This window comes from Camellia sinensis, chromosome 3 (genome assembly GCF_055761805.1).
Source record: "Camellia sinensis isolate YWXY chromosome 3, ASM5576180v1, whole genome shotgun sequence".
NCBI classification, from domain to species: Eukaryota; Viridiplantae; Streptophyta; class Magnoliopsida; order Ericales; family Theaceae; genus Camellia; species Camellia sinensis.
This window is the reverse complement of record NC_138963.1, coordinates 53595161-53667249: the sequence shown is the minus strand read 5'-3', so window position 1 is coordinate 53667249 and position 72089 is coordinate 53595161. Positions and strand designations below refer to the sequence as shown.

Sequence of the window (72089 nt, the reverse complement as noted above, 5' to 3'; positions counted from 1 at the left end):
TACTAAACACACTCTACACATCCACCTAAGCTGCCATTACAACCTCATACCGGTTTTCCCTCAGTATTTCATTAGCACAAAGTTCATAAACAAATGAGAGTGAGGAAAAAGAAAAGAAAATCTTGCATCACGACAATCATTATCCTAACCTAAGAAAACTGACCAAAAACTACAACGAGATTTTATAAAAATGTCCAGAACACGGGTATATTTGGTTGAGTCTAGAAAATTTATTTTTTGAAAAATTCTCAAAAATTAGTTTGGTAAAATTTTTTTTAACAAAAACTATCATTTTGACATGATGTTCTCTTCGTTGGCAGAAATAAATTTTCACAATCTCTTCCATCACTTTCGGCTGATTATTGAAGATATGAATAAATCATGAAAATGGATGACGAAGATAGATTAATGAGAATGGTTTTATCAAGAAGATGGATTATGAAAGATGTAGGTACTCAAGAACACAATGAGAATTAATAAGAATGATAGACTATGAGGATTGGGTGTTCAATTTGATTTGATAGAGTTGAGTGTTATTTTCGTGAAAGTTGGTGTTCTATTTCAATTCGTGTCTATTATAATAATTTTAATTGAGATTATAATTATTATTAAAAAAAAATATCAATAAATGGGGATCTTTAGAAAAAAAAAAAGGAGGCTATGAGCGCCGCCCAAAAAAAATTTAAAAACCAAACCAAACGGTGTGGGAGTCATGTTTGGTAGCAAAGGTGTTAGTCACAGAATTTCAATGGAAGCATTTAGGCAAAAATTTTCTCCGCTAACTATACCACCATTATAAATTTAGACTTATGAATTCAGAATTTATTGAGAAAAAGAAATCAATGATTCAAATTCATTTTATTCATAAACGCCACACTTCATTAATTTAATCTCCACTACATAAACATATTTAGAGTAAATTATGAATTAATAAAAGTAGGTACATAGTTTTTTGCTCTAACTCATAGCATGGCTGAACAAGGCAGTACCTGTGTTAATTATGAATTAATAAATATTCTGGTGATATGCAACAAAGTAATTCTCTAGTACATAATGTTCCTCAATTACGACTTTTGAGATATTTAGATTAAGGTGTTAGTTATGATTTGTGTATATATCTTTGAGAACTTTGGACCTATTGGGATATTTGTTAGGACGTTGTCATCCAATGTTAATCATGACTCATTATAATGTTAATTGTAACAATATTTTCATTATGATGCAAAAGCTTAGTTATACTTTATGTTATGATTAATTATAAACTCATTATTTATTTATTTAGTTTTAACTTTCATAAGATTGAGTTATGACATTTGTGACAATCATCCTCCCAAATGTCATAACTTATTATATATGATACACGCCTTTTTCGCATTACCCATTATAACAATTCTCTTTATTTACTATGTGATTTGTTATCATCACTATACTGAAAACAAATATTGATAATAGGACCTATTAAATCTCTACAATAATAATACAAAATAATAAATATAGCATAAGATCTTCCAAATAAACTACTACTTTTTTCGATTTTTGTCTTTGTGATCTTTTTTTTAATAAATTATGTTACTTTTTTTAACTTTCCCAATAAATAAATCTAAAAAATAAATTTTCTTATGAAAAATTTAAAAAAGAAAGCAAAAATAAGCTAAGAAAGCCTTTTGGCTCATTTTTTTACTTTCTGTTTTTTTTAAAAAATTCAATTCATCCCGTCAAGTAGAATTTAAAACTTCAGATTTTTTTTTTTAATTTAAAAAAATTTCACAAAAGACAAAAATAAGCTTTAAAAAAAAAAAACTTAAAAAGCAAACTCTGAGGACCCAATGATGGTATGATTGTTGTAAAATATATACAATAATAATATAAATTCAAACTTAACTACCTAAAAATTATGCATAATTATTCTATAATAATTCAGATTTATTCTACGTATAAATTTCATGTTATATAAATATAATTTTTATCACACAACCAACCATCCATCCGGAAAAATCTTGTAGATAAGTGGATTCCCAGACTTGTTGAAACATATAAAACATCCAACCAAGTTGAGCAATTAACAAAGCGTCTTTTCCGATGCACCTAAAAAAAACAATTAACAAGGCAAAAACTTAAAAGATAAAAAAATAAATAAACAAAGAGAAGGAAGACAAAAGCAACAGGGTTAACTGGAGATCTAAAGATGAGATCTTTACCAAGGCAAATTCCATTAAAGGACTTCCTAAGTTAACAAAAGACAAAGCAGAGAGCATTTGCCAGAATAAAGTGGATAGCATTTTCGGTAGAATAAATACGCTGTGGCTAAAATAGATATATATATATATATATATATAGGGTCACAAATAGTTCTAAAGGAAAGATTTCCATGGGACACATAAGGAAGGACCCTACGAGATACAAGACTCTGCATTGCATAAATAGACAGAGAAACACACTTGGTTTTCTTCTTCATTGATATTTTAGCCTCTCTAAACCAGAATTACCCCATTTTAAAGCAACCAAATGCCAACAAGATTACCAAAAAAAAAAAAAAATTCAGATCTCCCATACCACGCAGTATTTCATAAATAGCATATTTTAACAAAAATCACAATTTGCTTCTATGCACATTAAAGAGATTACCTATCTTACATTTCCACAAGAAGCTCATCATCGGTATTAAAACTACAGATTCAGTTCATCCTTTCCATATATGCGTTGAAGCTCACGACTTGCTGCTTGAAATGAATCTGAGGAAGAGCGAAATAGGTAGAGAATTAATCGAGAGAGAGAGAGCACCTATACTTCATGAATGCCTAAATAGAAAAGAAAAAAAGAAACTTAGGCTGTGTTTCGTTCATGGATTTGGGTAGGGATTTGAAAAGAAAAAGGAAAAATGTACATTATTTTCCCCTTCTCTTTTCAAATCCCTACCAAAGCATTATCACAATCAAACAGTTTCTCACCTTTCCAAATACGGAAGGACTTCTGATTAATTGGTGACCCGGTTACAGTCTGAACAGCATCAAACAACTGACTCTCTGGGGTGTTCTTCAACTCTTGGACTATCTGGTAAATAGTCTTCCCACTTTCAAAGTATATGTGATTGTTTGGGTGTTTTGTTTTGCAACCAGCATGACGCTCAAACTCATAACCATTTAGCACCTTACAAAATCCATGAGTCATCAGTTAGGTCCAATTCCAGAGACTATCGGGAAATATATATATATATTTGATAATACCTTGTTGAAATTGCATGCTTGACATCCACAAAGATAGCCTGAACCTTTTATAATTCCACGGAGCTCCTTATTACATATGCAAGAAGAAATCGAGTCACTAGACAGCAAATTTACAAGAAATGAACACAAAAGAACAGAAATTTACCTCCCGTGACAAACAAACATACTTCACAGGCACTCCATCAAGCATACCAGTTGATATCAAGCTTCTAACATTTGAAGGGAAACTGTTTGGAGCCACATTCCTACCCACTTTAACCTCTGACTTATTCTTAGACACAGACTGGGGTTTAGATTTAGCTACCTGAGAGACACTTGCAACCGCACTTGCACCAATGTCTGAGTTATTGTCAAGTGTTTCTGATGCTTGAACAGAAGATTGATCATTTAACAACTCATAGCTGTTCAAGGGCTCACAGCTGTTCAAGGGCTGAGCCAGTGTGTCAATATCAGGTTCCTCATGAAAGCCACCAAAAGCTATAGTATTAGTGTCTCCCTTATTATAGAAGTGACTGATTGATATGCTATTGTCATCTGCCTTTTCAAAGGCAGAGCTCATGGATTTGATGTTGGAATTGCCTTTGTTGTAGGTCTGACCCATTAACATCACACTTTCATCCTCCTTACTGTAGCCCTGCCCCATTGATATGAAACTGGTTTCATTTCTCGGGTTATAGGCCTGACCTATGGACATGGCACTATTATGTTCCTTTGGTGCATGCAAACTGTTGTCAAAGTCCTTAACCTGATTGACTTTAACTTTTCTAATTCCACCATAGCTAAGACATGTTTCTGGGTCATCCATATTATGAAACATAGACAAACCCACAGATGACTCATTTCCATACTGCTCATTGATACCCTTTTTCCTCATATTTGAGTCATCTGTACCAACAAGGAAAATGTTTTGCTCTGGAATGTTTGTCTCACCTCCAAATAACCGGTCCATGAATTGACTTGGGACTGATGGAAAACTGGCAGCACTCTCCCAACGAGAAGCATTTGCATGTAAAATTCCTGTAGTTGATTTGCTATTTGCAGCTTGTACTGCTTGCTTCTTGTTGGGGAATAGCTCTGGTTCAGTACCATCAGCAAACCAATGATGAGAACGCTTTGGTTCAATCCTTGATGGGTCATCATATGTTGTATCCCCAACATTTAAATGTCCCCCACCCTTTCCCATCCAAAATCCCTTGTTCCGGAAAGACTGCCAGAGACAATCACTTAGAATAACAGAGATTTGGTTTATTCTAGAACATAGCTAAATTTCAACAGATAAACTAAAGCCCTTAAAATTGATAAATTTATCATCACAGAGAGAGAGAGAGATATCACACCCTGAAAAGTAAGCATATCCATAAATGGATGTCCGAATGAGTAAGACATTGTGGGTTGGTATAGTATGCATGTCAAACAATAGAGAACACAAAGAAGTATGTAGATAAAAATGGGAGAAGTCATGTTCTTGGGTTTATGTTAAAAAGGAGTGTCACGGGTTTTGAGAATAAAGGCTTTGTGCTCCTTATATGATCAATGCAAATGGCAATGATGTGCTCATGATAACCTCTTCCAAGAAAAATAAGTCCTGTGATTTAGTTAAAAAATAACAATAATAAGTCTGTTAAAAGCATATTGAAAACAGAAAAACAAGAAAAACATGCCCAGACTAACTTCGTCATAGATGTTCAAGAATATCACAAATACACAGTTACAATTCTACCAAAAAATGAATATATATGAGAGTAGTAGGCCTCATAATTGTAATCTAGGTGATCTCCTCTATTATGCTGCAATCAGTTCATCATAGTAGCATAGCATTCATGCACGTGATTTTATTTTTTGAGTAGCAATGAAGGGACATCAATGAACTTCTTGCAACATAACTATGACTAGATTGTATTCATCAGAAGTCAGATAGGAACCTTTGATGTTTTGATCATCTTCATTTTAGAACAAGTAGGGATACATTATACAGCCATCTTGTATAAGTCGATGCCATTAAACTTCAGCAAGCATTCTTATGTAAGCAAAAGTTTTGGGCGTCAAGTGTTATAAAGACTGTTCAACTCTGTGAGGCAGACACATTTTAGAAATAATTTCTATGAATAGGTCAGCACCTAAGTCATTCCTCCCAGCACCTCACTTTGGTAAGAAATGGAAACTTAAACCAACCTGTCTAGAACCACCCTTAATGGGATGTGGATGGGGTGGTAAAAACTGAGCCATGGGCAGAGCAATAGACATTCTCACTGCCCTAGTTATTGAAATAAAATAGAGACCTCGAGGTCTCTGCAAAGGCAGAAACCAAATCCCCAATTCTTTACCCACTCTAGCCATAAGAGCAAAAGCATTTCACAAATCATAATCAGCACACAACCAACCCTGATCATTACTGATTACTCTACCAAGACAATGGTCAAGTATTTAGGACCCTTTCCTTTCTTCCCCATTAAGCTATAATTTCGCACTAGAAAAGAAAACATGCCACATCTTAGAATTTAGGAAGGGCTAGCCATGTATTCAATGATATTGAAGGATTAATCATGTGCTTGATATCTTGGAAAAGGTTTCTTAATTACATGAAATTGTACGATATTTCAAATGCATGCTCGGGAGTACCTAAAAAGTACCAATATCCAATGGGCTTTAAAGCATCCATACTGTTTAACATATATATCGCATGACACTATTAAGAAAATAGGCGCCAGTGTACTTTCACACCCCCAAAAGTAACACCCTCCTCCACTCAACACATTATCACCTTCACCCTGCAACCCCAGTACCAATCAATTTTACTATAAATCGACCTGATTAAAAAATATAGAGTGCACAGATGAAGAAACTACAAATGCATCATAGCTAAGACCCATGAATAAAATACCATTGGAAGTAACAACCTGTAACCAAACAACATAATGCCATTTATACATACATACACTCAAAGATGGATAAAAGAATATATATATACATATATGGGTATTCACAACAGAAAACAGGACAATAAATTTATGTTAAACCACAACTGTGAAGCATCATAAAACACCATTATCACGACACACACAGACTGTCATCATCATCATCATCACAACAATCAAATAATAAAACTAATAAAAGATCGTTATTTTAAGTTTCATAAAAGATTTAGAACAAACCATTTTGCAGTTTCGAGTTCAATGAGTGTGATTGCAGCGAAATACAACACCTTTCAGAACAAGAGTGTTCGAAAGTACCAATGACGAAAACCCCGAGCGAGCTTAACCCACGCAAGCGAACGACAAAACCCACATTGCCTGCAAAACCAAACCCTAGAACTTAAAATCCACCGAAATTTCACAAAAAAACAAACATCGTTTCACACAAATTTCACTTACAATCAACAAAAACCAATCGATCACAACAAAAGGTTGTTCAAGTTGATAATGAGAGTTTCATAGATGAATCAAATAGTCGAACCCTAACCCTAAAATTGGGGGTTCAGAGATGATCCATACCTTCGATAATGGAGGAAAAATTGCACCGGCCTTTCGTTTGCGGTGTTGAAATCAATACCGGCGGCGAACACCCGGCGATCGAGGAGAGAGAAGGGGGGTTAGATTTTGTGGTGGAGAGAGAGTGGTTGATATTGTGTCTGAGTAGTACTCGATTTTTGCTCGCGAAAAGGTCATAATATAAAAAAATAAATAAATTATACTTTGCCCCTTTATATTTGGCTATTTTCTCACTGTGACAATCCAAGTTTGTTTGTTTTTTTTTCTTTTGCATTTTGGCCCTTTATTTTTAATTTTTTTCCACTTTTCTTCTAAAGTTAACTCCGGTTCAAAACTAAATAAAAAATATCACAATAACTATTACATAATATCAAAAAAATATTATTATATTAGAATTTAAGTTTATGTTAGAGATGTAAGTCATATATAATAGAATATTTTTATGCTCCACAATTAATAATGTGTTATTTTCTATCTAATTTTTAATAGGAATTAACTTTAAGCAGCAAAGTGAAAAAAATTTAAAATATAAAGGACCAAAGTGGGAAAAAAACAAACTTGAAAGACCAAAATGAAAAATTGACTAAATATAAAAGGCAAAATATAAAGGGCAAAGTGTAATTTAACCTATATATATATATATATAACAAAGAATTATAGCACAGTGGGAATAAGAAAAAAAAATTACAAAAATATATTAGGTGCAAGTAATTCTGTGATGAAGTGTGACTTACACTCTTCTATATTTGTGTAAAAAAAAATTTATATCTTAGTGAAATGTAATTCCCTCATTATTATTATTATATAATATAAGAAAAAAAAGTTGTTGGCTCAATCAATTTAAAACCCTCAATTCAATTTTTTGCAGATTTTTAAATTAATAAAATATAAAAATACACGTGTCATAAAATTTTGGTCCTTGCACTTTAATTTAACTATTGACCTTTCAATTATTACGATAGGGTTGTTTAGAAAGTGGGTTGACTTTTTAATTTTTTAATTTTTTTTACTATTTTAGCCTAGGCTAAAAAGCTTAGACACCGTTTGGCAATGCAAATTGGGGCTATTTTAACCACTACAGGACAAAAGAGGCTAAAGTAGCCAAATGGAGACAAAAGCCACGGTAATTGATTGGCAACAACCCACTTCAAAGTAAATTTACCAAACTTTCTCCACATGAAAATCCACAAATAAAAACAAATTAATGTATACAAATAAAAATAAAAATGACAAAAATGTAAATTAAAAAAAAAAGAACCACAAAAATATGCCTCATCCACAAAAAAATAAATAAATAAATAAAAACAGAAATTGGCATTTGCCATGTAATTTTAAAAAAAATAAGACACATGAAAACCAATTTTTGAAAAATAAAAACAAATTAATGTATACAAATAAAACAAAATGACAAAAACGTAAATGGAAAAAAAAAGAACCACAAAAATATGCCTCATCCAAAAATTAGCATTTTCCACGTCATTTAAAAAAAACATAAAAAAACATTTTCCAAAAACAAAAAACAAATTAAAACAAAAAAAAAAACCAAAATTATCATTTTTCAGATCATTTGAAAAAAAAAAAAAAACATAATAAAGCCTTTTCCAACATAAAAAACAAATAAAAAACAACAACAACAACAACAAAACACATTAAAATGAAACTAAAATAAGCATTGTCAACATCATTTAAAATTAAAAAACAAGAAAAAACATTTTCAAAAAAAAAATTAAACAAAATAAAAAGTCAATAAAATGAAACCGAAATTAGCAGTTTCCACGTCATTTCAAAAAAAAAATGAAAAAGTCTTTTCCAAAATAAAAAAAACAAATTAATAGTTAAAAAAAACAAAACATAAAAAAGCTTTTTCCAAACCCCAAAAAAAAAAAAGCAAATTGAAAACAATAAAAAAAATGACAAAAACGTAAATGAAAAAAAAAACCCACAAAAATACGCCTCATCCAACCAAAATAAATAAATAAATAAATTTAAAAACAGAAATTAGCAGTTGCCACGTAATTTTAAAATAAATAAAACACATGAAAAACTATTTTTGAAAAATAAAAACAAATTAATGTATACAAATAAAAATAAAAATAAGAAAAACATAAATTAACAAAAAAAAGAACATCAAAAATATGCCTCATCCAACCAAAATAAATAAATAAATAAATTTAAAAACAGAAATTAGCAGTTGTCACGTAATTTAAAAATAAATAAAACACATGAAAAATCATTTTTGAAAAATAAAAACAAATTAATGTATACAAAATAAAAATAAAAATGAGAAAAATGTAAATTAAAAAAAAAAGAACATAAAAAATATGCCTCATCCAAAAAAAAAAAAAAAGAAATTATCATTTGCCACGTAATTTAAAAATAAATAAAACACATGAAAAACCATTTTTGAAAAATAAAAACAAATTAATGTATACAAATAAAAATAAAAATGACAAAAATGTAAATTTAAAAAAAAAAAGAACCAGAAAAATACGTCTCATCCAAAAAAAAAAATTAAAAACAGAAATTACCATTTGCCACGTAATTTACAAATAAATAAAACACATGAAAACCCATTTTTGAAAAATAAAAATAAATTATTGTATACCAATAAAAATAAATAAGACAAAAACGTAAATTAAAGAAAAAGAACAAATTAATGTATATAAAAAGAAAAATGACAAAAACATAAATTAAAAAAAAAACCATAAAAATATGGCTAATCCACCCCCAAAAAGAAAAAAAAATCCGCACTAATGACGCTGACGTGGAGCATGTATGGCAAGGAGTAAAAATATAAAAAATCACTTCAAGGGCAGTTTGGTTGTTCATAATGAAGACATCTCACCAAAAAATTTAAAAAGCCAAAAAGCCTTTCCCAAATCAGGCTTGTTAGCCCCAGGCTAAAATAGCCAAAAAAGTCAAATAGCCAAAAAGCCAACCCACTTCTCAAACGGATTTGGGAAAGACTTTTTGGGTTGGTTTGGCAAGGGCTCATTGGGCTTTTTTGGCTCAATGAGCCATAAAAGACAGAATAGGCTCATGAGCCACAACAGACAAAACATTCCATCCAACCCCATAATCATTACACTCTTCTCTCACAACAAAATCAAAAAAGCCAAAAAATCAAAAGTCCTTCCCAAACTAAGCTTTTGAGCCCAGGTTCATATAGTCAAAAAAGCCAAAAAGCCAACTCACTTCCCAAACGGAGGCTTTTTTGGCTTTTTTTGTAAGAGAAGAGTGTAATGATTATGAATTGAATGTGATATTTTGTTTTTTGTGGCTAAAATAACCTATTTTATTTTTTGTGGCTAAAATAACCTATTTTATATTTTGTGACTAAAATAACCAAAAAAAACCCCAAATAACTCTTCCCAAACGGAACCCATAATATGTTTCAAATTTTAAAATTATCACCATTAATTAGAAAGACTAATTAATTAGTTCAGATTAGTTTTCCTTTTAAGTATAAACAATAGGCACGTATATTACAGTAATCTTGCACAAAATCATTAATGCCTCGTTTGAGAATAGGGTATTTTAGTAATTTTTTAATTTTTTATGAAAAGATATACAGAAAAATAAATAGGTGATGTGACAACTTTTAGTAACTTTTTGACTTTTTGGCTAAAATAACCACTCCCCAAACGAGGCCTAATTATATACTTAAATTATAGTAACGGTGGTACTATATGTATTGATTAGTGTACTAATTTATGTACCAACACTAGTTATGACATTATTATTGACTCCACTTATTATACAAATTACAAATACCAATTTTTTTAAAAAAATTATGCCACATGATCAATTGATACACTAGTTAGTACACTAATTGATACATATAACATTATTCTTATAGTAATCTTGTACAAAATCATTAATTAGGAAGAGAGCATCTAAATTATAATAATCTGACACAAAGTGGTGTTTTGAAAAATTAGTAAAAACTTAATTTTTTGATTTTTTTTTTTTGACTTTTTAGTGATTTTTTTGCTAAAAAAAACTAACTTTCTTGTATTTTTTTGTGTAAAAAAATTAAAAAGTCAAAAAATTAACTTCCAACCAAGTTTGCAAATTGCTCGTCAAATACTAATTAATTGATTCAGTTTAATATCCATTTAAGTACAAATAATATGCACGTTCAGAGAGTATACTAAATTACAATAATGTTACACAAAATTACTAATTATAAAAGAATAATGTTATATGTATTAATTAATATATTAATAGATGATGTGATATAATTTTAGAGGTTTTGAATATTTGTAATTTGTATTTAGGTGAGGTCAATAATAATGACATAAAACTAATTGATACACTAGTTTGTACATTAATTAATGTATGTAGCATCACTAATTATAAAAACTAACGAGGGTACTACATGCACTAATTAGTGTACTAACTAGTGTATCAATACTAGTTATAACATTATTATCGACCCCACTCATTATACAAATTACAAATACCAAAAACCTCTTAAATTATGCCATATCATCAATTGATACACTAATTAATGCATATAGCATTATTCAAAAACTAATTCATTAATTCAATTTAACCATCATTTAAACAGTAACTATATATACATATATTATTATATAATATACGTAACACCCCAATTTTCATACCCAAATGACAATTATATTATAATAATCATGACTCTTTTTAAGGAAAACCAATCATACAATCTCACAGTTGCATTTCATAATGTAAATAGTTTCTCATGAGATAATACATTAATCCGACAACAAGTAATGAACAAATAAATACTCCAAAGGATTCACAAGTTTCCAAAGCTTAAGCCCAGTTACATATAACGGTTATTCAAATCCATACATACAAAACCCTTGGCTTACAAATAGAATCACAGTAAATGAGAACTTTGTGCTCTCAACCCACACACTTTTCCACGCCCTCAGGCGGATTCACTACGTCTTTTCCTATACAAAAATCCTGTAGGATGAACATAAAGCCCAGTAGGAAATCCTTTACAAAGTATATACATTTTCTATAAATCTCAAGAGATGAATGTATATGTCATGCTATGCCTTTTTATAGATAAATCACATTTTCATCTTTTGAAAATCATCATGCTCAATGATGCCATGCAATTTCCATTGTTCAAAGCTTAACAATTTAACTTAAAGGGCAGTAAATACAACTCTAGTAATCCCTATGTCTATGTCTGTGTCTGCAAGTAGACTATGTAAGTACTATCAATTTGTCATTTTTACCAGTATCAACTGGAAGGCTCAACACCTATAATCTGTTATTTTTACCAATATTAACTGGAAGGCTCGACATCTATAATCTACACCACCTTTCAAGACTTATCACCGTATTTACCCCAAAACCATTTCATGAAAACTTGTTCCTCAACATTCTTTTATAAATGCAAAGTTTTCAAATCAAATTTCAAAGCTCCTCATTATCAAATGAATTGATATGCCAATACAATGGTTAATAATATAATACAATATTTCTTTGACTTTCAATACTCCCACACAATATTCTCATTGTGATCAAAATTTTCATTTCTCATTTCAATGCAATTTCACAAGATGAATAAATATTTTTATTTCAATTCATCCAAGCGATAACATAATTCCCACATTTCAAACAATCTTAACAATTTAGTCATCTCAAGACTATATTAATACTTTTAAACAACAATTTCCAAAATTTCAACAATTTCCATATTCTATGAAAACATCATTTATATGTAAATAAATTAACAATTTTCTAACATCATTTATTTTGGCACACAAAATAAATATAACAACATCTTCCAAAGATTTTCAACATCTTTCTAAAAACCCCTAATTTCTAAGTTTTCTCACCAAAACCAACCATTTTCAAATATTTGAGAAAATCTCACCAAAAATATCTTTCTTTCATCAACAAAGTTCAAAAACCCAAACTTCAATTTTTAAAGGAAAAGAAAGTAAACCCACTTCCAAAATCACTTATCTTCTTAAATCAACAATCAATTTTCAAAACTAATCAAAGGTTGATTTTGAAAATCATCTAGATCTTGTAAATATATATATATATATATATAACTCAAAGAAAATCCCTACCTCAAGCTTAGAAGAGAAGACAAGCAAAACAAGGTTGAAACTCCAAAGATGTGGAAACCACTTTCTACTTGGATCAAGACGAAATTCTTGACAAGCTCTACACTTAATCTCAAAGGTGCAAGGCAAGAAGATGCTTCCAAGAGAGTAGATCTAGAGATCTTTGAGTAAAAAGTGATTTTGGAGAGGATGGAAGAGTCTCACGGCTTGGAGAAGGAAAAAGAGAAGAAAAAGTAAAGAATAAGTTAAATGAGGGACCTATTTATAGTGTTAGGTCAAAGTAAAATGAAATCCCAAAATCAACCCAAAAGATCAAGTCAAAATCTCAAAAAAAAATAGGCTCAAAACCGGACTGAAATCTGGAAAAAGTCTGCAGGTGTCGACCCCTGCAACACATGTGTCGACCTTTATGAAGAAAAGCTGGAACACTTTGTTTGACAACAACACAGGTGTCGACCCCTCCCTAAAAATCTAGTGTCAACACTAAAAAGCAGTAAGCAAATTTTGGACAAGGGTCGACCATTCCCAGTTTGGTGTTGACCCTTGTAGCCAACAACAAAAAGAAGGTGTCGATACCTCCAAGACAAGTGTCGACCCCAGAACAAGATTTTTAAGTTTCTAAACAACTTTTCAATGTAAACATGCATGAATGAACAATCCCAATAAGTTTAAATTGATTTGTACTCCTCCAAAATTAAGATACAACAACATTAAAAATTCTCAAAATAAAATAAAGGATTCAAATGCACTTCTCAAAAGCTTTGAAGGGCACAAGTTCTACCATATAAACAAAAACGTTGTTGATTTATTGAGCCTCAAAGTTCTAACTCTATTTTTATACATTTTTGAATTAAAAAATTATAAAAATACACATGGCACATTATCATTGGATCTTCTATGTTAATATTTTAATTAAATCCTTGATTAATATGGAAAGTCTTTTAAATTTATAAATTTATGGACTATTTATGGTATCTATTATCATTAGTATCTATATCTATATTCTATATCTATAATTTTAAATTTCAAAATTACTTATATAGATAGTCAAAAATAAATAAATTTTAGTCATATATTTTGTCAAAATCTAAGTCATATCTAATTTGAAATTAATTTTTTAAAATAATATTTCAAATGTAATTTTATCCCTATAAAATTTGAACATGTTTGTATTTTTTGAAAAATAAAATATAAATGTGGCATGAAACACATGTGGCATAAAACTATGAATAAGTCTAGGGACCTAAATTTAGGGTCTGGTTTGTACAAAAATTCAGAAATTTGAATTAAATTTAGACAGATTTAGGCAAAGATATCAAACGACCCCGAGCGATCTGAAACTTGAATTATACATATATAGATATATAAATATATTAAATATACATATAAATTATTAACTATTACATGATATTAAAGTAATTTAAATTATTAAATCATATTGAACATATATTATATACACAAGTAACACAAAAGCTTAGTTTCTTTTTTTATTCTCACTCATAAATTGTAAAGACTACTATAGCAGTATATCTCTTACATTATATAAATTATTTGTTTTGATATTATTAATGATTTTTCTAAAAAAATGTAAATATAGTTGAATTTAATAAATTAATAATTTAGCTGCAAAAAAAATAAATTTAAATTCATGTATAATTCGAGCAACTCGGGCAATTTGAGTTTAACTCAAGTTGGACTTAGACATACAATCTCGGGTTACAATTTAGGACTGGCGCGGGTCTCAACACAACTTGGGTTAGGCTCAGACAACCTCTCAACCCTACCGAACCTGCCTGAGTTGCATCCCTAATTAAAAATGTGTATTATGAGATCTATGTGTAGAATGAATTTAAATCACATATTGATATTTATGTGTAAATTCTTAGTACATTATTTCGAGTGGTAGTATTACTGTAAAACGATGGGCCTATCTAGCCATATCTAACTTTAAACAAAAATTTAACCATACTTAACTTTACAACTAATTTAAAATTTAGAAGAAAAATTGAATTTTTTTTAATAATAATTTATAAAAGATTACAAAATTCAAGTACACATGTCCTAATAATATTAAGAAAATATGAAATTAAAACTTAAAATTTTAAATATAAAGTTTAAATTAATAACAATTCACTTCTAATAGCATAGCACATACTCGGTCTACTATTGGATAATATTTTAAAACGTAAATATACCTTAATATTAATAGAATAAACACTAGTTAGATTTTAAGAATAAATATATAAATTTCATAATTAAAATTGTAAAATGTTAATAAATATAAAAAAAAATTATATGCATATTTCTTATTTTGATTATATATAATAATAATTTAATACAAATAAATAAATAAGTAGACAAATAACTCATGAATAGACCATCAAAATAATAATTTTCCAATAACTGGATTTAGGATAATAATGGTATAAAAGTCAACCTGAAATCGATTTTTAGATCATGTTTAGGCCAAGTTTGGCATAATCTAAATAATATAAAAAGTTAAAAAGTCACTATCCTATTTAATTCATATCATCTTATTTAAATCACATCACCTCTCTAACACATCACATCAAACCCAATTCAAACCCAACCCATATAAACTAATAAATCAAAAAGTATATTTTTTTAGAATATCCCAAACCAACCCTTAGTGTCTAATCTAGTTGTAACACTCCCAAACTAACACATGCTCATTATAACTTACAAAACTATTATATAATTTTAACTAATCCAGATATGACACTTCCAAACTAACACATGCTCATTACAACTTACAAAACTATTATAAAATTTTAACTAATCATTTACCGGATGTTTACTCATTAATAGACAAATATTCTTAGTTAGGTTCGGGTGTAGGGTTATAACATGACTCATGGTGTATCTAACTTGACTAGTCTTGGATTTTTTTTTTTTTTTTCATACAGAAATATATCTACATATTAATTTAATAAATTTGGATATTAATAAATAAAATTGTACGCAAGTTAAATTTTTTAATAAACATGCATAAATATGTATATATTTGTTATTTTCATTATGAAAAAATATTAAAGATATGTATTTACCAATTTAAGATATATTTACATAAATAAATTGGTCAAATAGCTCTTCAATTTGTATTGGTTGATTTAATCTTAACACGGCTCATGACAATTAGATTATCCTATAGAATTTTAGAAATTTCAAAAATACTTTTACGCTTTAAGGTCAACTTAAATTTATTTTACCATATCAATTAATTATTTTTTTAAACCACAACATAGCACACAGTAACTTGATTAATATTTCTAATATAATTTTTGAAATAAATACAAAATTTAAATCTTTCACTTTATTTATTTTTTTAAGCCACATCCCGTTAACCCTTAAAATCCGAACCTACCAACAACCATGAAAGCTTACTACTATCACCGTAACAATTTCTTTTTACAACTAAAATCCATCACAACAATAAAAATTAGAGAAAATTAATCTAAGGTCCCTCTCTTATTTTGGATAATGAAAGAGATCCACAATATTATTATTTGATGTCTAAGGTCTATCACAGAGAAATTTGATATATCTCACACTCTCTCTATCTCTCTCTTCCACTGCTCTTCTCTCTCTCTCTCTCTCTCTCTCTCTCTCTCTCTCTCTCTCTCTCTCTCTCTCTCCTGTCGATCTCAACTACCAATTTAAAACCCTATATCTTTCTCTCTCTTATTCTCTAGATCTGTCTCTCTTCTCATCCTCTCTCTTCTCTTTGAAGTCCAGAGAAGAAAAGTGTCTACCAACTCTTCATTTCTTCTCCAGATCTCTGCACTCACTCTGTTTCACACATACACACAAACATATCACTCCATTCAATGGCTGTCACCTCCACCTCCACCTCCACCGTCGTGAGACTGGGTGACAACAATCGTAACCCTAATCGACAACTAGGAAGACAGAGTCTATGGCCTCCCTCACCGCCGCCTCACCGGCCACTCTCACTTTATTGAAGATGTCGTCCTCTCTTCCAACGGCCAGTTCGCTTTCTCCGGCAGCTAAGACTCTGAGCTCCGCCTCTAGGACCTCTCCACTGGCATCACTGCTCGTTGCTTCGTCAGCCACTTCAAAGACGTCCTCTCCGTCGCTTTCTCCTTCGATAATTGCCAAATCGTCTAGGCATTAAGCTTGCCCATTGCCTCAATTTCTGAGAAAGAGAATGATCATCAAATTCTATCTGAAAAGGAATACACTGCTGCTATTTCTTTCGTATATGATATCAGTGCAGCTTTGGAGCCTTTGTGGCTGGAGTTGAGTGTTTGTATAAGCAAAGTAGAAAGCTATTCAGATTCACCTGATTTATCAAACAAATCCGTGATTTCACTGTATAAACTATCTGGTGTAATGCCTCTACTTCCTGCAGGTACTCAGAACATCTTGCCATACATAGAATCTTTCTTTGTGATTTGTGAGAAGTTGTAACCTGGGCAGTCATCAAGCTGTTGATCTCAAGGTTGTGTTGTTAGAATCCATATTTTAGTCCATGAATTACAGAGTGTAGATTGAAATTAATAGGTATTGATCTCTGGATTGAAATGTTCAATTTTCTCTGGATTGAAATTTTCTCTGGGTGTTCAATTTTCTCTGGATTGAAATTTTTTCTGGATCTTTACTTTTTTCTGGATTGAAATTTGGAATCCATGTTTCAGTCCATATTTTAGTCCATGAATTACAGAGTGTAGATTGAATTAATAGGTATTGGATCTTTGGATTGAAATGTTCAATTTTCTCTGGATTGAAATTTGGAATCCATATTTTAGACCATGAATTACAGAGTGTAGATTGAATTAATAGGTACTGGATCTCTGGATTGGAATGTTCAATTTTTTCTAGATTGAAATTTTCTTTGGTTTAGCGATTTTTTCAACAAAATTGAAATTTCTTTAGAGAGAAACAGAGAATTTCTTTGGGTTGGAGAGAATTTCTCTGATCTAGAATTTCTCTGGATCAAATTTCTCTGGATCAAATTGAGGGATCCTAAACATTATGAAAATATTAGATGTCCTTTATGTTATAAAATCTTAATACCACGGACCCTAAAAAAAACCCTCTAAAAACTACGTATAAATATTTAAATCTTTTCAATAAAATATAAAAAAATATAAAAAATAGAAAACAGATGAAGAAGAGAGCTAGAGATACCAAAAAAGAAAAAAAACTAGTATTTCTATATATCGTCTAACAAACTTTGATATGACAATTATAATTATAAAAATTTTATAGGCAGAATATAATTATACTCAATAGAAAGTAGTTTTTGTAATTTATGTAATTTGAATTATATCAATTGAAGTAGTTTTTGTAATTTATGTAATTTGAATTATATCAATTGAATTATGATAAATGTATTTTATTATATAACAAAATACCAATAGAAGGCTTAAAAAATTACTAAAACTTACTTAATCTTATCTATTTATTTTTTAAAAAATTATTTCTAATTATTTTAAAATTAAATTTGAATCATTGTCCAAAATCGTGCATAACATGAGTGTTACGCTAGTTATTATATTATATAAGCAAAAACGTTGTGAGGTATTTGTTGTTGAAAACCTCAATCTATTTTTCTTAAATTTTTGAATTTTAATAATGTAAAAATATATGCGTCATCACATTATTCTCATCAATTTTATTTATTATTTATTATTTAATTTTAATGATCTATAAGACAATACCTTTCAAATTTTGTCCATTAATTAGAGAATTTTTGAAATTTTCATCAATAAAGAAACTTTTTTTTTTATTTTTTATATTGATGATGAAAATCTTAATATATATTTTTTTTTATCAAATCTATGAATTTTTATCATTCATTTGTTAATTATTTTTGGAAAAATAAGTGAAATTTCTCTATCCAACTTTGTGTAGTAGGAGAAGTCCAAGATATATTTTTTTTAATTAGCTAAGGTCTCTAAATGAAATTTATCTGTGAACATATCAGAGAAATTTCTCTGTGAAAATTGAAATTTCTTTGTGTCCGGGCTGAAATTTTTATGAGTCAAGTTTTATCTGTAAAAATATTGAAGGACCTTAACTATTATAAAAATATTGTATGTCATTTATTTTATAAAATCTTAATATCAGGGACTTCAAAAAAAATTCGCCATTATTTTTCTATTACGAAATAAAAAATATATATATCTAAAAAAGTATTTTTTTTTGTCAATTTTCTTATTAACCATCATTGATATTGTTATTCAATACTTATATATCCTTTTTAAAAGTACCATTTAAAAAATATGTCTAAAAAGTTTTCAAAAATTAAAATGTGTGGACCAAATGCGTTCTTATTGTGATCACACATCACGAATTTTGAATTCACTCAACACACTTTATTTTTGGATAATTTTTCAAATTACTTTTTCAAGATCCTTAATTTTTTTTCCATACTATCAGACCACATTGATATTGTTATTCAATACTTATATATCACACATTCAAACAAAAAGTTTACAAAATTAAAGAATAAAATAAAAATGAAATTTGAAAAGACATAAAATGTTATATGCTATATGCTTAAAAAAAAATTAAAAAAATGAAAATGAAGTGAACTAAACTATTTTTTTGTTTTGGTTAGGTTAAGAATATGAAGAGAAAAAAAAAAGAATTAGATAATTGACAAAATAAAAATCTATGTGTTTAATTAATTTTATTTTGTTTTTCCTGTAATCATTATCCAAAAGTAACATAAATATTATTCATAAAATTTAATGCCAAGTTTCATTTGCAATTATCTTAAATATATGTAAATACAATATATAACTGAAAAACAAATTTTTATTTATGCACAATTGATTGAAAATACAAAATCAATAAATTTTTACGTAAATTACAAAATTATTATTTAGGCAAATTATAAATACACGTAATTTTCTAATGCTAAGTGTAAACAGTTCAATTCAAATATATTAATGTCAAATTAGAATTTTTTTATCAATTTTTATTCATAGGATATACATTGGTTAACAGAATGATTTATGTCAAAAATATTTTGTTGTACATATTATGTAATTAAATAAAACAAATAGATTCATATGGAACAAACAATTGAAATTTCAGAATAAGAACATGCTGGAATTTACAAAAATTCATAATAAAATAAAGTAGCAAAAAGAAGCAAATTGAAGCTTGTACTAGATAGTGTTTTTAAAACAGATTCGTCGCCTCACCTGTTGGGTGCTGGAGATTGTTCGATGTCTGTCTTCCAAGATACGATGATTAGACCAGCTATAGCAATGCACCAACTGAGTAGCTTCGACGAACAGAACTTTGTAGCACTCTCTCACAGGAAGAAAATAATATAAAACTGGTAAACTTATGAAGACATGAAGAGCAGTAATTTCTGGTGTAGAAAGCTGAAGGAAAGGGCTTCATTTTATACACATGGAGGGAAAAAGAAAAAGGCTTCCCTGCAACAAATGCAGAATTTAATTCTGCGTTAACCTGCAAAACTGATGGGTTTAAGTCTATCATCAATAGAGGAATTATCAGCTATACATATAGGTTTTGTGTATATATATATTTGCAGCCTATAGATCTGGCTTAGCCCAAAAAGATTAAGATGGGTGGGCCAAGCCCAACCCCCACACTTAATCCATTCTAGCAAGCCCAAGCTCAAGCCCAAGTCCCAAGATCCAAGATCCACGATTAATAACCCACGGATCACGGACCACAGACCCGAATCGGTCTAGTCAGGACCGGCGGGAGTGTGGCAATTTTTGTCCAACCAACTTGAACCATAGTCTTGGCCCAAATCCATCCTTGAAGCATCCATAACTCATTTCTTTTAGAAAATTTGGATGCCTTAAAGGGCTTTCACCCTTAGGCAAAAAATGAGATTTAAATACCCATCAATGCTCTCTTCTACAATTAATGTGGGATACAAGATTTTATACATTTTTCAACACCTCTTTTATGAGGCCAACTTAATGAGTCAATTTCTCATTCAAACCTTAATGGTTTTTTGTCATTCTTTTTGTTGTATAAAGATCTCACTACAAAGAATCTAAACCCACTTTACTCAACCTTAATTGAGGATTGACACCCACTTTAATATTGCATTAAAGTCACCAAAAAATCATTATTTTTCTTACAATCCTCCACATGAATAAAAATTGACTGAATAACAACAAACTAACAACGCTTAACAACAAAGACTCGGAGAAAATGCAATGGAATAACCCCAGCATTGGAAAAAGTAGCTTTTGGTTTTGAACCCCTCCTAGTAAAGTCTATCAGATTTACTGGTTGTCCAGTGAACACAAAGTATTGAACCAAGATAACAGACCTCACATAGGAATTACTCTAACCATCATTCTGTTTTCACTGTTGTGTCCGGTTTGGCCTTAGAACACTAGCCTGGTTCAGTGAGTGGTTTAAAGAATTAGGCCCTGTCCACTCTTATAGAAGCGACCCCACTTCACACTCACATAAGTGACTCTACTTGAGTATCCTGCTATACTCAGCTCAACAGCTCAACACACTAGAGTCATTAAAAGCTCAGTTTAACCTCTACACTTGCAGGTATCACTAATAAAAGGAATGGCTGGAGGTTTAACCTCCTCAGTGACATACCACCGTTACATGCAATTAGGTTGTCCCATTGAACCTAGATCTTGGGATCTCCAGTCAACTAGGTAAGGTTTCCATTCTGGTAACACCTTACACTAAAGGCCTTAACCCCATTCCTTTTGACAGCTTCTCTATTAGCACTTGATTTAACCTTTTGGTTAGCGAATCCTCAATGTTGTCCATAGATTTCACATAGTCTAAAGTGACAATGTTGTTCGAGAGTAGTTGTCGTATGGAATTATGTCTACGACAAATATGTTTAGACTTTCCATTATACATATTACTTTGTGCCCGTCTAATAGCCGATTGGCTATTACAACAAATATAGATGGCTGGCACAGGTTTTGACCAACGTGGAATACCCTCAACGAACTGGTGAAGCTATTCAGTCTCTTCAATTGCTTTATCCAAAACAATAAACTTAGATTCCATCGTTGATCTCGATATACACGTTTGCTTGGAAGATTTCCAAAACACGGCTGCCCCTCCGAGGGTAAACACATAACCACTAGTGGATTTGGAGTCCTTTATACCAAATATCTAATTAGCGTCCCTATACCCTTCTAGTATCGCTGGGTATCTAGTATAATTGTCACGACCGAAACCCGGCCCTATGGGTTTAGCACCGTAACCGGCCAGTAATCCGAGATTACCGAAGGCCTGCAGAACAGTAATATAGTAATACAGAGTACAGGGCCTGGCGGAAGCCAAAACAGTAAATAAACAATGCCCAATGAGCTGTGACAGTCTGTATGCAAAAAGACCTCTCATACATTTATACGTAACAGTACAGGACAGGATACACAATATTTACAATCATTCAGACTAGGGACTCAATCCCTGTATAACAGTACAGTAAACATTCAGTCTATATAGAACAGTAAAACAGTACGGAAGGGGGAATTGTAAAACACCCCTAAGCCTTAACACGATAGGCTCGGAACCTCGCAGTGAGGCACATGGGCTGGCTTGACAAAACTAGAGTCTAACTCGCGCTCCTAGCTCCGATCTGGTGGCTGAGCACCTACATATATATAAACAGTGAGCTAAAGCCCAATGAATAACATAATGCGTAAAGAGATTAAGAATGAAATGTCCTTACAGTAATGAAAACAGTTCATTAAGCAATACTTCAGTCTTTCAGTCAGAACAGTTATTCAGTCATATGTGGTACATCTATTAGCATAGCAGTAAACAGTAGGTCTTAAAGACCAAACAGTAATGATGGCCATCAGTCAGCAAACAGTAGTGGTTCCGCGAGGGAACCGACAGAGATCTCTGTAACAGTAGCAGTAACAGTATACAACAGTTGCTAAGGATGCCACAATACATTTCGGAATATAGGACATACATTCAACAATTAACAATAAGTACTTCAGAAAATAGTTTCGTTAAACAGTCAGAAAACATTCTCAGTTGAACATATCTTTACACAATTGTTACTCACAGTGTTCGGGCTACGGTGTGCTAGAGCGTGTCTCCCCAGTCGCCAACCCTACACAGTTCACAGGTTGAACACACACACTAAGCTACACAGTTGGGAAATATCATAATTTAATCCCTAATGCCTCGATGTGTTCTACATCTATATCCTCAACAATATGCCTTAAACTAGGCCTAAGAATGCCTAGAATGGGATGAAGATGCAAAGATGTGATCAGAAAACAGTTTCGAAATTTTCAGAAAAACAGATTCCCGCTCGAGCGCAGGTTTACCCGCTCGAGCGGACATACAACAAAGGTACACGCTCGAGCGTCAACTTTCCCGCTCGAGCGTACTGTAAAAGTACTGGATGGATGAAATCTCCGCTCGACGGACGCTCGACGCCCGCTCGAGCTTGAGACACATGACTCCGCTCGAGCGCCCAATCCTCCGCTCGAGCGGACTGTAAAATAGTGCAGAGATACTGGATGCTCGGATTCCACGCTCGAGCGGAACTTCCCCCGCTCGAGCGGAAGTGCAAAATCTGGGAATTCCAGATTGCACCTCCAAGCCAAAACCCAGGTTCAAAAGCATCAAAACCGATCCTCTTGGGCTGAATTTCCAGAAAACACTTGTAAACATATAGAATAACACGGTTCAAAGCTCAATATTGAGAAATCAAAGCCCAAGGGTGTTTAATTCAAACTCAATTTCAAACCAATTTCATGAACAATATGAACATACAAAGATGCATGAATTCAAATCATTTTGAAGCTCCAATTTGATGTTCTAAGGAGCCACTTGATCCCAAAGCAAGTTGAAAACATGGACTATCACAAAATTATGAACATGCATGCACCATTTTACCATGGATTCAACTCGAAAACTCATTAATTCAAACATGCATGCATGAAGTGAGTTTCAATTCACCATTAATGAACCAATTCATGACTTAGCTCTACAATTAGACATGAACCATGCAAGAACAACTCAAAGACACAATTAGGAAAATGAATGATCTACCTTGGGTGTAGAATTAGGAGTGAGGGAGCTCAAATATGCAAATACACTTCAATTTCCTTCAAGTCTCTCAAGCCAATTCACAAACATGAACTCAATTCTCTCTTAAAGCTCTCACCTCTCTCTCTACTCGGTGGAACTCAAGGAAAAGGCTGATCAAATGTTGCTCCTAAGTGAAATCAAGTCTCAAGAAGGTCCAAGTAGTGGGCCACTAGAGTGGCATTTGTGTAATTACGGCAACCATTGCAATTTAACTCAGTTTAATCTAATTTAATCATACCTAATCAGTTTTTTGATAATTACACCATAAAATCACATAAATTATGATGATCATGAAACATCAATCAATTCCCGGTTCGGCCGCCGATAAGGCCTTCAATTAGCAGTTTAAACATGGAACGTGAACAGATCAAATAAACAATCAAACAGATAGAATACAGATTAACACTCATACTCGGTCAATTTAGTTCCAGTTTTTCAGTCAGTCAGTTCGGTACTTTAATCAGTTCAGTTATCAGTCATAATCTGTTCAGTTTAACGGTAATCAGTGTTTATCGGTTAGCAGTGGTGAGGGTTATTACAATAATGCAGCCCATAACTCTAGGTGTAGCGTAGATAACCTAACACCCGTATAATACCCGTCTAATGAGTTGCATTCAGATTACTTGTGTATCTACTAAGCTTGTTAACAGAGTAGGCTATATCCGACCTTGTACAACTTATTGGATACATCAAACTTCCAATGACTCGAGAATATTCTAGCTGAGAGACGCTCTCACCATTTTTCTTGGTCAAATATAGACTCACGTCTACCGGTGTCCTAGACACACTTGTATCTGATTTACCAAATTTCTTAAGTATCATCTCAACATGATGAGATTGAGAAAGTACAATACCATCAAATGTTCTGGTAATCTTAACACCCAGAATTACATCTGCAAGACCCATATCTTTCATGTCAAACTTAGAGTTTAACAATCTCTTGGTAATTCGAATCATTTCATCATGACTACCAACAATGAGTATGTCATCTGCGTATAGACACAAAATGACATAATCTCTGTTAGTGTTTTTGACATATACGCATTTGTCACACTTATTGATTTTGAACCAATTTGACAAAAGAGCGTTGTCAAACTTCTCATGCCATTGCTTGGGAGTTTGCTTCAAACCATACAATGATTTGACAAGCTTACAAACTTTCTTATTTTGTCCGGGAGCTAAAAACCCTCGGGTTACTCCATGTAGATTTCTTCATCTAAATCTCCATTTAAGAAAGTTATCTTTACATCCATCTGATGTATTGCTAGACCACGTAAAGCTGTTATCGCAATCACCATACGAATGAATGCAATCTTTGTCACAGGTGAATACGTGTCAAAGTAATCGAGGCCTTCTCGCCACCTATATCATTTGATAACTAGTCTAGCTTTATACTTATCAATTGACCTATCAGCTTTCATCTTCCTTCTAAAGATCCACTTACTCCCCAAGGCCTTATTGCTTGGGGATAGATCAACCAACTCCGAAGTATGATTCTATAAGATGGGGTCAATCTCACTCTTAATTGCTTTTCTCCACAAAGGACTTTCAAGTGAAGTCACAGCTTCATGGAAAGTTCGAGGTTCTCTCTTTAACATATAAGTCAAGAAGTCTAGACCAAAGGACTTTTACTCATTTTTGGCTCATCTACATTCTCAGCTTGATCATCAACTTGATCATCTAAGTGATCATCTATTCGATCAGCTATGTGATCATTGTCACCTTCAACCTCTTTCATAGAACTCTAAATCCATTCTTGGAGATGACAATGAAACACATTTTCAAAGAAAGATGCATTTCTTGATTCCATGATAGCATTCTTGTGTATATTCGGAATAACAGACCTATACACAAGAAATAGATATACACTGCTATTATGTGCGTAGCCAATGAATATACATTCTACTGACTTCGGTCCTATCCGAACCCGCTTGGGTGTAAGCACTGTCACTTTTGCAAGACACCCCCACATTCGTAGGTATTTATATGAAGGCTTGTGGCCTTTCCACAATTCATATGGAGTCTTGTTTACATTCTTTCGAGGTATCTTATTAAGAATGTAATTCGTGGAGAGAATTGCTTCCCTCCACAAGTTCTGTGGCAACCCAGAACTGATTGTAACAACCCTCACCTCTGATTAATGCTAAACTGTAACTGAGAATGATAAGTAACTGATTTGACTGAGATTCTGAATTGATTGCAAGAGTATACTGTTTTAAATGCATTTCTATTTGTTAGTCATTAAATGATCTGTTCATGTTTTATCTTTGAATTGCGAATTGAAGGTCCTATCGGTGACCGAATCAGAAATCAAGTGGTGTTTTATGTTAATTAGAATTTATGTGATTTTATGGTAGATTTAATTTGAAATTGTTTTGGAATGATTAAATTAGATTAAATAATGTTGAATCACATTAGTTGCTTTAATTACCCTTTTGCCATTAGTGGGCCACTACCTACAACATTGTTTTGGAGCCTTTTGATGCATCATTCTTGTTCATCTCTAGAGACAAAACCAAGAGAAAGAGTGAGGGAGGAGAAAACTTAGCTTCAATTGAGAATTGGCTTGGAGACTTAGGAGATGTGAAGGTTGATTGCATAATTAAGCTTCTATACCTAAAATTGAAGACGTAAGGTAGGATATTTACCTTATTGTTTATGAATTCAAGTCATTTCTTGCATGTTTCATGGAGGAATAAGAGCTTAAGGTCAAGAATTAGAGTAAAGTGTTGAATTAAGAGTGGTTTCATGCATGCATGTTCATATTATGACATTTTGAAGTCATTTTCATAAAATTCCCATATGCATGTTTCTATTTTGGTTTTGATCCATGAATTAATCATATTCTTGAGCTCAAACTCGCATTTTATCATGTCTTAGAGCATAAGAGTTCATGGGAACTCATGCATGTGTGAGTTTTGCATTGTTCTTCATGTTCTTGAATTTTGAGTTGAAGTTTGTGATTAATTGACTTACCTTTGGGCTTGATTTTACAAAATTGATCTTTGAAACATGTCATATTATGGGTTTTAAAGTGTTTTTCAAAAAATTAGCCCAAAAGGATCAAATTTGATGTTTCAAAAGTTGAGTTTGTGCTTGGAAGTTCAATCTAGAAATTCCATATTTTGGACCCACGCTTGAGCGTAGAACTTTACGCTCGAGCGTACACTCTGAGTCTTGCACTTCTGCTCGAGCGTGGAAAGTCACGCTCGAGCGTGAAATGCGTGTACCCAGAAGTTCATTTGTTTTGCAGTCCGCTTAAGCGAAAGAGTTCACGCTCGAGCGAGGACCTGAGTCTCACGCTCGAGCGTGGATCGAGCGCCCATCGAGCGTGATTTTTGTGCATCCAATACTTTTGCTTGAGTTTTCAGTCCGCTCGAGCGGGGAAAGTCACGCTCGATCGGAGCTCCTTTGTCTGCATGTTCGCTCGAGCGTAGAAATCCACGCTCGAGCATGGACCCCTGTTTCAACAAATTTTAAAAAGTGCTTTAAAGTGCATCTTTGCATCCTCTTTCCATCCTAGGCATTCCTAGGCCATGTTTAAGGCATCTTAATGAGGATATTGATGTAGAACCACACCGAGTCAAGATAGGGACTAAGTCATTGATTCCCAAGTGTGTAACTTAGTGTCTGTTCATTCTGTAACTATGTAGGGTTGGCATCTGAGGACGCTCATTAGCCGCTTATAGCCCAGTGTTCTGTAAGTAACAATGTTGTAAAGATATGTTCAATTATGAATATTTTCTGAATGATCAACTGTTCTGTTTACTGAAACGTTATTGTTTAATGAACGAATGTTTGTCCTATTTGTAAACTGTATTCGTGGCATCCTTAGCAACTTATTGTTACTGTATTGTTTCTACTACTGTCACAGAGATCTCTGTCGGTTCCCAAGTTTGGAACTACTACTGTTATTGTTATGATGGCCATCAACTGACTGTTCGGTCTGTTAAGACCTACTGTACTATTTTGCTATTGGATGTACCATATATAACTGCTATGGTTTCTAAATGACTGATATGACTGTTTAATTATTGAAAGGACATTTATTCTTAACCTTTTTACACAACTGTTATTCACTGGGCTTTAGCTCACTGTTTATATATATATATATGTAGGTGTCCAGGCACCGGACCGGAACTAGGGGCGTCGGGTTAGCTCTCATTTTGTCAAGCCAACCGTTGTGTCTCACTGTGAGGTTCCAAGTTATTTCAAGCCAAGGCTGTTTTAGGGTGTCTCAGTTTCACCCTTCCGTCTCTGTTTTGTAATACTGTTTAAGATTTGTACTGTACTGTGCTGATTAGGGATTTGGTCCCTAACCTGGATGTTTGTACATATGGTGTATATATGTTTTGCTTATGAATGTGATTATGTTCAGAAAAGTCTTTTTGCATACAGAATGTCACAGCTCATTGGACATCTTTTATTTACTATTTTGGTTTCCACCAGCCCCTTACTCTGTATTACTATCTTTACTATTAAGCAGGCCTTCGGTAATCACGGATTACTGGCCGGTTACGATGCTTAAACCCATAGGGGCGGGTTTGGGTCGTGACACTGATCAACATTGCATTCATCATTTCCTTTAACATCCTATTTTTCTGCTCAACAACACTATTTGATTGAGGGGAGTAAGGCGTTATGGTTTGGTGAATAATCCTAAATTGAGCACAAAGCTCAACAAATGGGGATTCATACTAACCCCCACGATCACTTCTTAAAGCTTCATCTTTTGGCTTAATTGATTCTCAACTTCATTATTGAAAAGAATAAATTTATTAATCGCCTCATCTTTGCTTTTAAGCAAATACACATTACAGTATTTAGTGTAATCATCAACAAAAGTGATGAAGTACTTGTTTCCACTACGTGATTGTATAACTTTCAAATCACACACATTACTATGCACTAAATCCAAAGGCTCAGTACTTCTTTCAATAGAATGAAACGAAATCCTTGTTAATTTTGCTTCTACACAAGTTTTGCACTTGTGATTTGGATTAATCTTGAAAGACCTAATTTGATTAATCTACCAAAGAGTCAAAATTTACATGACCTAGCTTACTATGTCATAAATTAGGAGACTCAAGCATATAAGCAGAAAAAGAAGCTTTTTTATTAATTTTCGGTAAAAGAGTCATTACATTGAGCTTAAACATACTGCCCGACATATACTTTTTCCCCACATAAACCCCACTCTTGGTCAACACGACCTTATCAGCCTCAAATACTATGCGGAAGCCATGCTTACTCAAGAGTGACCCTAAGACAAGGTTCTTACCAATGTTCGGTATAAAAAGGACATCTTTTACAGTCAGCTCTTTTCCTAAAGTCATCTTCAGGACCATTGTGCCCTTTCCCTCAACAGTCGGGGTGGCAAAGTTTCCCGTGAACAACTTCTCACCGTTTGAAACCGGTTCGAAGGTTGTGAACATCTTCTTCTCAGCACAGATGTGGCAAATGGTACCAATGTCCACCCACCATTCTTTCGGATTTGACCCCACCATGTTCACTTCAGAGACGACAGCCGCCAAATGCATGTCGTCCATCTCTTGTGATAGGTCCTCCATTTCAGCCATGTGGGCACAACTTTTATTCTATGGAGGGTACTTCTTGCAGGGCTTCTTCTTCTCGTGGCAGTCAACCACCCGATGCCCATCGCTTCCACAGTTGAAGCACTTCTCATTGAACCTAAAAGTAGGTTCTTGCAGCATGTAGACTGGACTCTTGGAGACACCGCCTCTTGCCCCTAACTTTAAACTTTTGTGTTACGACCCAAACCCACTCCTATGGGTTTAGCGTTGTAACCGACCAGTAATCTGTGATTACTAAAGGCCTGCTTAACAGTAATGACAATAACACAATAATGGGGTTGGCAGAAGCCAATCAATGATAGAAAATAATGTCCAATGAGCTATGAGGACTTAAATGTACAAAACAACTTACACAAACTAATATTGCACAAATACTTAAGTCCAAAACACATTTATATACAAAACAAAGGCATAACTTAGGGAATTAAATCCCATTATCAAAACAGTACTAACAAAAGTCATAATATTAATAATAATAAAAAATAAAAAAAACTGTATCCAAAATAAATGATACAAAAGGGTGAATTCAAGACACCCATGCCATGGCACATTTTACTTCAGAACCTCGTGGTGAGGCACAATGGTTGGCTTGACAAAATTAAGGTTCAGGTCGACATCACTAGCTTTGATCCGGTGCTCGATCACCTATATATATATAGTAAACAATGAGTTAGAGCCCAGTGAATAACAGTTGTGTAAAGAGGTTAAGAATGATGTCCTTACAGTATTTGAAACAATCGATTATCCATAGAACATTTTCAATCAATATCTTTTTTTTAATCAATCGTTCAATTCAATCAATCATATTCGTACAGGTCATACGTGGTATATCCAATAGCAACAATACAATAGGTCTTAAAGACCTAACAATCAATTGATGGCTATTAAACAATAGACAATAGTTCTAAGGATTGGAACTAAGAGAGATCTCTGTAACAATAGCGATATCAATAACAATAACAATAACAATAGCAATATGCTATGGATGCCACAAACGTAGGTCAAAAAGAGGATCATCATTCAATCAATAAAAAGTAATAGTTCAGAAATAATATAATTTATTATTCAGAAAATAAATACAATTGAACATATATTTACAATAGTGTTACTCATAGTGGGCTCCTCGGTATGCGTACTAATGGTTTGGCGTCCAACCTAAACAAATAAAGTCAAGCACAACACAATTACAATCACATTCTTACACTACTACTCAACTCGATTGTTCGATCTCTATTCATTTTCTCTCATTTGGTTCTAATTTTATTCTTTATTTTGTATCGTGTCCACAAAATGCACATGAATGCAAGGCACATGGAAAAACATTTTAAAACGATGCAAATAGAGGCTCGGAAGGTGGAAAAGAGGAGCGGAAACAAAACTGGGACCAACCTAACTTCCGCACATGCAGGGGTTCTGGCCACACGTGCGGAACCTCCACCGCATGTGCATCTCGCAGGTGCAATTTAAGCAGAATGCTTGCCTTGGTTGCCTTGTTTTCCGCACGTGCGAGGCCTAAGCTACACGTATGGTGCTGCAGCAAAACAGTTCGAAAATTGCTCTTCATTTTGACATGCATCCTTTTGGAAAACCAACCCCATTTTCATGCATTTCAAGCTCCAAAAACTTCAAGAACACATTGAATTTAACATATTAAGCTTAAACGAAATTCATAACTTCAATTTAAAGCTCAAATCCATGCAAAAGTTCAAACTTTTGAAATTTAATACAAAATCATTAACTACACAAATTGAGCACTAATCTTTGAATTCATGGAGCTTCCTTATTAGTTTTCAAAACTCATGCAAGAACCCAAATATAGGAAGAAGGTTGTTATGAAATTATGCCATGCATGTTGAATATGAGAGTTAATTCTTACAATTCTTTCATATGAAAACATGCATGTCCTAAGCTCTTCATTTCATGAACAAGACCTCAAATTCATTTCAATCAAACTTGTATCTTGGAAGATGATGAGTATAGGAGCTTTGAGTTCAAGAAATTGGAAAGAAAAGTTACCTTATTTTGATGATTAAAGAGAATTCAAGTTAAATTCCTATCTTCCTCCTAGTTCTTCATTCCTTCCTCTTCTTGTTGAATTCTCACTCTTAAAGTATGTCCTTCTCTTTCTACTTGTATATCTCTAGGCCACCAAGGTCCACTACCTCACTTCTATATGTAATTAATGAGTAGAATTTTGTTTTGTTTTCATTTTTAATTCTCATATTCTAGGCTAATAAATTAATTTACATCAAATTCACTCAAAGTAAATTACTCCTCATCATCTTATAATCTTAATTACACTAAATTAAATTATACTAATGTGAATTAGGCTCTAATTCTTATCCAATTACTTAATTCTAACTTGTTAAAAGTTACAAATCAGACAGGTTTAATTCCCACTCTAACCTATCTATCCACAATAACATAAGTCAATAGGTCACATGACAATCAATAACACATAATCACATAATTAACAATAAACACATAATCAATATATAATTAATTTGCTTAATTAAGGAGGTGGTCGTCACATTTTGCCTGTTGGTGGTTTTTTCTTCACCCCCGAGGACTAGCCATACTCAACTACGTTTGCACCGTAGAGGTACTCCCCCATTTCTTCCTGTTGTCTTCCTCAATCTGAAGCCTGACAACGAGCTCTTCGACTGCCATCTCTTTCACTTATGCTTCAAGTAGTTCTTAAAGTCTTTCCAGCCGTTAGGCCACTTCTCAATCAACGCAGCTGCCTAGAATGATTCACTCAGGAACATTTCTTCTACATGAATCTCTTACAGAATTACTTGGAACTCTTGGACCTGACTGATGACGATTTTTGAGTCCACCATCTAGAAGTCTAGAAACCGACCAACGACAAATTTCTTTGCCCCAGCATCCTCGGTCTTGTAATTCTTGTCCAAAGCATCCCACAGCTCCTTTGCCGACTTTTTGGCATAAAACACATTGAACAGTGAATCTGCCAAGCCATTCAGAACAAAGTTAAGGCAAAGGAAGTCTAACTACTTCTAAGCATCTAGAGCCATGAGCTTCTGTTTGTCTTGCTCATTCTCCTCTACGCCTGGTGGATCTTCACTCAAAAACCTCGCAAGGCTTAGAGTAGTCAGGTAAGACAATATCTTCTGCTACCACCTCTTGAAATTCACTCCCGTGAACTTCTTCGGACGCTCAGCAGGAACAACAGCATGATTAACTACAAAGGTCACAGCAACCGAGTTGTCCATAGAGGTCACAACAGTAGGGGTTGGCAAGCCAGTTGCCCTGGGGTTCAGATCCCCACCAACATTAGCAGTAGCAGCAATATCGGTGACAATTGCCATTTCTAAAACATACAACAGAATTTCACTTTCTGTGTTTCAGAAATTAAACTTAACACTAGAAAATCCCAAAGTTGAAAATTTAATTAAAAACTAGTCTCACCACTTAACTTAGAATCAAATATGGTCAGGAATGTTCTTAGGAAGACTGGAGGGGTCACATCAGTCCCACTTAAAACCCAATTAACCTTTTGACAAAAACTTTCAAGAGTATGCTGACTCTTAATCCGTGAGAAATAATTTTTTGAATTAAGTTTTCCAAATGATGAACTAGGTTAAAATAAACCAAGGTCCAAACTCACAAGCAATTTAAAAATTGCAAACCAAATTACAAGCAATGTAAAACAATTGCTACAATCATTACAGGAAAATAAAACTTGCTTTTACATATTGGTTAAAAGCATAACAAAATCTCAAGCAAAACCAATTGCTTCAATTATATAGTCCAAACAATTCCTTTCCATGCTTAAGTATTCCTGTTTAACAAAAAAGTTAGTAGTTCAAACTTATGATTTTTTCACTCCCAAATACTAGCCATTTGGTTTTGTAATTTTTTTTTTTTGAAATCCCTTTCTGATAGGTATTCCTGTAGAGAAAGTTAGTAGAAAACAAAAAAAAAAAAAAACAAACCAAATAATCTAAGCAAAAGGTAGATATAATAAATTAATTGAAACCATCTAGCAAACTAATTAATAATAAAATTAACTAATCAATTAACATGCTAGATGAGTTACAAAAATCAATATATAACTCTAGAAATTAAATTATAAGTTAATAGCCAAGAGTTCTATAAAATTATTACAAAGGTTAAAAAACCTTACACCTCTTAAATAATTAAAATTCTAGCCATGAGTTACAAATCAATTTAATTCACAATAATAAATTAATTAAATGAATATGCAAGAGTTACATATAAAACTAAAACTCCAAATTTAAATTAAAATATGAATAGGCAAGAGTTACAAAATAAACCTATAACTCTAAGCATTGAATTAAAATTTAATAATCATGAGTTATGTATGAAATTAACACACAATAAATTTGTAAATAATGCTAGCAGTTCACATGTAAAATTTCAAATTTCAAATAATTCTAAAATCTAGAAAAGAAGTAGCATGTCAAAAAAATTGCAACACCCATAAGAATGCACATTATATAATAAAATTAAATGACTTGCAAATCATGATAGGGAATTAACACAACATAATACACTAGAAATCATACAATAAGCATGTAACAAAAATTAAAATCTAGAAAATTTTTAACACGCAAATTGTATTATAAAATTATAAATTATGAGTATGTTATTATACAAAGCTTATATACGACATGTCATTCAAAGATTGGTACCCATATAATAAACTCATATTAGAACACATTAATCTGCTAGAAATATAGTAATAAAACCATTTTAAACAATAATCCATTTTCACAAAACAGTGAATTACAAAGGAGATAACTAAAATCCCAGAGCATTAAATTTATTGATCAAAACATAATCAAGACTTCTAGAGACAACACAGTAGTCTATGTATATATCTAATATACAAAACAGTATTCTATATTCAATTATTGGTACAAAAAAAAAAAACCAAACAGTTAGCTATGCATAATGCAAACAGGCACTGGTTTTTATTCACATGTTGATCCGAAGGCAATTAAACTTGTCCAATTGCATATGAATTTATCTTTTCAAATTTCATGAAAATTATATAATCTGTCTTAAGTTTGTTGTACATATTATGTAATTAAATAAAACAAATAAATTCATATGGAACAAACAATTGGAATTTCAGAATAAGAACATGCTGGAATTTACATAAATTCATAATAAAATAAAGTAGCAAAAAAAAGCAAACCAAAGCCTGCACTTGACAGTATTCGTAAAATAGATTCATCGCCTCACTGGTTAGGTGCTGGAGGTTGTTCGACGTCTGTCTCTTAGGATACGACGGTTAGACCAGCTACAACAATGCATCGATCGAGTAGCTTCGGCGAACAGAATTTTGCAGCACTCTCTCACATGAATAAAATAATATAAAACTATAAAACTTATCAAGACAGGAAGAGCAACAATTTCTAGTGTAAAAAGCTGAAGGAGAGGGCCTCATTTTATATACATGGAGAGAGAAAGGAAAAGGCTTCCTTACAACAAATGCATAATTTAATTCTTCATTAACCTGCAAAACTGATGGGTTTAAGTCCATCATCAATAGAGGAGTTACCAGCTATACACATAAGTTTTGTGTATATATATCTGCAGCCCACAGATCTGGCTTAGCCCAAAAAGATTAAGATGGGTAGGCCAAGCCAACCTCCACACTCAATCCATTCCAGCAAGCCCAAGCCCAAGTCCCAAAATCCAAAATCCAAGATCCACGACCCACGAATCACAGACTTGGACTTGGCTCGGTCTGGGCGGGCGGGCGGGCGGGAAAAGCGCTCGCGCGCATGCACGCATGCTTGTGGCAATTTTTGTCTAACCAATTTGGACAATAGTTTTGGCCCAAGTCCATCATTGAAGTATCCATAACTTCCTATTTCGGAAAATTTAGATGCCCTAAATAAAGAATCTAAACCCACTTTACTGCACCTCAATTAAGGATTGACACCCACTTTAATATTGCATTAAAGTCACCAAAAAACCATTATTTTTCCAACATATTTCTCTATACATTTAGACAATATTTATATATTTATATTTTTAGTAATGTATAGATTGATTTCTATTTTATTTTTAATTATAGTTAAAATATTTAAATTAATTAATTATCAAACTAAAAAGTAAAAAATGTTGGTTTGTAATGTTGGATTGGACGAAGAAAATAATATAGATGAAATTGGGTCAAGACAAGTTGACACAAATGTTGTATTATCCAGTTGTTACAAACTAAGTTATGTCTGACATTGAATTTATATTTTAAGAGAATTATGTATTAGTGGGGCAAACTAAAAAAAATAAAATAAAAATTGCACTATACATTTGAATTGTTTGAATGCCAAATTTTACTATATACAAGAAATGACTTACACCAAACATAAGATAGACTTCCGCACCATGAAAATAAGATTTTTTTAAATCCAATTTCTAATTAATTTGAGATTTTTCCTCATATTTTTAATAATTGATCTAATTTCAATTAAATCCACCTTGCGTCACACGTCTAACTATTCCATTTTCTATTAATTGATTTTTCCATATTCTAATCCACCTTCCATCACATGTCTAACTATTCCATGCTTTTATATATTAAATAAATTTCATTTCCATACCATTCAATGATATTATTTATAAGGAATTAGTTTAGTTATCGAGGATAGAGATCATAGAATATGATCAGTATATGAGAGGGCAATTTATGTGCAAATTAGGCCAAGCTAAGACCATATGTTGGAATGGACCGAGCCAGGTACACTCTTTTGGGCATTGGGCCACGCTGTGGGTGAAAATGAGAATGGAGTAAACTCGGTCAAAGATAGGGCGGATATTCAGCCCAGGGCTTGGATCGAGGTGGTTATATTTGATCCAAGCAGGACCGGGGTATGATGGTGGCAGGGTATCGAACTGGTTATCTATGTCGAATACTGTCCTATTTCTGTCTGGCATGGGGCAAGGCCATGCTAGCTTGGTTGAGCTGCTACGAAGCCGAGATAAGGAGGTTTGAGCTATCTCATTTGGTTGGTAGTGAGTAGGGTGTTGTCAGGATAGGTATTATCCTTGGGAGTATGATTCCTATGAGGGCTCTGTTAAGGAGAATAGAGTCCTACTAGGATTATGTCATGCGAAATCTATAAAAACTCATAATAGGACCTATGTACAGGTATCATGATTTCTACTCTCAAATACACAGAGCTTTTGTCTATTGTCTATTTGGATGACTTAGGCATCAGAGAGGTATCCGGCACACACCTGCCGTTAGCTCACGTTTGTGTTTTCAAGTAGTAAAGCGATGATGTTTGGAGGAGTGCAAGCTTGATCAACAGGATTATATGAGAAGGTTATTTTGTGCTCGTACAATTGGCGCCGCTTGTGGGAAAAAATCACAAAAAACAAACCTCTTGATTAAGTTTTCTTTCAACTGATTTCAATGGCGCAAAATAAAGACTTGCCACACTTTGCTATTGATGGGCAAACCCCGGAGGGAGGCGAGAGGCACGAAGGCTTACCTTTTATCCCGCCCATGGCAGAGTTGGATCCCCAACGACGGAACCCGCGGAGGGATACACGAGAAAAATGGGGCTCCAGTCCTTGTCGCTCCCAAAGCCCTGAAAGGCAAAGGCGGAGGTTGGATCCTCAGGTTCTGGAAGATCGGGTAAGGGAGCAAGACGAATTGATACGGACGATGGTGGCAGACATGGAGACAATGAAGCGCTAGGCAATAGAAAGTTCTGTCTCGCGGAAACAGTCTATTTCACAAAGTGGGTAGAGACAGAAACATTCACATCCATAAAAGAAAAAGACGTCAAAAAATTTGTCTGGCAGAACATCATAACTCAGTTCAGCATACCCAAGGCATTAATATCCGATAACGATACTCAGTTTGATGGCAAAATCTTTAGGGGCTTTTGCGAAGAATACAAGATAGAATTCTACAACTCTACACCGGCGTACCCCTAAGCTAATGGCCAGGCTGAGGCTTCCAACAAAGTAGTCCTAGACGGTCTAAAAAAGAGGCTGGAAAAAGCAAAAAGCAAGTGGGCTGAGAAACTTCCCCACGTCTTATGGGCTTATCGAACTACACCTCGACGATCGACTAGCGAAACACCTTTTTCCTTCGCCTATGGCATGAAGGTGGTAATCCCACTAGAAGTGGGCCTCCCTACTATTAGAAGTGAAAATTTTGATCCAAACTTGAATAGTGAAGCCATAACCCTGGAACTCAACCTTGCAGAAGAAATAAGAGAAACGGCATTGGTGCACATTGCCTCATATCAACAAAAGTTATCCATGAAATACAACAAAACAGTTTGGAGATTGGGTACTGCGCAAAGTAATGGGCAACACTTTAGTACCATGAGATGGCAAGTTAGGCCTTAACTGGAAAGGACCATACAAAGTGATTGGTTTAGCAGGAAAATGGGCATATCACTTAGAAGATATGGACAGTAAAGCTATTCCCAGGCCATGGAACACGGCCAATCTCAAAGTATTTTATTTTTAGCTTTTTCTTAAAACACTTGTAATTTTTCTTTTTCAATAAAACAAGTAGTCTTTTTTTTTTTCAGTAAAATTCTCTCATCTGTTTGTAAAAGTTGTTCATATTAATTGCCGACTAGGGACAATTAAGAAGGTTGGCAGGTTTGACCAACACTTAGTGCGTTCTTCAGCCGAGATAAGGATCTAGGCTCAAGAAAGTTTGCAGGTTTGACCAATACTTTTTCTTTTTCAGCCGAGATAAGGATCTAGGCTTAATAAGGTTGGCAAGTTTGGCCAACATTTAGTGCGTTCTTCAACCGAAATAAAGATCTAGGCTCAAGAAGGCTGGCAGGTTTAACCAACACTTTTTCTTTTTCAGCCGAGATGAGGATCTAGACTCAAGAAAGTTGGCAGATTTGACTAACACTTTTTCTTTTTTAGCTGAGATAAGGATCTAGCCTTAAGAAGGTTGGCAGGTTTGACCAACACTTAATATGTTCTTCAGTCGAGATAAGGATCTAGGCTCAAGAAGGTTGACAGGTTTGACCAACACTTTTTCAGCCGAGATAAGGATCTAGACTTAAGAAGATTGGCAGGTTTGACCAACATTTAAATCATTCTTTAGAAAGTTGGCAGGTTTGATTGACACTCTTCTTTTTTCAGCCAAGATAAGGGTCTTGGCTCAAGAAAGTTGGCAGGTTTGACCAAAACTCTTATTTCATCAGCCGGGATGAGGATCTAGCCTCAAGAAGGTTTTCCTTTAAACCGAGATAAAAATAGAAATTGAAATCTCAGTTATAAAACTTTTTGCAGTTTCCCAAGTTGTTCTTCAACCGAGATAAGTATCTTGGACGCAAAAGAGAGGAAGGTTAAGGAAAGGCCGAGCTAAATAGGTCGGCTATGCTTACAGTAAAAATGTTACACTACAGAGAGGAAAAGTGCATTAACTGAACAAAAATGATGAGAAAAATGAAAAGTTTCATTCATTGGCAAGGAATTACAAAAGGTGGGCGTTTAGCCCGATTATATTTCATGAAAACAGGAAACAAAAATAAAGCAAAGGAGCCTTCCGGTCAAGCAAAAAGGTCGTCAAGATCAGTGTCCAAGTTAACCTTGACTTCGCTGCTGAGTAGACTGGTTTCGGTGACTGTCTCTCTAGGTAGGTCGGTCACAAGCGCCCCGTCAACGGTGCTTGGCTTAGGTTGGCTTAGCAGATCCACCCGAGTAGGTAGAGATGGCTGCAGACTGAGGTCAGTGTTAGCAGGTGGGGCATTATTTGGATCAAAGGTTTCTTCTTCATCTCTCGCTTGAAGAAACGTTTGTTGGACTGCGTTTGCATAGTCTATCATATAGCTCGGTATAAAGTGAGGGGGAGGGTTGAGGAAGTCTTCAGAATCATGCCCCTGACCGAGCTTGGTAGCGGTAGCCTTCCACCTACACTTAAAAAAGATGTCTTTGGACGCATCGCATTACTAGACGTAGAGCTCTTCACCTTTTTTTAAACCGCGCTCCTCAGCGTCCTCCATTTGCTTCTACAATGCTTTTATTTCAGCGTCTTTTTTCTTCTCAAGCTTGGCCAGTTCTCAAAGATAACGATCCTTCTTTTTATCCAGAGCTTTGTTCTTATCTGCCTTCGCAGTAGAAACCTGCTCAACCAATTGGTCCCAATCGGCTTTCAGCTCAGCGAACTTTGCTCGTAGTTCTTTAAGCTCGGCTTCTTTGGCCTTGCCATCAACAATGGCCGCCTTGGCCATTCTTCTTAATTCAAGCACGCGCTCATGTGCGATCTGGTTCTTTTGCATGGCCTATAGAGTATATATAGTTAGAAGAACTGAGTGACAAGTTAGTGGCAAAATCAGAACATAGGTGGAATTCAGCATTACTAGAATTAGCGATTTGTTGGCAGATCGTATGGTCTTCAGCTCGGTTAGATAGGCGTGGTGCTCTATGTCGACTGGAAGACATACACTTTTTGCTAAGTTAAACGCTAGAAGATGGTCCTTTTTGGGGCAAACAAAATCAGACGTAGTCACGGCTTGGCCCTTAAAAGACACAATTAGTGCCCACACTAGAGGGGGAGATGGGGTAGCTCGGTGTCTACCTGTGGGTGTTACAGGGAGCACGGCCTCAGGCTGTTCGGTTTTATCTTCATCAACCAAAAGTTGTGTTTGGCTGGCCGAGGTACATGGTCTCTTATTAGGCCGGGATGGCGAGGCTCTGGCGGTTGGAAGGGCGACCACGACCTCACGAGCGTTACCAGCTAGGGGCAACTCGGCCTAGGCTTCAACGGTGGAAGTAGCGGTCTGCTCGGTAATAAGGACATGGACAACTTGCCACTTTGCTATCTTCTATTCTTTAGTAAGAGGGATTAGGTTAATTTGGGGAAGAGTGGGGTTTGGCTCGGGTGAAGATTCTAAGAGGAAGTCGATTACTCTAGTTTTCCTCTTACCACTGTAGCGGCAAGTCGGTTGCACGTCAAGCAGTTTGGCCCAATCTCTGTGTTGGTAGCGTAGTGTGGCTTGATTCGCGTATGCGTATGTGGATTTAAGCTGGTTTAAATCTACCAAACAGGGGCAGACTTACAAGGGTTAGCACGGTAAAAGTAAAGGTAGCAGAAAGGATTAAACAGGAGTGCCCTTACCAGCTGTTCCTTTATTCCAGTTTATATTATAGCCCGATATTAGGGTTTCCTGATCTTCAAAATAGCCAGAAACCCAGAGGAAGTCATCATCGTTTACATCTTTGTCCGGTGTATTTTTTATAATTTTTTCTCAACCTCTTCTTACTCTGAGGTAATAAACCCAACCGTCTTCATTTTGTCCAAGCAAGTACTAGTGAAATAGCTCGGCCAATCCGAGGTTGAGGCCGAAGCGACAATTTAGCTTGGCTATTCCATTTATGATACTATAAGTGTCGGTGGATAATTGAGTGGGGCACAGTCTGGTTTGCCTAACGAATTCGCAAATAAACGGTTGGACTGGGAATTGAAGTCCCCTCTCTACGATAGATACCATGGTGAAGGGAGCAAAGTCTGACTTGCCCCATGGGGTGGTGTCTAGCTTGACTAAGGAGAGGTGGGCGTCGTATGGAATATGGTAGTCTCCTTGAAATTTGGCCATGGCTCCAAGTGAGTCCATCAGGAATTGGTATTTACCTATTAAACTTAAAAATTGTTATGTTAAAAATGAATACGGCAGCCTAGCTCGGCGCTAGTGTGTCTTTGGATGGCTTGGTTGGGCAAAATCGCCCAAGGGCAAAGTGCAAGGGTGTGCCTGGCCAACCTAGTCAAGTCTGCAAAATGGAAATGAAAAATGTTATATCCACATAACTGGACCGAGCTAAGTAAATAGACAAAGTAAAATAAGCCTAGCTCGGCTACAATTGGGTTACAAACAGTTTCCAGTTCAGCCATGAAACAGGGCCAACTCAAGGTTTATAGCATAGTTGGTGATCAATGCGTTTCTAGTTCGGTCAAGTACAAGCCTAAAGGTCAGAAACAAGTTCCTAGTTCGGTCATGACATGATTTTGGATAAAAAATCATGTTTTAAACTGATTCAAAATCCAGCTAGTGTGTTTTTAGAACTGAGCGTGAGGTTTTGGGTTTATGTTATTTTCTCAACGCTTTAGTGTATATAACACGCATATATGGGGATTAAGTGCTGGAAGTATAGAAATGAATAAAAAGGAACATCAGCAAAAGGGAGAAAGAGGCATTAGCAATTTATGAGTTTAAAGCGTGAAGGCAAAGGCCAACTAGCAATAGGGCAAGTGAAGCGGATGATATAGTTACTTGGTTTGGGACTAGAGCACATGAGGCACATATGTGGAACTCAGAATGCAAGGGTGAGAAGATGAACAGTAAGAGTGCTTGATTCAAGAAATGGGTTTTGTATAGGTACAAAAACGGCGGGACTTTTCAAACATTTTTGATAAATGTGAGACGGCTGTCACTGTGACACCCCGAACGTTTAATTAGGTACCACATAAATATTTAGAATTATATATAATTATGGTTGCATGTGATGATAGACTATTAAATAAATAAAAATATAAATCTAATTTGACATTAGGTTATCAAATATAGAATTAAGTAAAAAATTATTTGGGAATTAGTATTTGGGAGCAATTAACACACTTGTGGAATTGTAATATTAATTGGGTCAAACTAAAGATAGTAAATAAATAATAACTTAACACCAAAACAAATAAATAAATGAATAAAAAAGAAAAGAAAATGAAAAAAAAAATGTTATAAACTAGTTGCCCAGCAAGGTTGTGAACTTCAGCCCAAAAGAAAAGAAAAACAAAAATAAATAATAAAAGTCTAAGCTAGTGTTGGCCCAGCAAAACCCTTGCACGTATTGGCCCAAGCAAAACGAAGGCCCAAGTATATATATATATATATTGAGGAGATTAAAACTTATCCAAATCTGTGAATTTGATCTACAATTAAGGCTCAAATCTACAAGCTTAATGATGGCCCGATATAAAGAGGATACGTGGCACTCACATCAAGGCTCGGGTTGCTGTATAAATAGGGGCAAATGTGTTGTAAATAAGAGAAGGAAAAAAAACAAACGAAAGAAAATAAAGGAAAGGAAGAGTGAAAAAAAAAAACCGAGAGGAAGAAACTTAGTAGGAAAGTTCTGATAGTAAAGCAAGGCTCAATTACGTGGGTTACTTTCTAAACTCTATTTACTTAAAAGGAAACCCATGGATACGTTTGTTTAAATTTTAGTATATATTTGACTATAACCTTATAAACAATTATGTTTTGCAAGTACCACCACGGGAATCTCACGCCTTGGGGGGCTTAAATAACCACTGACCTCTGTTTGACCACTTTGTGGTCCTCTGTTTGTTATGGATCCATTGACCCCTGTTCTGACTGTCACTTCTGTGACCTCTGCTCTGTTCTGTTTCGTACCGTGGTTGTAATTATTTATTTACATGATTTATGTATTCTGTTGCGTTAAATAAATTGTCATTTAAATTAAATTATGCAAATATTTTAGCCTAACCAGTTATCCATGGTTATTTTGTATTCCCTATACTCTTGGCGTAATATTTCTCACTCTACTGTGTGCTTATAGCTGTTACCCTTTCAGGTGACGAGATATAAGGGAGACCCATAACCCCACAAAATGGAACATGCTCATGAATTGTTGTTGAACCACTATTTTATCTTCTTTTTTTTTTATTATATTTTTGCTTCCTTTTGTCTCTATTCGGGGCTGGTCGCTGAATGATAAAATAATAAAAGCTCTAGAAATGTATTTCCTCTTTCTTAAATAGTAAAATGTAGTAAAATTTTTGTTTAATTACTTTTGTTTTCGCTTGTGCAATTTAATTTGCTTCGAATAAGAATAAGTTAGTAAGTCACGATTCCAACTCTAAGCCCATCGGTGGGTCGTGACAAAGGTGGTATCAGAGCAACGGTTTAAAAATATATATATATATATAATAAAATAAAACAAAATAAAATAAAATAGTAATAATAAATATATACCTGTGACGTTAGTTTTCATGTATAAAATCTCACGTTTATTCTGGTATTGTAGGGATGTCGGAGATTTATCTAGATGATGCTTTTTGGAATGACCTTTAAGCCATCAATTTAGATGAAATTTCAGCCGAACACCCCGCCCCCGCCTCACCCGAGGGTTGGGGAGATTCTGAGGAAATAGTCAGGGGATTGCACCCAGGCCTTGGCCGATTGATGGGTCGGCCAATTTATATCCAGGTTGACCCTACCGACGTCCCACACTTATTATGGAGGCACAGCCTTGTCCATACACGCAGACGTTTTCTTGGACCATCTCGCGTCCTTGGCGTCGCCCCGGGTCATGACCGCCCGCATTATATTATAGGCCATCTACCCCCAGAATTTGCAGCCAGGAGGGGGAACGTGTACCCCGAGGATTATATTTTCACCACAGTCCCTAACCCACTGGAGATCATTAATATTCCAAATGTTGACTTCGAAAATGATCTGTCATATGTTGAGACACCTGTTTGGATTGTCGACCGAGCATTTGTGGGTCATATACGGTCTATCCCCATTTTCACGATCCAGGTAGCATGGGTGTGTTTTGGTGTAGTCCAGTTGGGGTGGGAGTTTGAGCTTTTTATGCAGCACTATTTCCCTTGGTTTTTCAGCCCATCTGACCCATCACTTTAGATCTGGCTAGTAGAAAATCTTTTGTATGCTGATCCTTTATAATCCCTTTTTGTTGACTTTTGTTTTTGTTTATCACAGGGATGGGACACTAACATATTCTGACTAATGTAATATGAATTGTAAAAAATAATAATAATAATAAAAATAAAAATAAAAAAATAAAAAAGTAAATAAATAAAAATGTGTAATATTGGCAGTGTAATGTTGGTAGTTCATATAAATATAAATTATGCTACCTATATATATATACTGCGTTGAGAATATAATGCCTCGTTTATTACTTGTAGAATGGCTAATGGTAATGGAAGTGAGTCATCAGTTAGTGGCACTGAATCGATGGAAAGAGTAATGGAAAGAGCGGTTACTAGCTTTTTGCAAGCTTTGCAAACTAACATCAACAATGGGACGCCGGAACGGCAAGAAGGGCCGGTTACCACAAAATAGTTTCAGGATTTGAAACCCACCACATTTACTGGCAGCCCAGACCCAACGGTAGCAGACGCTTAGGTTAAAGACATGGAAAAGATTTTTCGTGCCTTACCTTGCGCCGAGAGGCAAAAGGTAACTTTCGCCACTTTCACTTTCAAAGACAATGCGCAGGAATGGTTGCTTCTCACTCTGGCCAAAGAAGAAATTACGACTTGGGCAAGATTCTTGGAAGTATTCTATGAAAAATACTTTCCAGATTCATTCCGAGAACAGAAGGCATTCGAGTTCATACATCTTAAGCAAGGAATCATGACGGTGGCCGAATATGAGTGCAAATTCACACAACTCGCTCGGTTTGCAACATACGTCATCCCCACTGAAACTCGAAAAGTAAGAAAATTTGAAGCAGGATTAGATGCTGGAATAAAAGACAGACTTGAGGTCTTGAAATTGCCAACCTATGCAGAAGTGGTGGCTGGGCGTATATAGCAAAAAAGGGAATTAAAGCCTTGCGTTCCGGAGAACCAAGCTACAAGAAGCGATTCTGGGAAAGAGATAACAGAAGACCCGGTCTTGCACCTCATAAAAAAATAAACATGGGCACAACCAGGTCAGGCCACCAAGGTCCTACCAACCCCCGAGGTGGCACTATTCCAAATTGCCTCACTTGTGGGAGGATTCATTGGGGACAATGCCATCGAGACACGGGAGCATGTTTTAGATGCGGACAGTTTGGTCACTTGCTAAAGGATTGTCCAAAGATGGTTAATCCTACAGCCAGCCCCTCTGGCCCAGTCAGGAGACCCACGGGACCTGGAGGAGAAAAGAAGAACCAAACCCGCCAAGGTCGGGCTTTCGCCTTGGTACCCGAAAAACCAGAAGTTACCGAGAATATTGTGTCAGGTACACTTTCTATCTGTGGTTTTTTAGCTCATGTCCTTATTGACTCTGGGTCAACTCATTCTTTTGTTGCACCACACTTTGCTGCCAAATTGACATCAACACCCGAACCATTAGGATATACATTGTCTGTGTCTTTTCCTTCTGGTAAGTCTGCCTGTAGTACTGATGTGTATAGATCTTGTGTTATATTCCTAAAAGGCAAAACCTTATATGTAGACTTGATTCCCCTCCGCATTGGAAACTTTGATGTAACCTTAGGTATGGATTGGCTGGCTGCCAACTACGCCTCTATCAATTGTAAAGCCAAAAAGGTCTCCCTCAAGTTACCAAACCAACCCGAAATTGTCTTTGATGGGGCTGAAGTTTCTAACCCTTCCTGTATCATATCCTCCATGGCGGCCCAACGACTTCTAAGAAAGGGTTGTGGTAATTATATTTGTTATGTGATTGATACACAAAAAGAGGCCCCTACCGTTGATGCAATTCCTGTAGTTCGAGAATTCCTGGATGTCTTCCTTGAAGATCTACCCAGTATTCCAATTGATCGGGAGATCGAATTCACCATTGAAGCCCAACTTGGCACGCAGCCTATATCAAAAACTCCTTATCGCATGTCGATGGCAGAATTGAAAGAGCTGAAGACTCAACTCCAGGAACTCTTGGACAAAAGTTTCATTCGGTCTAGTACCTCACCCTGGGGAGCTCCAGTATTGTTCGTGAAGAAAAAGGATGGCACGATGAGATTATGCATCGATTATTAGGAGCTGAATAAGGTTACCATCAAGAATCGATATCCTCTGCCGCGAATCGATGACTTGTTCGATCAACTTCAAGGAGCACAAGTATTTTCCAAAATTGACTTACGTTCTGGCTACCATCAATTAAAAGTTAAAACGAAAAGCATTGAAAAGACTGCCGTCAGAACCCATTATGGGCATTACGAGTTTCTCGTCATGCTTTTTGGCATCACAAATGCACCAGTAGCCTTCATGGACCTCATGAACAGAGTGTTCAAACCCTATCTTGATGAGTTCGTCATCGTCTTTATTGACAACATCCTCATATACTCCAAGTCACCAGAAGCTCATGAGCAGCACTTGCGAATGGTTCTACAAACACTACGAGATCATAAACTCTACGCCAAGTTGAAGAAATGCGAATTCTGGATCATTAGTGTACACTTTCTTGATCACGTCATTAACAAAGATGGCATTGCGGTTGACCCCCAAAAAGTTGCAGCAATCGTGGACTGGCCACGACCTACTAATGTGTCGAAAATCCGAAGTTCTTGGGTCTAGCTGGCTATCATCGACGCTCTGTGCAAGATTTCTCAAAAATAGCATCGCCCTTGACCGAGCTAACTCAGAAGAACACACCCATTGAATGGACTGATAAACAGGAGCGTTGCTTTCAAGACTCATGAGAAGAACTACTCGACTCACAATTTGGAATTGGCTGCGGTGATCTTTGCTCTCTAAATCTGGCGTCATTATCTCTACGGTACAACCTGCGAAATTTATATTGACCACAAGAGTCTAAAATATCTATTCACACAAAAGGAACTGAATATGAAGCAACAGCGGTGGTTGGAATTTATGAAAGACTATGATATAGAAATCCATCACCATCCGGACAAAGCTAACGTGGTAGCAAACGCACTGAGCCGAAGGTCAACGAGAAGTTTGGCATGCACTCTCGTTTCTCGCAAGGTCAATGGGTTGCTCGCCAATGTAATCGTGGAGCCTACATTGATTAGAGAAATTAAAGCGCGCCAATGTGAAGATAAACTCTTGAAGAAAAGGTACGAGGAACAAGGAAACACCCCTGATCCGGATTTCGTTATAAGCAATGCGATACTGAAATTTCGAAATTGAATTTGCATACCCGACATCCCGAAACTGAAGAAGAAGATACTGGAGGAAGCTCATAACTTGAAATTTGCAGTCCACCCTGGAAACACAAAGATGTATCATGATCTAAAGGAACATCACTGGTGGACCGGAATGAAAAGAAATACAGCAAACCATGTTTCCAAATGTCTGCATTGTCAGCGTGTTAAAGCAGAACATCAGAGACCTGCGGGGCTACTGCAACCACTCCCTATTCCTGAATGAAAATGGGAACACATTACTATGGACTTCATGGTCGAGCTACCACAGTCTTTTTCAAAGAATGATGCAATATGGGTTATAGTGGACTGATTGACAAAGTCAGCACATTTTCTACCAATCAAAATCATGTATACTCTGAATAAGTTTGCCACTTTATATATCAAGGAGATTATTCGGTTGCATGGTATTCCAGTTTCGATCGTGTCTGGCCGAGACCCTCGTTTCACGTCTCACTTCTAGAATAAATTGCAAGAAGCTTTGGGAACTACACTGAAGTTCAGCACGGCCTATCATCCACAAACAGATGGGCAATCTGAAAGAACAATCCAGATGTTGGAAGACATGTTACGTGTATGCGTGTTGGACCTCAAAGGTAATTGGGATGAGCACCTACCTTTGGTAGAATTTGCCTATAACAACAGCTATCAGGCAATCATTGGAATGGCGCCGTATGAAGCTCTGTATGGAAGGAGATGTCGATCACCTCTGTGCTGGACGGAGGTTGGGGACAGGAAATTGTTAGGCCCCGAAATCGTGCAGGTCACCAGTGAGAAAATCCAAGTCATCCAACAGCGGATTCGCACTGCTCAGAGCCGCCAGAAAAGTTATGCAGATACTCGGAGACAAGACTTGGAATTTCAAGCAGGGGATCATGTGTCTCTCAAAATCTCCCCAACAAAAGGAGTGATCCGATTCGGAAAGCGCGGGAAGCTAAACCCATGTTACATCGAGCCATTCGAGATATTGGAAAGAATTGGTCATGTGGCCTATCGCCTTGCACTACCTCCTGAGCTATCTAATATCCACAACGTGTTTCACGTTTCAATGCTTCGACGGTATCTCCGAGATCCAGAACATGTCATCAACTATGAGAGCTTGGAAGTTCGAGAGGATCTCTCTTACGAAGAACAACCAGCGCAGATTCTCGATCGTCGTGATCAAATTCTCTGAAACAAGACCATACCGCTGGTAAAGGTCTTATGGCGAAATCATCGCATCGAAGAAGCTACGTGGGAAAACGAAGGACAAATGCGAGCTAAATACCCACACCTCTTTAAAAGTTAAGGTACGTCAAGTTTGGGGATAAACTTCTAATTAGAAGGGGAGCAATGTGACACCCCGAACGTTTAATTAGGTACCACATAAATATTTAGAGTTATATATAATTATGATTACATGTGATGATAGACTATTAAATAAATAAAAGTATAAATCTAACTTGACATTAGGTTATCAAATATAGAATTAAGTAAAAAAATTATTTGGGAATTAGTATTTGGGAGCAATTAACACACTTGTGGAATTGTAATATTAATTGGGTCAAACTAAAGATAGTAAATAAATAATAACTTAACACCAAAACAAATAAATAAATGAATAAAAATGAAAAGAAAATGAAAAAAAAATGTTATAAACTAGTTGCCCAGCATGGTTGTGAACTTCGGCCCAAAAGAAAAGAAAAACAAAAATAAATAATAAACGTCTAAACTAGTGTTGGCCCAGCAAAACCCTTGCAAGTATTGGCCCAAGCAAAACAAAGGCTCAAGTACATATAGATATATATTGAGGAGATTTAAACTTATCCAAATCTGTGAATTTGATCTACAATTAAGACTCAAATCTACTAGCTTAATGATGGCCCCATATAAAGAGGATACATGGCACTCACATCAAGGCTCGGGTTGCTGTATAAATAGAGGCAAATGTGTTGTAAATAAGAGAAGGAAAAAAAACAAACGAAAGAAAATAAAGGAAAGAAAGAGTGAAAAAAAACCGAGACGAAAAACTTAGTAGGGAAGTTCTGATAGTAAAGCAAGGCTAAGGGTTATAATTAAGGTGAGTTATATAATACCTTGATTTATCATTATATGTTTTACGAATGTTTTGAGTTACCATAGCTTATTTTATACAAGTTACATTTTATTAAGTTATATAAATAAAAGTTATGTTTATAAATATTTCAATTACGTGGGTTACTTTCTAAACTCTATTTACTTAAAAGGAAATCCATGGATACGTTTGTTTAAATTTTAGTATATATTTGACTATAACCTTATAAACAATTATGTTTTGTAAGTACCACCACGGGAATCTCACGCCTTGGGGGACTTAAATAACCACTGACCTCTGTTTGACCACTTTGTGGTCTTCTGTTTGTCATGGATCCATTGACCCCTGTTCTGACTATCACTTCTGTGACCTCTGCTCTGTTCTGTTTCATACCGTGGTTGTAATTATTTATTTACATGATTTATGTATTCTGCTGCGTTAAATAAATTGCCATTTAAATTAAATTATGCAAATATTTTAGCCTAACCAGTTATCCATGGTTATTTTGTATTCTCTACACTCTTGGCATAATATTTCTCACTCTGCTATGTGCTTATAGCTGTTACCCTTTCAGGTGACGAGACATAAGGGACACCCATAACCCCACAAAATGGAACCTGCTCATGAATTGTTGTTGAACCACTATTTTATCTTCTTTTTTTTTTATATTTTTGCTTCCTTTTGTCTCTATTCGGGGTTGGTCGCTGAATGATAAAATAATAAAAGCTCTAGAAATGTATTTCCTCTTTCTTAAATAGTAAAATGTAGTAAAATTTCTGTTTAATTACTTTTGTTTTCGCTTGCGCAATTTAATTTGCTTCGAATAAGAATATGTTAGTAAGTCACGATTCTAACTCTAAGCCCCTGAGGTGGGTCGTGACAGTCACAGTACGAAGAAGTAATGTACGTGTGCAACGTGTCCCAGTAAGGACACGATGTCAGGTAAGCGAAACGACGGGCTGTGTGGCAGGCACGGTTCTAAAAAATCGAGCTACCTAGAGATGGACGTGTCTATGGTTCCAATAGGAGTATTTTAGTTCGGTTGGGTTACTTTTGGTTTGGTTAGTTGGAATATCTTAGCACGACATGAGAAGACTAATCCCAATCATGCACTGCAGATGGAATTAAAGGGCAATTGAGAGGGCAATTTATATGCAAATTAGGTCGAGCTAAGACCATCTGTTGGAATGGACTGAGCTAGGTACACTCTCTTGGGCATTGGGCCACACTGTAGGTGGAAATGAGAATGGAGTAAGCTCGGTCGTAGACTGGGCGGATATTCGGCCCAGGGTTTGGACCGAGGTGGTTATATTTAATCCAAGCAGGACCGGGGTACGATGGTGGTGGGGTACCGAACTGGTTATCACGGTCGAATACTGTCCTATTTCTGTCTGGCATGGGGCAAGGCCATGCTAGCTTGGTTGAGCTGCTACCAAGCCGAGATAAGGAGGTTTGAGCCATCTTACTTGGTTGGTAGTGAGTAGGGTGTTGTCAGAATAGGTATTATCCTTGAGAGTATGATTCCTAGGAGAGCTCTGTTAAGGAGAATAGAGTCCTACTAGAATTATGTTATGCAAAATCTATAAAAACTTATAACAGGACCTATGTACAGGTATCACGATTTCTACTCTCAAATACACAGAGTTTTTATCTATTGTCTATTTGGCTGGCTTAGGTATTGGAGAGGTATCTGGCACACACCCGTTGGCTAGCTCACATTTGTGTTTTCAGGTAGTAATGCGACGACGTTTGGAGGAGTGCAAACTTGATCAACAGGATTATACGAGAATGTTATTTCATGCTCGTACAGCATAGATTCTAACAAAATTTAGTTAGAAGTTGATTGTAAGGTTAGAAATTGTAAGGATAGTTGCGGGAAAGGGGATAAAAAAATGAAACTCAATTATGGAACAAGAAATGGGAGTTGAAAAAAGTTAACAACAGAAGTAAAATGATTTAGAAATGGAAATTGATGCGGGTTAGAGATGACTTCATTTGAGATGGCTCGCGAAAAAGGGTCAATGCTACTCTCTTCAAAAAAAAAAAAAAAAAATTATTACATTCTCTAATTTGGTTTCGATTTTAACAAATTTTAAATGAATTTTATTATGTAATTGTGAATTAGAAATTTTAGTTGTTATATCATTCGAAAAAATTTAATATAAAAAAATATATTTATCATTTATGCTAAATGTAATGTTTATAATTCATTCAATTTTTTTGCTCTAAAATGTTATTGATACACGTAATGATATACATGCCTATTGATTAATACTTAAAATAAAATATTAATACACAATTAAAACACGACTTTAGTTCAATTTAAATGAAAACAATTTATCCTCATACTTTTAACTATTTTTTTCTTTTAAATTTTAAAATTATTAATTTAATTTTTAAAATAAAATTTTAATTATTTATTTAAGACGGTGGATAACACAAATTTTATGCTAATAAAAATATAACCGCAATCTTTTGTATCGTACACGTGTGCCTCTTAATCGTTTGATTGTGGAAAAATTATGGAGGTGGATTCCTCCCGCCTATAAATTGAATTGGAGGGGTTGTTTGACCACCACGGAGTTTATTACGAGTTTGTTTTTGATAATTTAAATTATTTATTTTATTAAATATTTTGTATATATTATTTATATAAAAATTAAATTAATTTAATAATTATAATAAATTTAATTTATTATATTTGTCATAAAAAAAATAAATAACAAATGTATTTTTTAAATTAAATCATTAATTTTTTAACAAATGTAATAAATTAAATTTCTTACAATTATTAAATTAATCTAATTTATTTTGTAAATAATATTCACAAAATGCTCAATGAAATAAACTATTCGAATGATCAAAACAAAATTTGCAATGGACTCAAACAACACCCTGTCAAATCATGGAGAGGAGGTAGGGCTGAGCAAGGAATCCGTGAAATCCGTAATCCGATCCAGTCCAGTCCAATCCGATAGGTTTGGATTGGTTTTTTGAATCCGCGATTCGGTTCCGGATTGAAGAATTAAAAATCCGTAGTCCACGAATTGGTTCCGGATTGAACCCCACGGTTCCGGATTGGAACCGATCCGGACCGTATACAAATAGTCTATATTTTTATTATACATCCTCCCCTATAGTATCTTCTCTTATTCTATATAAAATCTAAACTCAAACCTAAAACCGTATAATATCTTATTTTATTACTTTTGTTTGTATTTTCTTATGGTTGTTTAAATTCAAGAACAGTATGTCACTATTATAGAAAAATATGTTGCTATTATGGAACTGATATAGCGCTATGTTTATATTTTTATGAAGTTAAAGCGTTATATATATATATATATATATATTTGTTTTTTGTTATTTAATTATGTGAATCCGTAGTCCTAAATCGATCCAATCCGTATTTAAATGGATTGATTCCATGATTTAAACGGATTAGATTGGTTCCAATTTTTCAGGAACCGTAGATAACAGATTGGTCCTAATTTTACCCCAATCCAATCCAATCCAGACTATGCTCACCCCTGGGCATCCACCGCCAAAAAGTATTTAGTGCTTTAGTATCAGACTAATACAATTTTGCTTATATAATTTATTAAGAAGAAATAATTTAAATAAATTAATAAAAAAGACTTATTTCTAGACGTTGGATGAGCTGTGCTTTTGACTTTTACTTTTAACTTTTGCTATTGAATTATCAAGTTCTAACTTATAATCTAGTTGATTTGGAATGTGCTCTCCATTTTCCACTACTATTATCCACTTTTTAAAGTCACATCCGTAGATTTTACTTGAGATTTTCCTGATACATATGGAAGGAGCACTTTTTATGAATTTCGTAATTAGTTGAGACATGTATAAACTAGTATGAATATCCAGTTATACCAAAAAAAAAATTAACAAACTGCACTAAACAATACCTAATTTAAGTTGCTTTTCTTTACCTCATTTTCCTTATTAATTTTTTTTTGTAATACCATCACCCTTACCAACATTTCATTTCATTTTGAAGAATTTTTTTCAAGATCCCTAATATTAGGGCTGCAAATGAACCAAACTGTTCATAAACAAACTCACATCGGCTCGTTAAGGGCTCAGCTTGGTTCGGTTCGGTTCGGTTCGTTTTGTAAACGAGTCGAGTTCAAGCTCGAATATTAGGTTCGTTTAGTAAATGAGTCGAGCTCAAACTCACATAAACTCGGCTTGTCAAGCTCGACTCGTCAAGCTCGGCTCGTTTATTTTTATTTAAACAATGTAAATAATATTAAAAAAATTAATCGAGCCGAGCTGAGCCAAGCTCGAGCCTAATTCCTTTTCAAGCCGAAATCGAGCTCCATAAACGAGCTCGATAAGTAAATGAGCCAAGCTTGAGCTTAGCAAAGCTCGGCTCCACTCGGCTCGGTTCGTTTGTAGCCCTACCTAATATTAAGATTTTATAAGATAAATAACATATAATATTTTCATAGTAGTTAAGATACCTCAACATTTTCACAGAAAAAATTTGACTCAGCGAAATTTTACTACAAGAAAATACACCTTTAGCTACTAAAAAATTAGTCACCAAAGCCTCATTTTTAGTCGCCGAAAGTCAAAGGCTATTAAAAATTAGTCAGTCGGGGATACCTTGTCGGCGATAGCATTGGCGACTAAAATTTTTTTGGTCGCTAATTTACAACTTTTGGCTACTAAAAATTTATTAGTTGCCAAAAGTAACCTTTTGGAGATCAAAATTTAGTCGCCTAAAGTTACTACATAAAAATGAATTTAACTATTGGCGAATAAAAGTTTTAGTCGCCAATAAGTTTTTGTTGCAAATGGTACTACATTTAGTGACTAAATATTTTAGTCGCCATTTTATGTCGCATTTAGCCACAAAATATTTTAATTACCGTTTACGACTAAACATTTTAGTCGCCGAAGGATGCCATGTTTTTTCATGACTAAAATATTTAGTCGGCAAAGGATTTTTTCCTTATCTTGATTTATTTTGGCTACAAACTCTTTAGTCGGAAAAAAGTCTTTTTTTTTTTGGCTACTAAATATTTAGTCACCAAAAACCTTTACTTGCTTTTTTGACTGCCAAGTCTTTAATCGCCACAAACTTTAGTGTTTTCTTTAATTAATTCCTCCGTAACCTATATTTGTTCTATTATTAGTGCAATTTGTATCTTGTATATAAAGAAAACAATACATATACTGATTATATTATCAACTATTCCACAACCTGCACACATTTCACTTTGTACCATCCAAAAAATTCATATTTAATGTTAAATTACAAATGTAATAAAAATTCCATGCAAACCAAGTAAAATCCAACCGAAAAAATGTAATTCAATACAAAAAAGTCGATTATACAAAAAACAATGTTCCCTATGCACAAAAAAGTAATATCCATGATATCATGCCAAAAGGATAATCTATATCACACTAAAAGTAATTTGTACCAGGCCAATAAGTATCTATACGAACAATAGTAATCTGTAGACAAAAAACAATGTCCTCTATAGACCCCCCCAAAAAAAAAAATCTGTATCCACAATTTCACACCAAAAATCATCTGTAAAAAATAAAATAAAATAAATTGTTAGTACCGACCAATCTTCAAGCCAAGAACCATGATGCAAACTGAAATAACTGAATTAAAACCATAATGAGTATATAGAAAGTAAAATTTTACAAAAGCTAAAACTTAAAGTTTCCAAAATGTTTGATTCTACTTCTCGGGACATTTCAAGTTGTAATCTCAAAGCTAGTGTATCTTTGTCAACTGGCATGTCATCCCTTACCCTAGAATGATGGAACTATTGCTATCCAATTCTTCACATATTTTTCAAAGATCTGCAGAACAAGATTATCATTACAGACCAACTCATCGTTTGTATATTTACTCGCCATCACAACAATAGTCTAGGGGGTTACGAGTGTTTGCTTAATAAAACTATATATATATATATATATATCACTAGTAAAGACAAAGCTCACAAAGCAGATTGAAAGCTTGAAATCAACAAGCAAAAAAAAAAAAAAAAAAAAAAAAAGAGAGAGAAAAAGGAAATAGCTGAGAAAAACTAACCTCATTAAGAAATGATTTCTAGATTGCTCTCACCAATGCTGCCCAATGTTTAGTTGTTTCATAGTAGATATTGGAATCTTCTTTGTAATAAAATCATATCATCCATTAACAACTATATCTATATCCCTCAGATAAATTTAATCAATATTTAAAAAATTAACAACCAATTAAACAAAAGTTAGGAGTTGAAGGCACCTTCATAGATTTATATATAGAAAGGTAAGGTATTGCACTAAAAAGTACTAAAGAATATCATGGAAATGGGAAAAAATTGAAATTTCTCTGAGTCAAGCGAAATTTCTCTAAGCCGGACAAAATTTCTCTGAGTGAAATTTTCTCTTTGAAAATGTTAAGGGAACTTAGCTAATAAAAAAACAATATCTTGGACCTCTTCTACTACACAAAGTTGGAGAGGAATGTTTCACTAATTTTTCATTTCATTTACTTGTATTTTGCTTTGAACATGTGTAATGAATTGTTTATTCGATCAATTACTCTCCCCCTCTCTTATATATATTTAACTAGTTGGTTGTTTATCATGACTTTTGAATAATTTGTCTTTGCTGGTGGAGGAGAGCTAACAAAAGCTCACAATGGGGGTGAAATCAAGATTAATTTACTGGTTACGGTTCTAAAAAAATTAAAATCAAACCAACTAATTAAAATTATGAAATCAATCTTAATCAAACTATTTAAATACAGTCCAGTTTAATTTGGAACTACAGTTTCACATAATCTATTTGTAAGAAAATTTATGTAACATTTAAAAAAAAAATTAGGTTATCATAAATTTTAAAAATAATAATAACATATCCATCAAACAAACTACTCTCAATATATCAATTTTATTGAGTATTTTATTAATACAAGAGGTATATGTCATTTTTAAAAAATTAATTGTTTTATATATTTTGAAAACTAAAAAAATATATTTACTAGATTAATTTATTTTTTTACTAAAATAATTTTTTCACAATATTTATAGAAAAAATTATGTTCAATTATTAATGTATTCAAATGAACTCAGTATTTTTTATACAAATACTTTCATTCTACTAATAAAATTTTAAATTCTGTCTTTGGTGACACGTGGGGGGCAGTGGCTAAATATTAAGTTGAGTCTCACACTCCAATTACTAAAAATGTCCTTTCTGCAAATTAATATTATAGCCTACCATTGTAGTGGGCCATTTGGTACGGAAATGATGACATACGACTTTGTTACATATCAAGCCACGTGGCCTTGGTATAGCAGTTGTCAGCTCTGTTTTTTCTACAAAATATTGTTGGAAATGGTAGAAAAATTCTGGGTAAAATCAGAATTTTTTCTCAAGTTTGGTCTATTTTTTAGGTAGGCCCCGAGTATCGATTTACTCGGGTCAAAGTGGTAACGCGTTCTATGCCGCGTTGTGATTCACGTGGTATATTTGGTTGCTCAAAACCATTACCGAGTGAATGGGAAATTGAAGCCAAAGTGTGCTCCATGGAAATTGAGTTTTGGTGGAAATTCCTTAAGGTGGTAAATTGGCTTGTCCCACATTGATTTGGTGGGAAGTTTTAAAAGGGTTTATAAGGCTTGGGTGAGATACTTGGGGTGTGCCCCAAGGGGTACCCAAGTGTTTTAGAGGGAGAGGTTATGGGCAAAATGGGCTAGACCCATTGGACCCAAAAATCACCACACGCACGCCACCGCCGTCTGTCCAGTCGGGTGGGCTTGGGCGCAAAAATATTTGAATTTAATTTTATTTTTTGGTAAAATAAAATCCAAAATTCAAATTAAACTGATTTGAATTTTTTGTACATCCAAACAGGGCAGAATTAAACTGGTTTGGATTTATTGCTCATCCAAACAGAGCCCTTCCCGTTTTTTATCTGTTTGATTTATTAACCCAACAGATTCAAATCTGTTTAAATTTGAAACTAACAGGTTTCATACCTGTTCAATTCAAAACCAAGAGTCACCTTTACATCTATAAATAGATTAGCCTCCCATTTGGATTTAACCCTAATTTTCGTACTCCATCCTCTGCTTTAAATCTCTGTATTTTGCTGCATTTTATTTCTGAAAGAAAGAGTGTAAACACTTAGTGTGTTCGTAAGGCAAACAATTTGTAGTGCTGCTATTGTTTGTGGTAAAATCATTTCATCCTGGGAGATAGACGTCCAAATTCTGAAAGCACCGTGGAGAGGACGAATCTGTCTTAAGGACACAGTGTTAAACACTGGACTTGATCAGAAAAGTTATTCAAATAAATTAACCAAGTAAGTTGTTTAATTTTATTCTGTTTTTTATTTGTTTATTTAATCAGATTTTATTTTATTTTTGTAACAAAATAAAATCTGTGGTTTTATTTATTTATTTTTATTTCGAGTTTGATTTTTGTAATCAAACATATTCTCTCATTTTCTTTATTTCTTTATATTCTTGTTGTTGTTTTGTACACAACAGAATTTAATCTTTTTAAATACAGTGAAGATTGTCCAACAATCTTAAGACAGACTCCTTTTTTGGTATCTTCATTGTATTTAATTTTCTGTGTTTTCAAAGTAATATTCTGGTTGGAAAAACAAATAGTGATTTATGCTATTTGACAGATAGTAGTAATATACTGTCTCTTTTCTTTGACAACAACTAGTAGTACGATACTGGTGTCATTAACAATTCAGAATATTATTTGGTATTGCAGAAAATTCTTATGATATTTTATTTTTCTAGTTTTAGTAACAAGGAAAATAAAATTATTTTGTTATTATAATTTATTTTCTGGTTTTAGTAACTAGAAAATTAATTTGTGTTTTATTTTTTTTCCTGCTTTTTGTAATCAGAGATTATGGTTACTACAACTGAAACTGCATCTGGCAGTGGTACTCCTATTGTTACACCTACTTCGGTCCCTATCCAGAACCATGTTCATGTACCAATCAATCATGGAGAAAAACCGGAGAAATTTAACGGTACCGAGTTTAAGAGATGGCAGCAGAAGATGCTGTTCTATCTTACAACTCTTAATTTGGCCCGGTTTCTCCATGAAGAGGCTCCAGCACTTAAAGAGGGTGAAAGTGATCGGCAAGTTGTTGCCGCTGTAGATGCTTGGAAACATTCAGATTTCCTGTGCAGAAACTACATCCTAAATGGCCTTGACAATATGCTGTATAATGTATACAGTCCTCTGAAAACAGCAAAAGAATTGTGGGATTCTTTGGAGAAGAAATACAAGACAGAAGATGCCGGCACGAAGAAATTTCTGGATTTTGTTATGGTAGACTCCCAAACGGTAATATCTCAAGTTCAAAGTTTTCAAATAATTCTGCATGATATTCATTCAGAAGGTATGTCTCTTAGCGAGTCATTCCAAGTCGCTGCTTTAGTGGAAAAGTTACCACCGGCTTGGAAAGATTTCAAAAATTATTTAAAACATAAACGCAAAGAGATGACTATGGATGAATTGATTGTAAGATTAAGAATTGAAGAAGATAACCGAAAGGCTGAAAAGAGGAATGGGAAAAATCTCATTGAGTCCAAGGCTAATGTAGTAGAACAAGTTCATAAACCACATAACAAAAAGAGAAAGTTTACTGGAGATGGTCCTAAACAAGGCGATAGTAGCAAGAAGTTCAAAGGAAAATGCTATAACTGTGGCAAAACTGGACATCGAGCTTCTGACTGCCGCCGCCCTAAGAAGGATCATGGAAGTACAAGTAAGAAGACCACCAATCAGGCCAATGTAACAGAATTGGATTACATCTCTGACGGAGTGAATGACATCAACCTTTCTGCTGTGGTGTCTGAGGCTAACTTGGTTGGAAATCCCAAAGAGTGGTGCGTTGACACTGGAGCAACTCGTCACATTTGTGCGGACAAGAAGATGTTCACTACCTACAATGAGGCTGCAAATGGTGAACAACTTTTCATAGGAAATTCTTCTACTTCTACTGTGGCTGGACAAGGGAAAGTGATCTTGAAGATGACATCAGGGAAAGAACTGACCCTCAACAACGTACTGCATGTACCTGACATCCGGAAGAATTTAGTTTCTGGTTCTTTGTTAAGTAAAAATAGTTTTAGGCTTGTTTTTGAGTCTGATAAATTTGTATTAACAAAGAGTGATATGTATGTTGGTAAGGGATACATGAGTGATGGTCTCTTTAAGTTGAATGTAATGACAGTTGTACCGAAAGTTGCTATGAATAAGAATAACACATCTTTTGTTTATATTCTTGAGTCAAATTTATGGCATGGTAGATTAGGACATGTGAATTTTGATGCTTTGCGTAGATTAATTGGTTTAAATCATATACCAAAGTTTGAAATTAATCCTAATCATAAATGTAAAATTTGTGTAGAAGCGAAACTAACTAAGGCTCCATTTAAATCGATTGAAAGAAAAACCGAACCTCTAGAATTAATTCATACTGATGTATGTGATTTAAAATTTATTCAAACTAGAGGTGGCAAAAAGTATTTCATAACATTTATCGATGATTGCACAAGATATTGTTATGCTTATTTACTTAGAAGTAAAGATGAAGCCTTAGAAATGTTTAAACTCTACAAAACAGAAGTTGAAAATCAACTTGGTAAAACCATTAAAATGGTTAGAAGTGATAGGGGTGGTGAATATGATGCACCATTAAATGAATTTTGTGCACAACATGGCATTATTCACCAAACTACAGCTCCTTATTCTCCACAACAAAATGGAATTGCTGAAAGGAAGAATAGAACTCTCAAAGAAATGATGAATACTATGTTACTAAGTTCAGGTTTACCACAGAACTTGTGGGGGGAAGCAATATTGTCTGCTAATTATGTTCTTAATAAAATACCCCACAAGAAAACTAACAGCACTCCTTATGAATTGTGGAAAGGTCGATCGCCTTCCTACAAATACTTAAAAGTGTGGGGGTGTTTGGCAAAAGTTGAAGTTCCTGTTCCTAAAAAGACAAAGATTGGACCAAAAACAATAGACTGTGTGTTTATTGGTTATTCTCAGAATAGTAGTGCATATCGGTTTCTGACTTATAAATCAGAAATACCTGATATAAATGTGAACACTATTATAGAGTCAAGGAATGCTGTGATCAAACAAAAGAGACTAGTAATAGTCTCGACCAACAGGATTTAACTAATGATGAACCAAGACGAAGTAAAAGAGCGAGAACATCAAAATCCTTTGGTCCAGATTTTCTGACATACTTGTTAGAAAATGAACCTTAAAGCTTTAAGGCAGCAATGACAGGTCCTGAAGCACCTTTGTGGAAAAAGGCTGTTAATAATGAAATTGAATCCATTATGCAAAATCATACTTGGGAATTGGTGGATCTTCCACCAGGTTCTAAACCTCTTGGATGTAAATGGATATTCAAGAGAAAAATGAAAACAGATGGTTCAATTGACAAGTATAAAGCAAGACTTGTTGTTAAAGGTTATAGAAAAAAGGAAGGTCTGGACTATTTTGATACATATTCCCCTGTAACAAGAATAACATCCATTCGCATGCTTATTTCTATAGTAGCGTTGTTTAATTTAGAAATACATCAAATGGATGTTAAGACGGCTTTCTTAAACGGTGATCTAAATGAAGAGATCTATATGGAACAACCCGAAGGGTTTGTAGTATTAGGGCAAGAAAATAAAGTTTGTCGACTTGTAAAATCCCTTTATGGATTAAAACAAGCACCTAAGCAATGGCATGAAAAATTTGATCATGCAATGCTTACTAATGGGTTTAAGATAAACGAATGTGACAAATGCGTCTATGTTAAAAACACTGACCAAGGATATGTCATAGTTTGTCTTTATGTAGATGACATGCTTATCATTGGAAGCAGTCAAAACATGATCAAATCAACTAAGCAAATGCTTAACAAAAGATTTGATATGAAAGATATAGGGGTCGCAGATGTTATATTAGGAATGAAAATTACTAAAACATCTTACGGATATGCATTATCTCGATCTCATTATATTGAGAAAATTCTTGATAAATTTATCAAGGAAGATTTGAATTTAGCTAGAACACCTGTAGACATCAGTCTTTATTTATCGAAAAATAAAAGTGATGCAGTGTCTCAGTTAAAATACTCCCAAATCATTGGAAGCCTAATGTACCTAATGAATTGTACTCGTCCTGATATAGCTTATGCTATCAGTAAATTGAGTAGGTACACTAGTAACCCCGGAGAAGACCATTGGAAAGCGATCATTCGGGTTCTTAGATATTTAAGATTTACCCGTGACTATGGTTTGAACTTTACTCGATATCCAGCAGTACTTGAAGGTTATTGTGATGCAAATTGGATATCGGATACTAAAGATTCAAAATCCACAAGTGGATATGTCTTTACTTTAGGAGGCGCTGCTGTTTCTTGGAAATCTACCAAACAAACATGCATCGCACGATCCACAATGGAATCCGAGTTCATTGCTTTGAACAAAGCAGGGGAAGAAGCAGAATGGCTTCGTCACTTCTTAGAAGACATTCCAATGTTGCCAAAACCTGTGCCAGCTATTTGCATTCATTGTGATAGTCAATCTACAATAGGCAGGGCACAGAATCACATATATAACGGTAAGTCACGACATATTCGTCGTCGACATAATACCGTAAGGCAATTATTGTCAAACGGAATAATCTCAATAGATTATATAAAATCTAAAGAGAATATTGCGGATCCGTTAACAAAAGGTTTGCCAAAAGAGCTAGTGCATAGTTCATCGAAGGGGATGGGATTAAAGCCTATTACATAAGAGTCGTCATAATGGTAACCCTACTTATATGACTGGAGATCCCAAGAACTAAGTTCAAAGGGACAACTAAGTTATGTATGGCTCACCAGAAATCACCAAGGGATTAAAAATTCCCTACCCATTCCTATGGTGAGAGTGATATCTGCAACATATGTTGTATGCAGGGGTGTAAGGATAAGCTTTGCTTTTAATGATTACTTATATCTTGATTAAGGTATAAAATCAAGACGAGTATAATGAGATACTCACAATAAAAATCACCTATATGAGTGTTGAACTGGGGCCGGTTCTATGAGAATGAAAATGCTAAATTCTCTAGAAACACTTATAAAAATCAGGCGCGTTCAAGGCCAAAATGAACACAACAGTGAGAACCACGATGTGTCAGAAGATATTTTGTGTGAAATCTATTGTCTTGGCTTACACAAACGGCTGAACAATTCAAGGCATCGCGTCCATTGGTTAGCCAGTAAGTCCGATAGGTTATCACTAGGGAAGGTTCAAGGCCGAAAACTACCTATCCTGATGCAAGATATTTTCGACTTATACTCTTTCGTTAAAATCTGCATATTGTTGCATTTCCGTTATCATCAAATTCTATTCATGTGGGGGATTGTTGGAAATGGTAGAAAAATTCTGGATAAAATCAGAATTTTTTCTCAAGTTTGGTCTATTTTTTAGGTGGGCCCCGAGTGTCGATTTACTCGGGTCAAAGTGGTAACGCGTTCTATGCCGCGTTGTGATTCACGTGGTATATTTGGTTGCTCAAAACCATTACCGAGTGAATGGGAAATTGAAGCCAAAGTGTGCTCCATGGAAATTGAGTTTTGGTGGAAATTCCTTAAGGTGGTAAATTGGCTTGTTCCACATTGATTTGGTGGGAAGTTTTAAAAGGGTTTATAAGGCTTGGGTGAGATACTTGGGGTGTGCCCCAAGGGGTACCCAAGTGTTTTAGAGGGAGAGGTTATGGGCAAAATGGGCTAGACCCATTGGACCCAAAAATCACCACATACGCGCGCGCGCCGCCGCCGCCGTCCGGCGGGCTGGGCCTGGGCTTGGGCGCGAGTGCGTGGTGTGTGGTTGGGTTGGGCTTCTAATCTTTTTGGGCCAAAAATATTTGAATTTAATTTTATTTTTTGGTAAAATAAAATCCAGAATTCAAATTAAACTGATTTGGATTTTCTGTACATCCAAACAGGGCAGAATTAAACTGGTTTGGATTTATTGCCCATCCAAATAGAGCCCTTCCCGTTTTTTATCTGTTTGATTTATTAACCCAACAGATTCAAATCTGTTTAAATTTGAAACTAACAGGTTTTATACCTGTTCAATTCAAAACCAAGAACCACCTTTACATCTATAAATAGACTAGCCTCCCATTTAGATTTAACTCCAATTTTCGTACTCCATCCTCTGCTTTAAATCTCTGCATTTTGCTGCATTTTATTTCTGAAAGAAAGAGTGTAAACACTTAGTGTGTTCGTAAGGTAAACAATTTGTAGTGCTGCTATTGTTTGTGGTAAGATCATTTCATCTTGGGAGATAGACGTCCAAATTCTGAAAGCACCGTGGAGAGGACGAATCTGTCTTAAGGACACAGTGTTAAACACTGGACTTGATCAGAAAAGTTATTCAAACAAATTAACCAAGTAAGTTATTTAATTTCATTCTGTTTTTTATTTGTTTATTTAATCAGATTTTATTTTGTTTTTGTAACAAAATAAAATCTGTGGTTTTATTTATTTATTTTTATTTCGAGTTTGATTTTTGTAATCAAACATATTCTCTCATTTTCTTTATTTCTTTATATTCTTGTTGTTATTTTGTACACAACAGAATTTAATCTTTTTAAATACAGTGAAGATTGTCCAACAAATATTTCATATAATAAGATACTTATAAACCAAGAATTTATCCATAAAAAAAATAAAAAATAAAAAATTGATGGATAAATTATGGGTTTATAAGTTTGGATTTGTAGCATTTTTATTCTTATAATATATAATAAATTTTTTTAAAATGTTAGAAATCTACAATTTGGTATAATGATATAGTAAGAGTTTGGCCTTTTATCATTAGATGTGTAATAAATTAAAAATTGACGCCTATTACACCACATCACTGTCGGTCAGAGTTTGGACGAAAATGTTTGTTTTTGATTTCTTCTTTCAAACAGTGTTCACTATTAAGGTGGTCTTGTTTGGGTCAGCAAAAGATTTTATATTATGATTAGCTTCATTCCTAATGATCATGAAGTTGAAGAAGAGCCTTAGGTGAAGATAATGTTAGTTAACAATTAAACAATAACTTGTATGGCTGCTTTGTGTCTAAGATTGCATGTTTTTTATTTGTTTGCTTCGTAGTGTTTTTGTTGTGATTTATATATGGGTTATAGATTTATAGCAATTGAATATGCTTGTGTTTATTCATATGAAAAATTACGGATATGTTTGGTTGGTCTCTCAAAATATGTTTTTTGAGAAAAAAATTCCAAAAACATGTTTGGTTGAAAAGTTTGGAGAAAAAAATTTTAAAATCACTTTTCTTTCTACTACACATCAATCAATTACTTTTTTTGTCTCTTCTCTCATTCTCAATCACTTTTCCTCTCATACTTATCTATTCAATTACCAAAAAATATCAAATCATCTCAAACTCCAAAAATATTTTTAAAATATACAACCAAACAAATTTTCAAATTTTCTAAACTCTCTCCAAAAAATTATTTTTGAAATTTAGCCACCTGTGTTGAGTATACATGTTGGCTCAACCAACCAAAAGCCACCATGTCTTTCTACCAAAGTTATCATTGTTTGGTGCATGTTTGTTTAGATACTTGGTTTTTAATTGAAATATTTTGTAAAAAACAATGGGTGGTTTGGCTTGTTTTCAGAAGAAAAAAAAAATCAAAAAATTCATTAGAAAAATTGAAAATAATTTGATAAAAATAAATATAAAAAAATATTTAAAAAAATTAATTTCAACCTCCCAAAGGATAAAATTATATAAAAGTGATAAGTATTTTTTATTTTTGATTTATTTTATTAAATTAATTTTTAGTTAAAAAAATTGAAACAAGCTTTTAAAAATCAAATTAAACATGGGCAAGGTGAATATGTATTGGCTGGATTTATTTAGTTCTAATGTTTTTTGAGTGGTTAACACAATGAAGAAATTAGCAATTGCTCTGATTATACCTATTCAACCTAATTACAACAATGCTCAAACAAAATTACATATTTTTATGGTTAAGCCATATGTCAAACAAGACAATCTAATATGCGATTTTATGATTTGTAATTTTTTTTTTTTCTACATAGAGATGATACCTAATTTGAGTTTAATGCTCCCAAACTCAAATTTTTGTATCTAATCAGGTCTATTTGTTGATTCATATTACAACATTAAAACTATCTAAAGGCACCTTAACAATGCTGTATGTTGTGGTGCATTTTATTCTCAACCAACAACAATGCAACCCCCATGCACTTCTATATTTTGGGTGCGTAACCCTTTCTTATATTCTCATTTATAATTTGTGCATATTCTTTGATTGATTTTTATTTTACATTTAATTTTTAAATCCTCCCTATTAAGGCCAAAAAAACAAATAATTAAGATAATTACTTGATAATTGTTTGACTTAAAATTAATTTGTAAGGACTATTATTCAATTTTTACTGACATACTCAAATTTATTAAATGTTGAAAAAACTAACAATTGTGTAAATTTAAATAATTATCATAAATACAGAATTTATTTAATAGCACTCCATCAACTATAAAAAAAATTTAAAAAAAAAAAAAAAAAAACCATATATACAAGTAGATTGATTTAAAAATGACAATTTACCCAAAACAATTTAGATATCAACTTAAATACAAATTTTCCCAACAACAAGCCAGGTGGATCCATAAAAAAAAAGGAGAAATGGTAGAGATCATGAAAATTTTGTCATAAAAAGGATCATAAAAAATTTGTGACCCTTAGATTACCTTGATTAGTATGTGGTGTTTTATTATAAGTGTAATCAAAAAGTCACAAATCTTTTATGATCATTTTCATAAAAGACTTTTCATGATAGCTATCATTACTGAAAAAAGGAAAAAAAAAAAAAGTGGTGTCAAGCAATGAACCAGGAGGGAGTCTTCTTAACCTTCATGTGGTTCTCATAAGGCGTCAAATTCAAATCCAACCACAAAACTCTTTTACTATCATCACCACCACCACTACTACTACTCGACTTCTGCATCAGTGCTGCCACTCCCTCCACCACCGATTCTCTTCTAGTATCATCATCATCATCATCAACGGCCCGATGTCTCCTCGTGTGACCCCCCAGTGCTTGCCCGGTTGCGAACTCTAGCCCGCATACGGAGCACTCATGCTTCTTCGGCTTGGGAGGTGGTTGAACCTGAACCATTAGTCTAGTAGGTTTCTTGTGACTGGCTCGGTGGCCTCCAAGGGCTTGGAATGAGTGGAACTCCCGGTTACACGTCTTGCAAGCAAAGACACGGCCACCACCAGGTGTGGTGATGTTTTCGCCTGCCCGAGAGAGCAGCATCAAGCAGTCTGCCATGGCTAGTTTCTCAATTTCTCTGTCTTCTCTCATAATTCTTTTCATTGTCATGGTTGACTCCAAAGTTGTTATGTGAGTTCGTACATGTGTTTCACATATATATTGAAGAAGAGTACGGTGGATGGTTTCAAAGTGACAGAGTTGTTGTCTGTTTTTCAACATGTAGATTTGTAAGTCTAGTTGTGCTGTGGTGGCTGGCAGGCTAGGAAACAGTGTAGCCGCCAGGGCTTACGATCGTGCATGAATTTGCATAGCGTGACTGGGTGGGTACAGCTGAGGCAACAAATGAAATTCAGTGGGCGTTTGGGAAGCGAGTTTTTTTTTTTAGGTTTTTTTAATTATAAGATATTATTTGAGAAATTTTTTTTTTTTATTTGAAAAGATAATTAAGTTTTTTTGTAGTTGGTTGTAATATTTGTGAGAAAAAAAAATAAAATAATTATAAAATTTAATATAATATTTTATTTAAATTTATTTTTTTAGTTTTGTAATCAATTTAACTTTTAGTAAAAAAAAGCCCAAAAAAATCCTCCCCAAACACCGCCTCAGTATCATAGTCTTTGTTTGACAGATCTAGAACTCTTGCTTAGTCCACTTGCACTCATTGCACGTGAATTTGTGATATTATTTTCCTTATTATATTAACATTGATGAATCCCGAACACAGCTTTAGGGAACAAATGCCTTCTAGGGGTGTGTTAGGCAGGGCCGCCCTGAGGTTCAGAGAGTTTAAGGCGAATTTTGAAAACGGGAGTCCTTATATTGAAAAAAAAAAAATTATAGATAAACGATAAGTTATAATTTTTTTATTTATTTGTAATTATAAAAAAAATTATTTGCACATATAACCATTAAAATTATAAATAAAATAATTTAATCAAACAAAATTAGGGCAAAAAAATTAGGAAAAAATTATTCAATTAAAACTGATAAAGACCTAAGAAAAAAATTTGGGCAAAATTATTTATTCTACTAAAATCTAATAGATAAAGAAGGTTAAAAAAAAAAAATAGGGTCCATATATTGTATGTATTGTTTTTCTTGGGCCCAAACATTTTTATATATATATATATATATTTTTTTTTTTTTTCATTTTAATAAATATAAGCAAAAAAACTACACTTATAAATAAGTATGGGCTAAACTATACATGAACCCAATAAATATTTTGGCCCTTTAAATTGATCCTAAAACCAAAAGAAAAAAACATTGAGCCTGTAATATTTTACCAAATTTGGAGGTCCTATTTTAAGGTCAAAATTTTGGGGTCTTACTGGCCTTAGGCCAGGGCCGGCCCTGGTTTTAGGGGTGTTTGGGAATTATACTTTTGACTTCTTAAAAATATAAAAGGATTGATTTGATAATTTATAATATTTTTGTTTGAGAAGTTGGTTATTTTAATTTTCGTTTGGTATGTTGATGGTCACAAAAAGGCAAAATAAGTTAAAAACTCAATAAAATAAAATGTTATATTTAAACCATAATCATTTTACTTTTTCTTTCATAAAAATAAAAAAAAACTAAAAAAATTCAATTCAAACGAGACTTTTTAGCCCAGGCTAAAATAGTCAAAAAACGACCTAGTTGGTTATTTGACTTTTTGACTATTTTATCCTGACTAAAAAAAGTTATTTTTGGTAAGTTGGTTAACTTTTTTTTATTTAATTTAATTTGATGATTGTGAGAGAAAAAATGAAATAATTATGAGCTGGATGTAACATTTTATCTTATTGACTATTTTAACCTCTTTGGTCTTTTAGTCGGCTATTTTAATCCAACCCTCTTCCCAAATAAGGCCAATATTTTTTGACTTTTTGACTAAAAATTCCAATTGTCAAACAATCCTTTCACCATCCAATGATTAAAAAAGAAAATGATATACAATTTCATTTTCTAAACACACTTTCTAAACCCAATGACCCTCTGCGAGAGAGGTGATAATTTTTTTCCCACACAATTATTCAGGGTTCAACTCGTGGAGTAATGCGACAAGAAAGAAATTTCTTATGAATTTCCTAATCTTGGTGTGGATGGCCAGCCTTTGATCGGATTGGGAAGGCGATTAGTCAAGATGTGCGTAAACTGACTTGGACAAAAAAAAATATATATATATAGAAAAATTATATTCATACATTAAATTTATACAAAAAAACTTGACAAAAATGATATGACAATATTATTATTGTAAATAAATTCATTTTCAAAGGTAGTTTGTTTTGAAGTGAAAGATACACAGTAAGTCATATCATTATGTATATAAATTATGTATAATTTTTTTTTTTTTTTTTTGGTATAGTATTACTTTTGTATCTAATAAACAAAAGAACTATAGTTAGTGTTTGGGATTAGCTTTTTAGTTATATATATATATATATATATCTTTAGTGAACTTTTATATTTTTATTTTAATTTACACTTTCAGATTCTACTCGATTAGATGAATTGAAAAAGTAAAAAAAATAAAAACAATTTTTTTTTAAAAATGTATGGAATTTTTTTCCTTATTGAAATCTTTTAGAATTTTTTTTTTTAATTTTAGATTCTTTTACACTAGACTGACTAGAAAAATATTTTTTTTAACACATTAAAAAAAAACCACTAAAGATACAAAAAAAAAAAAAAAAACAAAAAAACAACAACAACTACAACAACTGATTTTTTAAAATAGTTGCCAAACCAAAATAACTAACTAGTTCTGAATACTCAATTGAATTAAGGTCCAAATTGACGTCTGAAACCAAAAGAGGAGGGTGAAGTTAGGGAAAAATTGGCTATTAAATTGAAAGTTTAATTTGGACTAATTGAATTTTTACTAAACAAATAAACTGGTCAAACTATTTTTATTTATTTTATTTTTTTGGGTCTGTCATTTATCCAGAATTTTCATGTTTTATACTAATATATTAATTTTGTTTTCAATAAATATAAAAAAATTATATTAAATTGAACAATTATAATTTAATAATATTTATTTAGAAACCCAATAATCAACACCAATAATTAACACAAGAAAGAACTCATAATAAGAAATAGATTTAATACAAAATTACATGTATTGATTTTTTTAATGTTAACTTTAAGTGAATTGTACTTTTAACTTTTCTTTTCATAAATAGTATGTATAGAGAATCCTACAAAGTAAATGATTCAAATTATCTTAATGAAACTCATAATGGGTCTTAATTACTTCTAAAATTTTCTCAAATTCATATTTGAATATGCAGAAAGTTGAACCCTTTAAAAAAGTCTAATAAGACGAAAATTTTCACAAATATGAGACACATCTCTTTGTCTCACGTTTGTGATTGGTTTTGTGAGAATTTTCTATGATCCTAGTACTAGTGTTTTAATTATCAACTTATAAAATAAAAATACTAGAAATTTATAAAAAAAAGTACTCAAAAATCATTATCCAAAAATTACATATATTAACCACAATTATTATAGGAGAAACAACATATCAGTGGTATCTTGTAAAAATAATAACGATTTTTTAAAAAAGTTTATAAAACTATCTTTTAATGTTATAAAGTTTTTCATTAAGATGTTATTATTTGAGTAAATTACACTGACTTCCCTTGAAATTTTGTAAAATTTTGACATATTTATATTAAGCTCCCACTACAACATATAAGAGTTTTTGAGACCAAATGTTTTGACCTTTAAAAGTGAAAATTTTGTTGCAAAAGACATTTAGTGACCAATTTCTATCGTTACGAAGATAGTCGCTAAAAGATCGCCCCGAAAAGTTAAAAACAAGACTTTTAGTGACAAAATTTTGAAAATGTTACTAATAAATAGACTTTTAGAGACAAAATAATTTGGTCTCAAAATGGTTTATTTTTTAAGACAAAAAATTTGGTTCCAAAAGGATAATAATCATCACTAATGTCCAATTTTTGTTGTTAAAAATATAACAATGACACTTGTTAGACTTATTGATTTTGATGATTTGTTTAATTATGTTTTAATTTATTTAGAAGAGAAAAATAGAATCACAATTTATTTTGATGATCTATTTAATTATGTTTTAATTTATTTGGAAGAGAAAAATAGAATCAAAATTTATTTTGTCCCATTATTTCTCACATAAACCTTTATCTTAAATATTGTTAGAATGTATTTAATATTTGATTAAATTAGGAGTTTAAACAATCCAAAAACAGAGGTTCAAACAGTCCAGCACAACAGCAGTTCAAAATGTTCGAGTGGAAGATATTCAAATTAGTAATGATGAAGTGGAAAATATTCAAATGAATACAACGGGTATAAACGGATATAAATTCAAATGAATATAACGGCTATAAGTTTCATTATATATACCAAAGCCTCTAATGTAGACAAGTTACAAAAAAAAATCAGAAAATATTCTTTGATCTATAATCACTTACATCTATTCTCTGAAAAATTCTCTGAGAAGTGTTCTTCAATTTTTGTTTACATCCCCTTTCAGAAATTATACATTGAGACGTATAGTTTTAAGCTCATCTTTTCTGTGTGAGGTTTATAGAAAAATCAAAGTCTCATTTTTATATCTATCTTTGAAAGATAATTCTTGTAGCTTTCTGTGAAAGCAAAAACACATTCTTTTCAATCTTGTAAGAGTGTAGTACACTTGGTGTTCTTGATTTAGAAAGTCTGTGTAAAATCCGTGGAGGATTGCTCCATTTGTAAAGAGGTTGCTAGCACCCCCGTGAAGCTAGAGCATAGTGAAAAATCTCAAGTGAAGCTTGAGGAGTGGACGTAGGCCGAGTTGAAGCTGAACCACTATAAATCTGTTTGCCTCTCTCTCCCTTATCTCTTTATTTTATTTAAATTGCTGTAGCTATATTTTACATTTTCACTGTGCTAAAATCATTAACTGACATAGTTGTTAGAACACTTGTTTTAATTATTTTTATTTCATTAACTATATTTATCTATTGTGCTAGTCATAATTTTTATTAGGATATTATTAATTTTTAATTGTAAAAACCTAATTCACCCCCCTCTTAAGTTATCTTTTGGGTAACAATTGGTATCAAAGCCTAGACTCTTGTTTGAGATTTAACCATCTAACAGTTTCGATCTATGGCAACCTTAGCTAGCACTGCTGAAGGACAAGCCACCAATAGGCCACTCTAGACGTCCCCGAACGTCCTGGGAGAGACGAGTCCCCCGTTCCGTTCGATATTGGGCTTATTACAGTTCGGACTCTCAATTTGTCACGGTTCTAAATCTGAACCAAAGAGTCCAAATCCGGCAAATCGTTTTGAGAAAACAGATTTTGAAAGAAGTGCCAAACATG

At 33.7% G+C, this 72089-nt stretch overlaps 4 protein-coding genes across 16 annotated transcripts; 2 read left to right on the top strand and 2 right to left on the bottom strand.

Moving 5' to 3' along the window:
- Positions 1–1816: 1816 nt before the first annotated feature.
- On the bottom strand, positions 1817–6923 carry LOC114270822 (uncharacterized). Of its 13 annotated transcripts, none has more exons than XR_003632059.2 (8): positions 6716–6895; positions 6377–6514; positions 3370–4431; positions 3225–3290; positions 2949–3147; positions 2626–2732; positions 2199–2224; positions 1817–2085 (listed from the first exon to the last, which is right to left on the bottom strand). XR_003632059.2 is itself a non-coding variant. In XM_028212424.2 (7 exons), exons 2-6 carry the CDS (start codon positions 6377–6379, stop codon positions 2668–2670), a joined length of 1395 nt encoding a protein of 464 aa, XP_028068225.2. In that variant the 5' UTR covers positions 6380–6514; positions 6716–6923; the 3' UTR covers positions 1817–2085; positions 2626–2667. The 13 variants fall into 13 exon arrangements, 8 of the variants coding, with proteins under 8 accessions (XP_028068225.2, XP_028068227.2, XP_082773592.1 ...); XR_003632060.2 differs by having other exon boundaries at positions 2635–2732; XR_014362899.1 differs by having other exon boundaries at positions 3370–4562; positions 6716–6894.
- A 37709-nt stretch (positions 6924–44632) lies between these two features.
- On the top strand, positions 44633–45034 carry LOC145821523 (uncharacterized). Its single transcript, XM_082918045.1, has one exon. It carries the CDS (start codon positions 44633–44635, stop codon positions 45032–45034), a length of 402 nt encoding a protein of 133 aa, XP_082774171.1.
- Positions 45035–45306: 272 nt separating this feature from the next.
- LOC145821522 (uncharacterized) lies at positions 45307–48510 on the top strand. Its single transcript, XM_082918044.1, has 4 exons — positions 45307–45874; positions 45971–46155; positions 47800–47988; positions 48100–48510. Exons 1-4 carry the CDS (start codon positions 45307–45309, stop codon positions 48508–48510), a joined length of 1353 nt encoding a protein of 450 aa, XP_082774170.1.
- A 17836-nt stretch (positions 48511–66346) lies between these two features.
- On the bottom strand, positions 66347–66904 carry RHL41 (C2H2-type zinc finger family protein). Its single transcript, XM_028202147.2, has one exon. The coding sequence runs from the start codon at positions 66851–66853 to the stop codon at positions 66347–66349; it is 507 nt and encodes a 168-aa protein (XP_028057948.2). The 5' UTR covers positions 66854–66904.
- Positions 66905–72089: the final 5185 nt, after the last annotated feature.

What these genes read in the sequence shown, in the direction of transcription:
- LOC114270822 (XM_028212424.2), bottom strand. An exon ending in ATGTTTGTTTGTCACGGGAG is followed by an intron (nt 3,291 to 3,369) that starts GTAAATTTCTGT and finishes ATATGTAATAAG; the next exon opens with GAGCTCCGTGGAATTATAAA. An exon ending in AAGCATGCAATTTCAACAAG is followed by an intron (nt 3,148 to 3,224) that starts GTATTATCAAAT and finishes GGATTTTGTAAG; the next exon opens with GTGCTAAATGGTTATGAGTT.
- LOC145821523 (XM_082918045.1), top strand. Translation starts at nt 44,633, where the DNA reads ATGGAAAAGATTTTTCGTGCCTTACCTTGCGCCGAGAGGCAAAAGGTA.
- RHL41 (XM_028202147.2), bottom strand. Translation starts at nt 66,853, where the DNA reads ATGACAATGAAAAGAATTATGAGAGAAGACAGAGAAATTGAGAAACTA.
- LOC145821522 (XM_082918044.1), top strand. Translation starts at nt 45,307, where the DNA reads ATGGTTAATCCTACAGCCAGCCCCTCTGGCCCAGTCAGGAGACCCACG. An exon ending in CCTCACCCTGGGGAGCTCCA is followed by an intron (nt 46,156 to 47,799) that starts GTATTGTTCGTG and finishes TCTCACTTCTAG; the next exon opens with AATAAATTGCAAGAAGCTTT. An exon ending in CCTATAACAACAGCTATCAG is followed by an intron (nt 47,989 to 48,099) that starts GCAATCATTGGA and finishes GAAATCGTGCAG; the next exon opens with GTCACCAGTGAGAAAATCCA.